The 70,210-nt window shown below is 51.8% G+C and overlaps 2 protein-coding genes and 1 long non-coding RNA gene across 5 annotated transcripts; all 3 read left to right on the plus strand.

Annotated features, from left to right (window-relative positions):
- The first annotated feature begins 799 nt into the window (after positions 1-799).
- On the plus strand, positions 800-1,352 carry GAPT (GRB2 binding adaptor protein, transmembrane). Its single transcript, XM_028137441.2, has one exon. The coding sequence runs from the start codon at positions 900-902 to the stop codon at positions 1,350-1,352; it is 453 nt and encodes a 150-aa protein (XP_027993242.2). The 5' UTR covers positions 800-899.
- Positions 1,353-9,107: 7,755 nt separating this feature from the next.
- LOC129148753 (uncharacterized) lies at positions 9,108-12,046 on the plus strand. Of its 2 annotated transcripts, none has more exons than XR_008555734.1 (3): positions 9,108-9,180; positions 9,303-9,535; positions 11,914-12,046. It is a non-coding gene; the product is annotated as an uncharacterized LOC129148753 (long non-coding RNA). The 2 variants fall into 2 exon arrangements; XR_008555733.1 differs by lacking the exon at positions 11,914-12,046 and adding an exon at positions 9,635-9,815.
- A 2,166-nt stretch (positions 12,047-14,212) lies between these two features.
- RAB3C (RAB3C, member RAS oncogene family) lies at positions 14,213-54,154 on the plus strand. Of its 2 annotated transcripts, none has more exons than XM_028137440.2 (5): positions 14,213-14,261; positions 24,727-24,954; positions 42,567-42,685; positions 49,326-49,450; positions 53,481-54,154. In XM_028137440.2, the coding sequence occupies exons 1-5, from the start codon at positions 14,244-14,246 to the stop codon at positions 53,666-53,668; spliced, it is 678 nt and encodes a 225-aa protein (XP_027993241.1). In that variant the 5' UTR covers positions 14,213-14,243; the 3' UTR covers positions 53,669-54,154. The 2 variants fall into 2 exon arrangements, with proteins under 2 accessions (XP_027993241.1, XP_008158518.1); XM_008160296.3 differs by lacking the exon at positions 14,213-14,261 and adding an exon at positions 15,113-15,145.
- The last annotated feature ends 16,056 nt before the right edge of the window (positions 54,155-70,210 follow it).

The raw sequence follows: 70,210 nt of genomic DNA on the forward strand, positions 1-70,210 counted from the left end.
CTGCACTCCCCCTGCTGGGGATGGAGCCGCAACCTGGGTATGTGCCCTGACCACGCCCGGCCAGCTGAGCCACGCCAGCTGCGCCGTATCTTGGGTTTTAAAGTGTCAATTTAAGCAGGTTGATGCTGGGATTTGGACCCAGTTGGGTGTTCTTCATTCCTTCAGTCATCACTGATGCCTCCTCTGCGCCAGGTTTCTGTTCTCTAGAATATAAAGATGCGAAGGCCTGATCTCCGCCCACCGTTCAGCAGGTGGGAGACAGTGTCCGCTCCCAGCGGTGGGTTATCACGCTGCGTGGGGAGTGCGGTGCGCTCGGGCGAGGAGGGGTGGCCGCACGGTAGGGGCGCCCTCTTCCTTCGCCTTGTGCCTTGTGGGACCTGACGGCCCTGATGGGGCGCCGGTCTGCGCACTGTCCTCACGCAGCTGCCCCCGTGTCGGTGGGAAATCGGGGTGATCATCGAAGGTGACCAACATGCGTCCTGTGTTCTTACTTCACAGCAGGTCCCTGGATGGCAGGTCACCCCACCTTCCTTTCCTTGGGTTTTCTGTTCTGCTGTTGCCCTCCCTGCACGTCTGCCTCGCCCCACCCCGCAGCCCAAGAAGGACCGTGGGGCCCGGTGCCCCCCGACACGGTGCAGCTGCTCCTTGACGGGCGCGAGGTGGGAAACCTCAGCCGCGAGGACCGGCTCCCCCGCCTCGCCTCCGCCTGCATCTGGACGCTGCCCGACCCCGTCCGCTCGGGGCTGAGAGGGCGATGCCTGGAGGAGCTCCCCGTGTCGGTCTCCAACCAGAACCAGAACCAGAACCAGAACCACAGCCTCCGCGTCCTCACCGCGGCCTGCGCCTGTGAGTTCCTCGGGGGCCTCCGCGTCCCCCCGAACAGCACCGCCTGCGCCGCGATGCTGCAGGGCTGCGGCGGCGGCGGCGGCGGCGTGGCCGTGGCCGTGGCGCTCTCCCTGCTGCTGCTGGCGGTCGCCGGCGGGGTGGGGTGCGTCTGGCACTGGAAACACCGGGGCCGGGCCCCCCTCGCGCTCCCGGGGTTCCTGCGGAGGAGGCGCCGGCGGAGGGACTATTCCAAGACGCTCTCCGCGGGCCCCCAAGGCGTCAGCGCCAAGGCCCCCGCCCCAGCCCCCCACCCCGGGGCCGGGGAGGCGGACCCCCAGGACCACTACGAGAACCTGCCCGCGGGGGGCCCCGGCGCCCCGGGGCTGTACGAGAACGCGCGGCGGGGCCCCTGCGAGGAGCACGTCTACGGGAACGAGGCCGCGGGCGACTATTACAACTTCCACGCGCCCGGGGCCCCCGCGAGCCCGCAGGACGAGGACATCTACATCCTCCCAGACGCCTACTGAGCTGCGTGCCTGATCTGCGTGCCCGGCAGTCACCCGGCCCCGGGCCCACGTCATTGCCACTCGGCTTCCGATGGAACGCCACTCAGTCCTGCCTGAGCCTCCATGGGCGCCCTCCCTCCACCCCCCGGGGATGAGTCTCAGCTCCGCCCCCTCCCCGCGTGCGCCCGCCCCCTCTCCACCTGCGCCCTCCTCCCCTGCCTGCTACGCACCCACAGTTCCCAGGACGCTGCCGATTTCTCCCCAAAAACACCTTCAAGGGCCACATCACTCCGTTGCCTGTAACCTTTTGCAAAAGACCGGATACACTTCTACCTGCGGAATTCATTGCTTCCCACAGCTGGTTTCCATTGCCTCTCCCGGTGACCTCTGCTTTCATCACAACGACCTGGAACAGGCCACACCTGGCTCCCTGCCCCGCTTTCCTGGTCGCTCTCACCTGCCTCTGGTCAGAGCCTCTGCAGGGCCTGTCAGCCCAGGACATTGTCCTCCTTCTGCCCTGACCTCCGGATTCTACTGCCTGTTGCACTCTGAGCATTTAAACACACGAACGTGTGCTGTGGCATGTCAGTGTGTACGTGTGTCATGGGAGAACGTCGTGAACTCAAGTGGCTCACGCTCAGAGTCCGCCCAGCGTCTGCATCACCCTCCAAGGCACTCATTCCTGTTCAGGGGACAAGAACCAATTGTACATTTTGCTAAGCAGTTGTTGTTTGTTTTGTTTTTAAACAAATGCGTGCATCCAAGGAGTATGTACTGAGCACCTCTGTCTACTTCTCACTGAGCTGGGCCATCAGGGGGGGAGGCCTGGGTCCCGGAAAGAAAACGGAATAAAAACCAACAGCAGCTGTGCTGGCGAGTGAGCTGACACCTCATCTCCACACCCGCGGGGCTGGGCTGTGCCTGCCAGGCGCCGTTCCCCCGGCCGGTGGACCCGTATCGGGTTCTGACTAGGTGGGCTCGAGGGAGACCTGTGGGGACCTGTCCTTGTGTCCTGCCATCCTGTGACTGACCCAGCATCACTGCTGCTTGCAGATTCTAGTTCCATGCCCCGCCTGCCTCCGTCTCTAATTCCTGACTTTCCCATCCCTCCGTTCATTTTGGCCAATTTTCTATATTCGAGTCTCCCTGTTAAAACGACCTGATATGTTGTTTCCCCCCCCCCCCCCCAATGTGGACCCCAAATGGTACAAGGAAAATGTATAGCAGGTGCTTTAAAGAAAAAAAATGTGTTCTGCTTTTGAGAGCCATGGATTTGGGACGGGAAGAAGGTTTGGGTTTCAGAAGGTCAAAGGAGGCCTCTCCGAGGACAGACTTGAGCTGAGACAAGGAAGAAACGAGTTATTCGTGTAAATGTGATGGGCAGGATGGGGCCAGCTTGGGGAGAGGATCTGAGGCATGAAAGATTGGGGTGCTCTGGGGACCTAAGACAGCAGTGTAGCTGGAGTGTAGAGGGGCCTGTGGTGGCACCGGGTGGGGCAACACCTGGTGGGGGTGCAGGAGGACCCAGAGACGCAGCTGCTTGCAGGGCTGGTGTGGCTCAGGCCAGCAGAGCAGGGATGTGATGACATTTACATTTTGAACGGAGACACGGCTGAGGAGTGACTGGCAAGGGGCCAGGTGGAAATTGGTGATGAAAATGCATAAAGGTTAGAAATGGCTCCTTTCGCCTTCTCGAGAGGAACGGTTACAGCGCTCTCTGGACGGAGCACGTGGCCATGTTCAAGGCTCAGGAGGACGCCTTTTGCTAGAGGAACCACTCCCCATGCCTCCGCAGTGCCTGTGTTGGGAGGGGCCCGGAGGGGCTGGAAGGACAGGGATCCGGGCGGGCAGCAGGCTGAGTCCTGGTGTGTGTGTAGGGGGGGGGGGGGGACCGGTGACCAGAAAGGCAGGCCCTGGAGAAGCCCTGGGAGTGTCTGGTCTGAGCAGTAAGGGAGGCTGTCGTGCAAGGTTTCTGTGGTTGAGGCAGAGCCCAGGATAGGGCGGTGCGTTGCCGTCTCCTCGGCACGGAGTGTAAGGCAGAGAGGAGGGGTGTTTCAGGTCACAGGCTGAGAGCAGGTGCGGTTGTCGTTGTTGGCCGTGGTCTCAGAGCCCAGATCTGTGTCAAAGGCCAGATGAGCCCGCGCTTTACACGGCAAGCCACACGCGCTGTCTCCTCTCCCGCCCCCGACATCCTTCCTCATAATCGTGGTAATGTGGTCACTTTTGCTAGTAACACAACGCAAATCCAAACGGCTATTCTCAGTAGATGTGAACAGACTTTCTTATCTTTATCTCAAAGGGACAGCTTGACTCTTGCGACTTTAAGAAGGCAGAGAAATGTAATAAAGCCTGCAGATAGGAGACAGAAATGGAAGGGGTGCCGGGAGGAAGAGGGAGGAGGAGACGTGACAAGGGGGTGGAAATGAGAGAAGGACAAAAGGGAGAATAGGAAATGGGAGAGGACAAGCATGGAGTATGTGCCCAAAAAGAGAAACTGAATACAATTTCCATTCTCTTCCGCCCCCATAACTGCTAGTGCGGTTAGCTGATGCTCAACCACTGAGCCATGCAGGCCCGGCTGCGGAGCCTTATTAAGGCTTCTGCAGCTTTTACTTTAAATTCAGCTCCTGTAGTTTCTCAGTTTGAGATTCTCCCAGCAGAGATGGGAATTGAGTGAAGGACAGAGGCTCACACAAAAGAAAGCGCAGGAGATGGTAGTTGCAATCAAGGCTGCGGAAGGTGTGACTGTGCGATTGACCCATGCCGTTGCCATGGAAACCAATGCTCCCTGGTCCTGCGGTATTTCCCTTTTTTAAGGACAGACTGGCTTTCCTGAATAGTTAAGGCTGCAAATTGTGGCAGCTGGGTGATCCTTCACCTCTCGGATCCTAAGTCCCTGCTGGTGACGGAGGCAAGGGCTGGCGGGGCTGCCATGAGTTCCCAGGGGCCCGGAAGCTGCCTAGAGCTCAGCTGGTACCTGAGACCACCTGCCCAGCATCCCTGTGTACCAGACGGACAACAATGTGCTGCTCAGAGCTCAGGAGGAGGAATGAGGTTTGACCTGTTAGCAAAGGATTTTTAAAATCTCAAATCAGGAGATGGGAAACTCGTCAAGGTAGTACACACAGACATCTGCTCTGGGCTGCAGGGGCGGCCTTGGAGCCAGGTCAATCTGTCCTGGGGAGGATCAAGGAGACTATTGGGACGTCCGAGCAAGGAGAAACCTGACATGCCATTAAGGGAGAGTCTCCTTCTGAAACCAAAAGATGTAAAAGCAAATGCAAAGGGATAATTACTTTTTCATTTGCTAGATCAACAAATTAAATCTCAGAGCAGACATTTGGAAGAGGGGAGGAAAAGTGCATCGGGGAGAGAACTTAGAAAAAGGAGGATGAAGACATGCACAAAGAGGAAGCCTTGTTGGAGTCATATAATCCCCTTCGTCGTCGTCAAAAGAGAGAGAGTCTTGTAAGAAGTTGAAAACTTGGCCATCTGCAAGGCGAGGCAGGGAACATATCGTTGTGAATTAGGGCGCCAAAGGCCTGGGTTCTTGGGTTGAGCAGGAGAAACACTGCCTGAGTCGCATCGCATTTCCATACTTTCTGCAGAGCAGCAAACAATTTATTTCTCAGCCCTAAGTCACCCGTCCCCACTGTTTCTCATGCATCCTGCAGGTCTGTGGGAAAGGTGAATATGGCTTAATTTTCCCTTTTAGTAAAAAGTCCTTTCTAGTGAAACATTTTTTTGTACAAGGATACATCATATTAAAGGAAGTTGGAGAGGAAATGGGACTCTATTCATTTAAGAATGGTTTTCATTTCCTCTTTTCATTAGCTCTGTTGCTTAACATAGCAATGCCTTCTTTACCCACAGGTGTTGAAGAAGAAAGCTGGGAGGCTCAATTTAGAATGCATCTCCTTGAATGCACTTAACAGAAAAATTAAAGCTGTAATAAAGGTTGTGTATTTCAACATGTGGGCTGAGATCCTACTCTTGCCTCCTTTCCAAAGCCCAGATTAAATCCCAGTTCACGTATGAAGCCTTCTTCAATCCTAGCAGTCCAAAATGACCGACCCATTTCCTGACTTCCTCCTTTGTCTGTCTATCCATCTACTCATTTATACATACACTAGTGGCCCAGTGCACGAATTTGTGCACATTGAAAGGAAATTAATTAGAAGAAATATTTTAATATCGCTATTCGCTCTTTCTCTATAATAGTGTCAAGCACATTCATGATCGACAGTGACAGATCGAAGCACATGCATGCAACTGGCACCAGCGAGAGCTTTATATGTATCGCACATGCACGAGTCAACTTAGCCTTTTATATACATAGAATAAATTTGCTTAATTAGACCTGCTTTCTGATGTAGCTAAACTTTTCCAGCCCAGTGAAGCACCCCAACTTCTCTTTCAGGTAATTGTCAACAACACAGCAGTAAATATCAACATGAAGCAGATTTTTATTGTAGATCATGCAGGGAGAACAAAGGGTAAAATATTTAACTGCAGCAGTGTTTGACTATATTCTACACAGTGAAAAAACCTGAAGTAATTTTCAAGATCCACCATTTCTTACTTCTTTTCAGTCAGGTCAAGTTTCTAAACTTTCTAAATCTCCATTTTCCAGGCTAATGAAAAGAAAATAGGATTCCACCAAGTCTCCTATGTACCTACTCCAGGACTTCTGTGAGGATCAAATTAGATGAGGCACAGGAAACCTTCAGACATTTGGTTAAAGTGTAAAGTGTTTGCACCTGGCTATAAAGTCGTGTTCCTGGGCTGAAGAAACTGCAAGGAGGCTAGTCGTTGCTAGGAAGAGGAAGCCAGGCATTGCTACGTGATGTCATTACCTGCCACTCACAGTGACCGTTTCCAGGCTGGGCTGGGCTGGGCTGGGCTGGGCTGGGCTCGGGGCCGCATTTTGCGCCATGGGGTCTTGGCAGCGTTGGCTGTGACTTGGTGGGGTGTCGCTCTGGGGTGGTGGTGGGGCCTGTGTCCCACTTGGGGGAAGCAGAGTGTTGCTTTGTGGGTGCCAGGTCCATGGTGCTGTTTCCTTGTAAATGGCAAGTGCGCGTCACGGCTGCTCCTGCATTGAGCTTCTGCCCCCTGGTGGTCAGTGCATGTCATAGAGACCAGTTGGAGGGATGCTTTTATATATATAGATATAGACATACAGCCACCCACTTTTATTCAACAGATACTTATTGAGGGCCTATTACTTAAAGACCCAGGACTCAATGGTGAATAAAAACATATGCCTGCAGTCTAGATGAAATACAAAAAAAACCCACACCAATAAATGCATAATTAGAAATATAAATAAATGCTATGAAGGAAAGAAACACAGTGATATTAAAGCTTCCATAGAAGATCTTGAACCTGACTTACTGAGTTGGGCACGCTGCTCCCCTGGGTCACTAATGGACGAAGTGCATAGCAGAGTTTACCTGGGAAGAAAACAGGAATTAATGACCGTGTTTCTGCAGAGCAGGCCTTACTGAACATTGCCGTTTGTGCTACAGCTCATTTGCTGAAAGGTGAAATCTCAAATTGCTAAAGGGTTTGTAAACTGCTATTAAAAACAATTAGAAAGGAACATAAAAATATTGGTTGAGAGAAATTCATAGAGCTTTCCTTCTACACAGGACTGGGGCACAAACAAGTATTTTCAGGTGTGTAATTCTTCAGAGAAAATAAAGGCTGAAACCTATAGCAGACCTACACTCTTGTCAGCTGTAATGAGTATTAGCCTGTGGCCTTGCTAATACATCTCTGAGCCAGAAAACCCGCAGCTGAAAGACTGAAAAAACCCCACAAGGCTGTTGTGAAAATGGGATGAGATAATATGTGAAATCTTAAACGTTACGGTTGTGCCAGCCTGCGGCGCACAGACCTCAGCCTCTGTGCCACCTGCCTCAGTGACATTGCCTGCGTTGTGTTGGGCTTTTCTGCAGGGAGGACGGTTCATGGTTTCCTTCTTCAAAGACTGTGCTTTGAACTATTTTTCTCAAAATAAACTTCGTTTATTATATAATCATTTCTTTTGAAATTGCCAACAATCTCATAACTACCAATCAGAACTTATGATCAGCATCGTCATAACTGACTTGATATATTTTCAAATTACAAACAAAAAACAAAACAAAAACAGAATTGCCCGCCATCCATTCCACTGTTTTATCTATTTTGTGTGTGTGTGTGTGTGTGGGGGGGGGAGGGTCTATTTTTCTTTTTTTTTAATATATATTTTTTATTTTTCAATTATAGTTGATGTACAAGATTATATTAGTTTCAGGTATACAGCCTAGTGACTAGACATTTACATAACTTATGAAGTGATCACCCCGATAAATCTAGTACCTACCTGACCCCATACGTAGCTATTACAATATTATTGACTGTATTCCCTCTGCTGTACTTTACATTCTTGTGACTGTTTTGCAACCACCAATCTGTACTTCTCAACTCCTCCACCTTTTCACCCAGTTCCCCAACCCCTCCCTTCTGGCAACCATCAGTCTGTGTTGTTTTTTTTTTTTTTTGGGGGGGGGGGTCTGTTTCTGTTCTGCTTGATCATTTATCTTGTTTTTTAGATTCCACATTTAAGTGAAACCACATGGCATTTGTCTGCTCTGTCTGACTATTTCAGTCAGCGCAATACCCTCTAGGTTCATCCATGTTGTTGCAGATGCAAGATTTCCTTCGTTTTATGGCCGTCATTTTCCGTTGTGTACATGCACCACTTCTGTATCCATTCATCTGCTGATGGACACTCAGGTTGCTTCCATATCTTGACTTTTGTAAATAATACTGCAATGAACATATGGATGATAGGTATGTATTTATTGACATTTTATTATTCATAGTTTGAATCTTTTTCTTCTTGTTAAAGAAGACCCTTTAACATTTCCTGTGATACTGGTTTGAATGTGATGAACTCTTTTAGCGTTTCCTCCTTGTCTGTGAAGCTCTTTATCTGACCTTCAGTTCTAAATGGGAGCTTTGCTGGGTAGAGTAATCTTGGCTATAGGTCCTTGCTGTTCATCACGTTGACTATTTCTTGCCACTCTCTTCTGGCCTGCAAAGTTTCTGTTGAGAAATCAGCTGACAGTCATATGGGTGCTCCCTTGTAGGTAACTAAATGCTTTTCTCTTGCTGCTTTTAAGATTCTCTTTGTCTGTAACCTTTCACATTTTAATTATGATGTGTCGTGGTGTGGGCCTCTTTGAGTTCCTCTTGTTTGAGACTCTCCGTGCTTCTTGGACTTGTATGTCTATTTCCTTCACCAGGTAAGAAAAGTTTTCTGTCACTTTTTCAAATAGATTTTCAATATCTTGCTTCCTCTCATCTCCTTCTGGCACCCCCCTGATGCGAATGTTGGTGCTTAAAGTTGCCCCAAAGGCTCCTTACACTATCCTCATTTTCTAAAATGCTTTTTTTTTTTCTGTTCTGATTGGGTGCTTTCTGCTTTCTTATCTTCCAAATTGTTGGTTTGATCCTCTGCTTCTCTGCTTCACTGGTGATTCTCTATAATGCGTTCTTCACTCCATTACTGTACTCTGCAACTCAGACCTTTTGGGATGGAGCAGAGGGTCTGTATTTTTATGCGTCTTGAGGCTGCTTTTTCTGTGATGTACGTGGTATGGAAGCAAGAGGCTTCATCACATGAGGCTGTTGCTAGTTATGATGTAAGAGTTTGACTCTCACACGATTTCCACCTGTTTCCAATCCGCCAGCAGCATAGCCACTGGGAGGGGAGCAGCAGCTGCCACTCACTTCACCACGGGCCTGAGACCCCTGCCCTCGAAGGCTCAGCTGACACTTCCAGGCAAACGCTGGCAGAGTAAATCCTTTCTGATCTTTAATTCCAACCCCTCCCCCCCCATTTGTCTGTTTCCTGTGGTAACAGGATGGCTAATTTCATTGTCACTTATTCCCCTTTCTCTTCCCTGCACCTGATCTCAGTGACAGCTGCCACTTTCACACTTGGCCCAGCCACCGCCTCCTGCTCGGCCTGGCCGCTGCTGTGGGGAGGAGACCAGAAGCCGGAGCAAAGCAGAAGCAGAAGAACCTGTGACCTCAGGCACCTGGGAGGTGACTTCGTTCTGTGTAATCACAGCACAAGGCATGAATTCCTCCTGCGCTTGTCCTGAGCTGTCCCACAGCCTGGCACAAACCTAAATATTTAACTGTGATCGGTAAGTACAGCCTGCAGAGTCAGTGTTCAATAACAGGGTTCTGAAGGCACGAGCAACCACATAGCAACGCAGGGCAATGCCCTGTCTTTTGTGTTCCAGATTGCTCGCTGCGTCATTCTCTTGCTGCCCTTCTTTCTACACAAATCTTCCTGCCACCAGAGGTCCTCCGCCTGGGCATATGTTTTCTGAAATAACCTCTACTAACCACATGCAGTCCTGCTCCATCTATTTCTGTATCTCTTAAACTCCAGATTTCCTGGCTTAAAATATAGCTAGGACATTGGGCAGAGAAAATAAACTGAATTACAGTATTTTTTATTTCTTTGAAACACCTGCTTTATCCAAATAATACATGCACAGTCATTTTTTTAGAAATCAAAGAATATAGAAGACCTTATAGTACAGAGACAGAACTAATTGGGCCTAAATGTTACCAGCCCTAATTCACCTCTCCACTGGCAACCACTTCTGCATATTTTGGATCTTTTTGTAAATACTATTGCATTTCTTAATACTATGCTTGGACCACAATTTACTGGCTTTTCATATGGTCGATGCGATGTCATCTCACTTGGACATAATCTCTCCTGTCTGCATTCACAGGAGTGCTTTCTATCGATTACAATTGCCACATAAAATAACATACTGTACCATTTTATTCCATCTCCTATAAATAGTAAGGCCTAACTTTTTTAAGTTAGGTGCCTGCTATGAACTGATTGATTGTGTCCCCAGTTCATGCTGTGACAGTGGGGAGCTGTCGCCCATTCCTTTGACATGGTCTCTGTAAATGCTGACTCCGACTCATGTGCAGCTTGAGGATAGCAGCATGTCTCTTTGGTGGAGACAGGCCGGTGAGTTCTGTCCAGGAATCCTCCCTCGCCTGCCGCTGGGTGGTGTGTGTCCTGTGGGTAAACAGCTGGGTGGCTGAGCTGGAGGAGTTGCCTGGCACATTCTGGTTATGAAAGGATTCGGTCCCTGTGAATAAGGAAGCTGGATTTCTCAAGTGGAAGGTTAATCCGCAGCAGTGCGGTGGCTGAGGGTTGAAGCGGGGCCCAGGGCGTTGACAGACCCTGCAGCAGGATGAGGATGAGGTCCTGTGTCGGGAGCAGGGGCCGGGCTCGAGCTTCACGCCTCACGCAGTGCGGGCCTGTGCGGTGGGTCCTAACAGTGCCACATTCTCCACCTTCCAGCATGTGAGTGGTTTTGAAATGTGACTTTGTAGCTCCCCTCATCAAGAAGTCGAGTTTATTTCTCCACGTCTTGCCTCTGAGCTGAATATGACTTCTGGCTGAAGGAATCTATGCCTGTTCCGAATCAAGGCCCCTAGAGGCCTAGTATTTCTGCTCCTTCTCTTAGAACCCTGAATAGCTGCTCTGAGTACAGACTCGAGGTTGCCTATGAGGTGGCAGACACACAGCCTGGTCCCTCTCCCATCGCCCATCGCCCATCAGGAGGCCAGCAACCCGAGAAGCATAGCCCCTCTGCTGACCTGCTGCACAGGTGTGTGTGCCCAGCTGAGACAAAGACCCGCTCCGCAGCCCTGGCTCAGCAACCCAGCCGTCACCCACAGAATCATGAACCAGCCGTGATTGTTGTCACATCACTAACCTTTGAAGTTGTTTGTTACACAGCAGAGCTCACCAGTGCACTGTGTGCTGGCGACCTGGGGTTTGGATCAGTATTTCTGAGGGTGGGCTTGGCTTGCCTGCGATGGGCCATGCTGACCTGGAAAAGAGATGACTGTTGGAGATGCCCAGCACCTGCCACTTGACTGTCCTGCCAGTTCTTGTGTAATCGGAAGAGAAAGGCAGGAGAAACCCTTGCCCCCATTCCTTCAAGCCATTGGGTACTGAACTATGTAACCTTCTGAATATGTGGGGACTTGGGTCAAGTTTAATTAGCAAAATAGTGACACTGGTTCTGCAGCTAAATTACTGTCACATTTAAAAAATAATGAAATTGAAAATATTTTCCAAGCCCTCATTTGAAGCAAGTATTATACTGGGCTCTCCTTAGAACTTGCACCCTGCAGCGCAGCCAGCACAGGCGAGGTCACCCTCTGACCCTTCTCTTTCGGGAAGAGGCTTTTGCCTTCTGATTTTATGTGTGGTAATTGCAGGATTTGGGGGCAAAGGTTTGGTCGAATTATAGGAAAGCAAGTGGTGATAGTTGAACTGTATATTTACAAAGAACTTCGGTCTTGATGCGTGTGAATGGCATAATAGTCCTGGCTGTGTTACTCGTGTGATGTTGGCTGAGTCCTTATTGGTCTTTGAGCCTTGGTTTTTTAAATCTGCAAACTCAGAAAGAAGAGCTAAATTACCTTTCAGTTCCTTTGAAGGCCTCTGAGTCTGCCTCTCACTCCACATTTGCAGTTGGGGCCCGTCTCATCTGGAGGCACCAGCTACTCTCCGCAGACCTGCCCTGACCAGTGGCTCTCGGAGGAACCCCGGGAACATCGCTGAGAGTGGGCGCTGCCAGGCCTGCTCTGTGCCGCCTCGCCCCTGGGTGTGGGGTTGCTGTTACCTGTTTCTGGGTCTGGCCTCGGGAACCAGTTTGGAGCCCCCTTGAGGATGAAGACAGAGTGCCTTTTAATTCTCCATTCTAACTACCATGTGTAACCCTAAAAATAACTCCATGGAATTGTTTATACACACAGAGTTGATTACATTAACGGTTGTGCTGTCAGAACAGTCTTTCACAGGGTGTGTCAGAGCCCCACAGCATCAGGCGAAAGGTGGGGCTTAGGCAGCTCTTCTCACGTTTCTGGGACCTAACTCCTTTTTTAAATATCTTCTTATTGACTTCAGAGAGGATACTCACCCTGTCAGTTTTCTTCTTCAATAAGGTTGATGACATGACCCTGAAATATTATCCTGGATTAGATGGAATAGCAAATACAAAATGCCTCCCACAAAAAGAGATGGAGGAAAGGTAGCTATCATTAATAGACTCATATTTGTGTTATAAAAAGAAAATTGGGGTGCATGTATTTATTTTTAAAAACACCTTTTATATTGATTATGTGTGGGTTGGAAACATCACGAGCAGGAATGAGTTAACATGGTTTTTCCTTTTAATTAAGAATAAATCAATGACATGGTGGGATGTTTGATTTCTTCCAAAGGGAACATGACACAATCAATAGCATTTTTAATTCGAGGGAGGCACCGAGTTGGAATCAAAGCCAGGCGGAGTCAGAGAGGGCACTTGACTGGAAATGGCTGCGGCGGCATCTAGGGTAAACACCTGCTGTCGCGCTCTGTGTGTGTGTGCGCGCGTGCACGCAGGGCCTGCCCGAGGGCGTCAGTGAGGCCCCTTCCACCAAGTCCCAGGTATTTACATTTCAGTGTAAATCCCAACAGAGAGGTGGTAACAGTGACGGAAACAAAGCATCTATTTCTATTTTTGACTTAACCAGCCACATTACCACTAATTAATACTAAATTAACGGTCTTTGTTCTTGGCTCTGTGTTAGCCAGATTATCCCCACTTGACCCTACTTGATAGAATTTCACTGTTTAATAGAGCTGACACAGACACAGGCTGGTAACAGATACAGAAAAACTAGATAAATACGATAATAAGTGAGTATTAGTAAATGTTCAATAAACGCAGGGTAGCAAAAAGCCAGTTTGTAATGAATAGTGATGTGGGACAAAGAGGAGAAAACTGACAGTGAAGACAGAGACTCTTCTGAAGAGGCTCACCCAGCCGCCTCTGAGGTATGACCTCAGGACCCGAGTGCTCTGGGTCAGTACCGAGGCCCACGTTGCAGACGGACATTCACGGTGGCCCCTTTGCGTTCTATTAACTACATTTTCCCTTTAAAACCTTTTCCCCATCAACTAACGCCAGATTCCTCTGAAAGTGGAGAAGGCTCCCAAAGCTCTCTCCCCGTTTTCTCAACAGGAGCTGGGATGCTCTAACTTTTGGGCAATTCCTTGATTCTGAGGCTGTGATTGCTGTTCAGTCGCAGAGATCCGTGGGAACGGTGAATGTTTACGCAGGCTTTTCCATTTCAGTCACATTGCAAAGGGGAAAAGCTTTCCCAGAGTCCCCCTGTGCCTGGGGTGGAGACCACGCTGCCTTCCAGCATTCTTCCCTTCTTCTTTGACGGAATTCCTGATGTTCCCTGGGCACCTGTTCACCCAGAATAAGGACTACATCAAGTTCATTCCTTCCCCACCCCGCCCCCAATAGCAATCCCTTTGGACCTCAGCGTCTCGACCCTGTGGGACAGACCTGCCTGTAGGCGGTGCAGGGAACAGGGGCGGTCACACATGTTAGCCAACCAAGAGGAAAGGTGGCTGCAATAGAGTGAAACCATGTGAGCTGTGGGAGGAGTGCCTGCCTGTGATGAAGGACCAGTCTGCCCTCCCGTGCCGGCTCTGGCTCCAGCGGCGCGCGTGCTCCCTTTGTAGGGCCGGCTTTGGTGCACAGCCCCGCTCCCGGGCTGGGCGGAGCTGCCCGCTCGGTGCGCCCCGGGCGCGGGTCCTGGGAGCCCGTTCTCTGCGTGGAGCCTGGACGGCACGGGCCTCCCAGGGAACGAGCCTTCTGTCCGCGTCAGCCGGGCGCCCACGTCCCTTTCTCCCTCCGTCATCCTCCCCCACCTCGTCTTTGTGCTGCGCGTGTGTCTGCGCCTCCTGCGGAGACCGCGCCTCCGGTGGCCGGAGCCTGACTAGGAGAAGGGGCCGCGCCCGCCATGGAGCTGTACGGGAAGGTGAGCGAGGGCGCCCCGGGGTTCCGCGGGACAGCGCCTCCGGACCTGTGTGTGTGTGTGTGTGTGTGTGTGTGTGTGTGTACGCGTGAGCGTTGTGTGTGCGCGCGCGCGTGCGTGTGAGTAGTTGTGTGCGAGCGCGCGTGTGTGTGCCTGTGTGTGTGCGCGCGCGCGTCAGTGTAAGGCGTGTGAGGGTGTGTCCGTGTGAGGTTGTGCGTTTGCCAATGTGAGTGCGTGTGAGCGGGTGTGTGTGTGTGTTCGCGCGCGCGCCTAACGCGATGGTGCGGGCACCCACTTTGCTCGTGTGTGTGCTGCCCGTAGTTTTCTCCCCGTGTTTTGGGGTGACAATATGACACCAGCCCCCTTGCCTGTGGAATAAACTTTCTGGGTTCGGGGCGGCAGGTGCAGGGCGGAGAGTGGGACCCGCGCAGGCGTCCCGCGGTCCTGGGTGTTTCTGTTGGTCTTTAGCACCGGCAGCGCTTCCTACCCGGGGAGACAGTGGGAACCAGAAACCTGCAGTGAGCCGAGCTGGGGTCACGTTCGCCCGCGCCGGGGGAGGGGCGGGCGGCGGGGCTGAGCGCGGTCCCTGCAGAAATAACGGGCCGGTGCGGGGGCGTGGAGGGCGGTGGCGGCCCGGCCGCTGAATCGCCGGGAGTCGTAGTTCCCGGCTCGCAGGCTCGCAAGACGTGCCCGGGGCTCGGACTACAACTCCCAGAAGCGCGCGCGCGCCGGGCGGGAATGCGCATGCGCCCCAGGAGGGGACAGCGCCGGTGCTGATCTCGGGCGGGTCGGCGGACCCGGAGCGGAGCGGGGAGCGCGTGCCCGGCCAGCGCCGTCGTCCCCGCGAGCGAGGAGCGAGAACAATGAGGCACGAAGCTCCCGTGCAGGTGGGTCTGTGCGGAGCGGGCGGCCTCCGGAGGGACTGACGGGGCTGCTCGGGCCAGGTGGCCACTGTGCGGAGCCGGCTCCGACCCGGTCCGCGGACAGACGGTCCCCGCGCCGCGGGCTGTGCCGGGATGAGGGGCTACGCGGGGACCCGAGCGCGCCCGTGAGCCGGTGAACCGAGTACGGGGCGCGGGGTCGTGTGTCATCGTCTCCTCGGGTCTGTGGCCGCGGGGTGCGCACGGGCGTCGGACCAGCGGGCGTCCAGCGGTCCCGGGGTCAGGACGACCGAGCGCCTCCGGGAGCGGGAAGGAGAGGGGGAGGCGGTGTGATGGTCCCCACGGCCCGTCCTCGGTCAGGGCCCGCACCGCGTCCGAGCACGGGGGGTGGGGGTTGGGGAAGGGCGCTTAGGGCTTGGCGCACCCGAGACGCTTTTGCCCTCTGACCCCAGCTGGCTCACCCCTGCCCTTCACCTCTGACCCCAGAGGTTCCCTCCTGCCCGCCCAAACCCTGCTTCCCCCAGCGCTGAGCCGTAGCTGTGCGCTCGGCCCCGTCACTCCCCCTGGGGTTGCTTCCCTGGACTCGGGCGCCTGAGCATCGCGATTACGTGTGTTTTCCAGCGAAGACAGCGAACGCGGGCATCAGCCTGTGTCCCAGCCCCGCGCAGCAGAAAGGCCGGGGGGACGGGTTCGCAGGAGAGTGGGGCTCTCCATTGGCGACGGTGTCTCTCCAGAGAACCCACCTCTGCTGCCAAACCCAACAGTATAGATATTTGACCCTAATTCCTGCTGAAACGTTTTCCAGTGATATTCTTCATGAATCAAGGGCGTTGAGCATATGCCTCTGTTTGCCTTGCATCTGTTTTATAGGCCATGTGCATTAAGGTAGACGCTGATTGGGTTGTTAATGAAAAATCCAATCTGTAGGATCTCTTTGTTGAAGGGCTATACGATGGAAGCCCTCCAATTGCCTTGTGAGTTACTGAAAACCTGATTTGTTCCTGAGGACGGGAGCCCCATTGTGTGTTTCCTGTCCCTCTGCTTGTGACTTGGCTTTTCATTATGAACTGATGTGAAAACAATCTGGACAGACAATAAAGGGACAGGCGGTGGCAATCAGGATGTATTGGCTTATGATAATCTGCCATTGCTGGCAATCCTGCCAAGAGCTAACTGGCTCAATTAGTTGTATTTGATTAGAAGTAAACATTGACAGTAGAGTTTGCAAGTAGATGGGTAGTAGTTAAGTCAACCCCCTATATGCACTGAAGTCAAAATAAATTATGAAAACACACTGCATCTTGATTTTTATTTTTGTACAAGAGTTTCTTAGAATCTTTAGAGAGTCACTAAAATGTTACAAAATTAAATGAAATTAATGCCTTAGGAAATATTTTAAATTATTTCATATAACTATATAGTAGGCACTTAAATGAAGAATTAATATAAAAATAGGCGATGAATAAATTTGTTCAAGAATGCAGTTATTTTCATATTTATGGTATACTTTATTCATTGGACTAGATTTTTGAGATTTTAAAAATTTAAATGCCCCAAAACTATCATGAATAATATGTACACTTTAAGAAATCAGAAACTAATTTTCTGTAGTATATTTATTTAAAGCACATTCATTGATTCAATTGAACAAGTAAATTGTTGTTTTGGGTAACCCACTCTTCATTATAATCAGGTTTTCAAACATAATGATAGGAAGAATAAAACCTATAAACATGCTTTATATTTCTTAAGTGCTAATAACGTCTCAGCACCCATACTTCTGAAGCACGATCCCATTCTGGGAGACTTTGATATATGAAAATGCAACGAGATAAATAGTTGACATTTCTTTTTCTTTCTGTTTAAAACTGAATGAACTACATCATTATTTTAAATATATGTCCCAAATTTTACTTAGGTTTCTGGAATATGAGTAACAAGCAAAATCTCATCCGATAGTTACATTATCTTGAGATTCTTTTCACCAGTTAAAAATATTTAGTTCATTTATTCATGTGAAACAAAATGAGCTCTTTAATTGTTGATTTCCTATTTTACTTGTTTATTTTCTTAAATAAAAGAAGCCTTGGAAAATTTTATAAGGTCTTTTAAAGGTATTCTGTTCAAGGTAATTGTTTTTGACATAGGCATATTTTTTTTTAAAAAAACTATTGCTCTTTGAGTTGATGCAAAGTGATGGATAATAATTGCTTTTTATAGTGACTATTAAAATAATGTACAGTGATAACACTTGGTACCTGTATTTCCTTCGTAACTAAATAACCAGGAGTCGCACTGGGTAAGTGTTCCAAGCGATGGGCTCGCATGTCAGTGCAGGAGATGGTCAGTGTGTGCCTGCTGCTTCAGTGCCTGCACCAGTCCGGAGGCCGAGTGACTGGGCAGGAGCAGCGCTCACGACACGAGGCAGAGACTGATGGACAAACCGTCATTTGACTCAGGAGCCGACTGAACAAATTCCAGTTCATTTAGAGCTCTGTCTGCACCAAGCACCACTGTGCCTTGCATTCAGATTGCGTGTTGTGTGTGTGTGTGTGTGTGTGTGTGTGTGTGTGTGTGTAAATATAAAGCAGTCCTAGAGGTCACCGTTTCTCATTACAGCCACAATACTGCGGCTTATTAAGAATAAAGAACTTTCCCAACATGGCAGGTACGACTCTGCCAGATCTCTGTCTAGACAGCCCAGGTTCTTCCTTTTGTGATTTTGGGCTCCCCAAGAAGACACAGAAGAGGATTGTGCAGAGTGAGGGCTCTATTGATGTAAATTAATCCCTTCGTTCAGTTCAGAAGAAAGAAAAATTGTTTCTATGTTCTGTTTATAAAACAAACATGTGTGAAGTACACCAAACATTTCAGAAGGGCCAGTGTTGTAAAAACGGCTGGCTTTTGCTTCCTGGATTTTAATTTCCTGCAGGTTTGCTTACGCTCTCACAGGACCAAGTGCGATGAATCCATTGTCTCTCATTAAATGCTTAGTCTTCAGTTTTGTTATCCACAAGCTTTTTGATAAAGAAGAATGCAGAGCCTTCTGACTATTTGGCAAATTTCAAAGGAAAACATCTACCCAATGTATGAAGCAGGGTGTCAAAACAAAATAAAAATAAAAGAGGTTGTTTGGCTAAAAATGAGGAGGATTGAAGAAAGAATATAGATGCAGGCTGAAGATGAGGTTGAGGTGAAAAGCCATACTCGCTATTAAATACAGTCATGCTGTATAGAAAAACTGATGAACAAACGGTCATTGTTTCATTTGACCATGAAAAGTACATAGCACTCTTGCAGTTCATTACTGTTGAACTTCTGACCCTGTCTAGCCTCAATGATGATCCCTTTATCTTTATAAGAAATGGGAATTTAGTTCCCATCCCTTACAGAAACGGAGAAAAACCTGGTTGACATTGAGAAACGCTCCTCCTCCATTTGAGCAAATTTCCGAAGTGCCCACCCTCTGTGAGGATAGAAAGAGTTAACCTATAGCAAAAATAAACCTCTGGTGTGAAATGACTTTCCATCCACATTTCAGTCCAAGAAGGTGCGGTTCATTACCTGCATAACCACAACCTCCCTGCCATTTTAAGTTTATGCTGGAACTAGAAATTCCTTTCCTCACCATCATATTCCAGGAACGATCGATATTTTCATGCTCAGGGATTGGTTTTCCTGTGATTGTTCTGACACCAAGGACACTCAGCTTACTGTGTATGAACAGTTGTGCCACCTGAAATAAATGCCATGGGGGTTAAACATTTCCCCCTTTTCATTCGTTAACTGGGTTCCGAGGTTCTAGAGCAGGGGTGGGGAATGTCCGGCCCGCAGGCCATAGGAGGCCCGTGAGCTCATTGGGTCTGGCCCTGCCAAGGCAATAGGGGTGAGTTAATTAAATGTTTGACCAGCTGTAGCAGCTAATTTCAAGTTGATAATTCTGTATGGCCTGTGAGTGATGTTATAAATACCCGATTGGCCTTCGACAGAAGGAAGGCTCCCCACTCCTGGGCGAGTGGCACCATTGTAGTGGGTCACCGTTTACTGCCAAGGATGTTGTGACTGTGACGATCACACCTTTTAGATTTATTTGGAATGACGTAGATCTTCAGCATTTCTCATTCAATTATGTTTTTTTGAGATATTCATATACATTGAAATTCAAAAATCTTTCGTGAGCACTTTGATGAACTTTGGTAAATGGACACAGCTTTGTAATACACACCACTCTAAAGACACAGAACCTCTCCAACCAACCCCCAAACTTCCTTCATTCGTGTTCTTTTCCCAGTTAATCCACTAACAGAACAGTCTTAACTTTTTTCACTTAAATCAGTTCTGTTCTAGAACTTTATGTAGTTCTATAAAACATGCAATATCAAAATACTGCACAACATACAGCAGGCACTCTCAAGTCCAGCTTACTTTGCTCAGAATAGTCTCGAGGATCCAATGTTGTTGCATTTATCAATAATTCACTCCGTTCCATTGATGTGTATTATACGGTTGTATCAATCTGCCATTCTGTCGATGGACTTGAGGTAATTTCCTGTTTGAGGGTATTATGATGAAGACTGTAGACATTATTGCATCGGTCTTTCTATAACACAAGGTTTGCATATATCTTGGGTAAATGCCTAGAAGTGGAATTGCTGGTGTCAAGGGTAAGTGCATATTCAACTGTATAAGGAAGAGTGAAACCTGGAGCCCCATTTATCTTGACCTTCCCGCTTGACCTTCCCGTTTGACCCTCCCACCAGCAACGTGAACATTCCGGTGGCCCCACATCCTCGACAGTGTCGACAGTGTCAGTGGCCCCCTCGTGGTGTTCTGTGGCGTCCCCCTGTGACATGAATGTGCATTTTCTTGATGACGAGTGACACTCTGCATATTTCCATCTGTTTCCTGGCCATCAGTATGTCTCCCTTTCTGATGTATCTGTTCAGCCTTTTGACCATGTTAGGGGCTGTCCTTTTATTGTTTAGTTGCAGGAGAGCTTTAAAATTTTGAAATTAGTTCTTTAAGTATATGTAAAATATCTTCTGCCAGTGTGTAGCTTGAATATTCATACTCTTAATATATTTGGATGAGTTTACCACCCAAAGTCAAATCTTGGAAGGAATCTTTATAGAAAATCTCTGGAGGCATTCTTTTGAGAGCTTAAATATTTAAAAATAACATTTAATATTTTTTAAGTATTGAATGATGACTATTTCTTGGGAAACACATCTACTAATATTAAAATTTGGTTCCCCTCAGTGGGAATTTTTAGAGTATTTCACTAGGTGTCTTTGAGAGAGGTTTTTCTTCCATGAATAGTGCTGGGTGTGTCCATTATGCCTCATTCTTACTTTGTTGTCGGGAAGGGACTCTTGCGAGGCATTCTTCATCTCGCAGTTCCAGTGTGGATGCAGCACCTGCAGCTCCGGTGCTTTCTCCTGGCGCGAGGGAAGCACAGTACAGCTGTGTTATTTTCAAAATGGCTGATGGAGAAGGTCAAGGCCACCTTCCACAGCTGGCTGAGCAGGACCCCGCTCTGCTCTGAGGACATGCTGCCTGCCCTAGCTGGTGTGGCTCAGCGGATAGAGTATCAGCCTGTGGACTAAAGGGTCCCAGGTTTGATTCTAGTCAAGGGCACTGCCTGGGTTACAGACTCAATCTCCAGTAGGAGGTGTGCAGGAGGCAGCGGATCAATGATTCTCTCTCATCATTGATGTTCCTCTCTCTCTCCCTCTCCCTTCCTCTCTGAAATTAATTAAAAAAAAAAAAAAAAAAGGAAGGACACAGTGCCTTCTTACTGGGTGGACCTGCTCATGTCTGACAGGGAGTTACAAGGGGTCACACCACACCCCAGCCTGCAGAGGGCCCCGCCTCTCCCCGGGTGGGGTGGGGAGAGTTTACAGAACTCAGCTTGTCTGGGCAGCTGGCATCCAGTGTGCAGACCCTTTGCCAAGCTCAGCGCCCAGGGTGAAGGATTTGTGCCCAGATGGCCAATTCCTCAGAGAAGACCTCCACTATAGGGTTTCGTGCATGGATGTACAGATTCAACACCGTAACAAGTTCTTTTTTTTTTTTTTTGTCTTCTATCTGATTTGCATTTTGATCAGGGTCTTCAATGAATATATTAAATTCGTATTGATCAAAGTTATAAATGACACAAATATGGAATGGATAACTACTATTTTTTTTGAAAGGACATAAAATGATCAGATCTGAATTAAATCACAGATCAAAGCAAAAAGAAAACATAGTAGGGTCAATATAAAGATTGACATTTCCATTAAAAATAAATTGCACAAGGATGGGCCGGGATGGGGGAGACCTGTGTGTGTGACAATTTATGTGAAAAAGTGCTGAACCTTTCAGGAATCTTTACAATCAGTCACGCATGTTAGGACATAACAGCACACTTTCCCCTGTGCCGACCACACGCAGGACTTCGACCCCAGAGAGATGCCGTGTGAGCCCCGCCGCTGGGACCACCCAGCAGGAGCAGATGACGCTTCGGGGCCGTACTTGGCCCCTGAGACACCAGGGGTCCCTCCGATGGGAGAGGAGCCACCGGCAGAATCTAGAACACACGGGCAGAAGCTACAGGAGGGAATTGTCACCGAATCCTAGAAGGAAATGTATAGCATTGCAGTTGTTTAGCCATGACATAGGCTGCTTCAGAGCCTGGCTCCCTCCTGCCTCTCGTGGGAAGGGCAGGGCAGAGTCTCCTGAGCCTGGGTGCTGGGAAGGGGGCTGGGGTGAGGGAGGTGGCACTGCCCTCAAGACTCGTTTTACTCTGTGATGCTTTTGTTGGAAATTAATTCAAGATTAATGGAATTTAAAGAGTTATCTTCTCTATATATTTTATGAAATCCGGTTTGCTCTGTGGGAGGTTACTTCATGCCTATTCATGTTTCCAGATTTTAGCTCTATTTTTCCGCGAAAATGTGAAAAATGTCCGCATGAGTTGGTGTGTAGGGCATCAGTAAACTCGCTCCGCAAGTGCCTGTGATTCCCTCTACGTTCCTGTCAAACTGCCTCGTTTCTGTTCTCAGCAAGGCGCCAGCCTCTGTCCACCCTCAGAGCCAGGATTTACTTTATTCTAAAGCTTAATAACACACATGCATTCCCATGCACAGCTTCTTGGCTCTCTGTGAGTCTTATTGGGGATATAAATCAGGAAATAGTAACAAAAATCTTCCAGAATAGTTGTTAGCAAACTCCTCTCTTTAACCCTTCAGAGGCTCGGGGTCCCCATCCCCGCAGCTCTGCCTCCCTCGCCCGAGCCCTCTGTGCCCACCCACCCTCTCTGCCACCCTCCTCTCTGCTCCCAGCACAGAGCATTAGCAGCCGCAAGGATGAACAACGCAGTCCCTGTCCGTGGGAAAGTGCACTGTGATTCTCTCCACCTAAACCTGCACACTTAGAGTCTGTGCATCGAGGAGGCCTCGCTTTCTGCAGGTTTGCAAGCATCCAGTTGTGGAATAAGATTTGGGAGTAACAGCAGCAGAGAATTTATCACATTCTTTTTGAGGAACGGGGCTCAGGTGCATCCCCCGTCACTGGTCGCTGTCAGGCTGAGCAGTGAGCAGCCTGGGCCTGTGGTGTCTGTTCTCACTGTGCCCGACTGCACGTGGCGACCCAGAGCCAGGATCTGGGCTGGTTTCCGTAAGAGATGGTGACAGGATCCCAACAAAGGCACTCGCAGGCTGGCTGAGCTCAGCAGCCGCATGAGGTGAGAATTCCCTGCTGAGAGGACATCGAGGAATGTGCCGGCAACACAGCCACCAGGTGGTCTGGGTGCCAGCGGCCTCAGAGCCAGACCCCATTGCTCACCTGACGTCAGGGTTACGTCCCGTCCCGGAGTCTGTCCTGGCTGGAGCTCCTGGGGGGTTTGCCCTGAGCCAGAAAGGGAAGTGGGGGCACCTGCCCTTTAGTGGCCAAGCCTTCCCTCTGGCCAACGCTGTGCACGTCGTAGTGACTGGAGACCTCGGTTTGGTTACTTGGATTAGAAAGAGATATGCCTACGCCTGTACTTAGTAAAGAAGTGTGAGTGCAATCAGCATTTTATACATCGACTGGCTTTCTTTTGTCATTCTCACACACACAATTGTGTTCTCTTACTGGCAGTAAGTATTTGTCGAAAGGGAATATATTATTTTACCGTCTCCCTTTCTCCGTGGCCCTCAGCTGTCTATAAGCACACACATACACACACACATGCACATGCACACACACACATGCGCGCGCACACACGTACACCTGACCCCAACAACCTTGGCGTGGGAGAGGCTGAGCACTTTTCTGTTTCTAGCGTCTGCCCCCTGTCCGCTGGCCTCTCTCTTTGCCCCCCCCCCCCCCCCAGGAAGCTGTAATGTTGATCCGATTCTGTGGGAAATGGAAAGGACGGTGTGGCCTCACTCCGCCCTGAGGACTCTGCCCTGAGGCCCGTGCTGGTGCCCGCCTGTCCAGTGCAGTGACCGTGGGCACCTGTGACGTGTGGCAGAGGCACTGGATGCTTATTTCATTCCATTTCAATGACATAAAAAAGGCGCCGGTGACCAGTGGCGATCGCCGGAGAATTCATCGCGTCAGAAAAGGGGCAGGAAAATGTATGTGACTCAGCGTTCCACATGCCTCTTCTGTGTGAGCCAGATGGCACTGGGGAGGAAGGCTGCTTGGTTTCCGTGGATGTTAAGACGATCATTAAAAAGAAAGAGAAGTAACAGCCTCTGAGAGGCACGTGTGATTAACAACAGAGCATTCTCTGTGCTGGGCCAGTGCTCTGCACGTCTGCTCCATACGAGCGTGACTTTCCCACGTGTCCCAAGTGAGATCACAATTTCTTCCATTTCACGTGAGAGAGGGAAGTGAGGTGCAGACTCACAATAACAAACCGGGGCACGCGGGGGACGAGGGGGCACACCGAGGCTGATCCAGGTGGGGTTCTTCGTTGATGCCCCTCCCAGAGCATAGCCTCCCTCTCCGTCTTTCCCAGGTGACAGTCCCGTCCTCGCTGGAGACAGGATGGAGGGCCTGCCGCACGCCTCCGGGACGTGTCAGGGAAACAGCGCACTGCTCCATGCTGCTGAGCCTCCTGCTCTCCTTTTAAAGCGGAGATAACGAGGCCCCGCCCCCTGGGCAGTTGTGAGGGCAAAGGAATGACGGCTCCCCGCACGTTGTGTGAACTGTATGTGCTTGCCATCGTCATTGTTCTCGATTTGGGAGAGCTGCCGTGTGTTCGGCCGCTGTTGTTACGCGACAGGAATAGATGAAACAGACGCCTGGGGTGTGCTTGCCCAGGAGCCGGGAGCCTCTGGTCATTGGTCCTCGGGAAGCAGCTCCTGCCGCTTGGACCGCGGTGCTGCCTTTCGGGGGGTGGGGGGAGTGGGGAGGGGTGTCGGAGCCCACGTGCCCAGCCTCCCTCACATCTTTGCTTTTCCTGTCGCCCATGGGCGTCCCCTCGGTGCTCGGGTCGGCTGAGTGCCGCGCGGGACCTTGCAGGGGACTGGTGGCCATGGACACGCCTCAGGGACAGAGCCGCTGCTCATCCCCATGTGAGCGGGCGCTGCTGACCCCTCCTTGTTCCCCCACAGATGGCCACCGCTCAGGACGCCCGGTCTGGCCAGAAGGACTCCTCCGACCAGAACTTTGATTACATGTTCAAGCTGCTCATCATCGGCAACAGCAGCGTGGGCAAGACCTCCTTCCTGTTCCGCTACGCCGACGACTCCTTCACGTCCGCTTTCGTCAGCACCGTGGGCATCGACTTCAAAGTGAAGACTGTGTTCAAGAACGAGAAGAGAATCAAGCTTCAGATCTGGGTAAGTGGCTGTGCTGAGTGTGCTCGGTCCTGGGCGTGTGGCACACGTGTGCTCTGGTCCTGGGCGTGCGGCACACGTGTGCGGGGATGGCTCCTGCCCATCTCCGCGCCATGGCCCCGTCGCAGGCCACTGTGTTGGGGGAGGAGTGGTCGGTCTGCTCGGCCTTATGACCCCTGTGACCTTGAGCAGCTGAATCCTTCCTCACCACCTTTCTAACCCACAGACCAGTAAAGTGGGTCTCACCTTTGATGCCACAGGACGCAGGCACCAGCCAATGCAGGGAAAAGAGTCCTGTCCCTTCAAAAAGCCCAGCTGCCACCTCGGATGAGGTCGATTTACACTTCACAGACTCCGTGTGCTCAGCTCTCATAGCTATGTTTATCCACACAAAGAAAACAAAGCAGGTGGAATAAACGTTTATTTAAACGGTTCCCCTGAGCACAAGGTGCTCCTTCAGCTTAGAGACCAGCGGCCTCCCTGCTCTCCATTATAGACCAGGAATTCGTCACCAAACTGCTGGGGTGAATCAGAGTGGCCAGTGAGAGACAGAAGAAATGCAGGTGGGCAGCGGGGTCAGGGTCAGGTGGGAGATGAGGGACCAGTAGTTAGGCCTCGAGAATGGCTGTGTGGAGTGGATTTCTCCCCGTGAGCCGATCACAAATAACGCAGCCTCCGACACTGAGCATCTCTCCTGTGTTTGTCATCAGCGTCTGGGTTACCGCTACAGGAGCCCTGGGCTTAGAGGAGCTGGCAGTACAGTCTGGCCATTCCTGCCAGGGCTTGTGCAGGCAGCCATGTGTGCAGGCGGCCACACTGTGTGCAGGCGGCCACGCTATGTGCATGTGGCCACACTGTGCAGGTGACTATGCTGCGTAGCTCCCTTCGCCCAGGAAAGCACGGGTCTGCATTGTTCACATCCAGAAGTTGGTGCTGGCTCTGAGCAATGGGAGGCTGGCTTAGAGCTCACAGGGTGAAGTGCATGAGGCAGGTCGGCAGCAGGCAGATGTGTCCTTAAGAGTCACCACAAGCATTTTCTCATTGTTGTGTCTCTTTCCTCACCGGCACCCTTCCTGCCTTCACTCCTGAGCTTTGGCTGAGCTCATAGGAGCGTGTCCTTGGGTGGTTAGGGCCAGGGCGGCCACCCACAGGGCCCGGGCTGAGCCGTGCTGGTCTGTTGTCCCAGAGGTGCCGTCTGCTTGTCCACCATGTGCTCCTGGCCACCAGCTCCCCCACCACACAATCCGCAGAAGCCGTGTCACCGTCCGGTGCAGGAGGGTGACGTGAACTGAGGGGAAGAGGGTGTTTTAAAATAGAGGCTCTGGCGTTACTTAAGGGTGGTCAGGCCGACGGCTCAGCAGACAACGCCACCCACTATGTTGTGTTGTACTCACGGATCCCGAGCCAGTCCCCAGGAGGGTCAGGAGCAGAGGGAGACAGCCTGTGGCAGGAGCCCCTGTGGCAGTGTCAGGAGGGGGGCTGCAGGCAGGACTGGGACTGGCTGGTTGCATGTCTCAGCAAGCCCCGGGCACGGGGTCCTGGCTGACGGTGCTGCCCAGGGTGATGTGGGCCGGTGGATGGGGCAGAGGGGATCGCCCGGTGAGGGAGGGGCTGGGGCATGGGTGCTGGGTTGGGGGTTTGCATTTGAGAAGTGAACCCCAGTGTGGGAAGCTTCCTGTCTGGTACCTACTGGACAGGTGGCAGAGACGCAGGTGTGGGCGGGGAGCAGAGGCAGGGTGCACGGCCCAGCAGGAGTCGGCCACCATCACTGCGTTTGTCAAAGACGGAGAGGAGGCGGGAGAGGGATGCCTTTGGGGGAGATATAAACTATGTCGTTGCATTTTAGCCAATAGGCCTGTCTTCCTCTTTTAAGAAAAAATGCAGTAGTTTTGCTAACTTATGAATTATGTTGGCTGTGTAGCTCCACTGACCATTCTTCATAACATTTTTTAGTAGGAAAGTGTGTTCTGAATTCTGAATGATAACGCAGAAACTGATACCTGAAGTCTGCCCATTCTTAAGAAGAGACTGCATGGAAGAGAAACGTAGGGGAGTGAAGGAGATGAGGCAGTGGGTGCTCTCAGTCCCTGGGCTGCAGGGACCCTGCATGTGGATACGAGGTGACCAGTTAGGGTGCTCCCCCCGCCTCTTCTTGTGTTGTCTGGACAGATCCCTGTTTCTCATAACATTTCCTGGGCTCCTCGAACTGGAATTAGCAGGGCTTTTCCTATTTTTCTCGAATAAGCGAGCGAGGAGGTAAAGTCTGATAGGCGGGAAAGAGTTCGAGTAGCTCCGACTGCATCCGATGACTTGTGAGCTCAGCTCCGACCTCTCCATGCGCTGAAGGTCCACTATCCCCTCCTCATCACGACCCTGGGTTCGACTGCAGGTCACACATCATCAGCTCATACCCCAAGGCTACTGTCTGACTCAGCTTCTCCCAATGTGTTCTGTTATCTACACCTACTACTTCCCAGGAGAGCACTGATTTGTGGGAAATAAGAGTCTTGCTTTGTCAGGGGAAACACTTTGATGTAGGTGACAATTGATGGTTGTTGTCTTAATTAACTTCATAATCTGCATCCAGCCTTCACAATTTGGTAACATTGTAGCCAATGCAACTTGCATTCCAATTTTCATGAAATAATTAAATAGAAGAACAATTCCTGAAGACAATGTGGAAAGAGAAAAAGATTAGACTTTACTCGGGCCCTAAAAACAGCCACAGGCGTCACCAGCAGCAGAGGGCCGAGCTGGCCCGGCAGCACCGAATGGGGGTGCCCTGCACCCTGAGGCCACGGGAAGGCCTCCGTGTGGGAATCACACGGGTTTCACAGCACGGTGGTCTTCCAGGCCAGGTCTTCCATCACCTGCTAGTGGACCCTCCCCTCACCCGTACCTGGGAATCTAAGGTTTCAACGAGACAGGCGGCAGGTCCCGCTCGTATGTAATTGGTAATTAGCTGGTCAGACGGACCTTTGGCCAACCTGTCACATTTCCGTTTGCAAATTTAGGCAAATTGCTCCCAGGAGAAAACATGCACTCAAGTGCCTGATGGGGCTCCAGGTGGACGCAGGGCTGAACGTCGTGATTCCCCAGCTTCCAGGCATTGCCGGGGCCTCCTAAGGGCTGCTTAACCGCCCGTTTGTGACCTGGCTCCTGAAGGGCCTCCTGCTCCCGTTCGTTACCTTCTCGGGTTCTCGTCAATGCTGCCGCTCGTGCGTACTCCGGGCGTCGCAGACACCAGAGCCAGTTTCCTGGGGGACGAGAGCAATGAAGTCAACACTGGCGTTAACCGTGTCCTTGGTTGTCAAGAGCACAGCACCACGAGGGCGGAGGACGCTGGTACCTCCACGCACTGCTTTCCTGGGCTCCTCCGTAAGTGTCCCCCTGAGCAGAGCTTGGCTTCCTCCACAGGAGGGTGTGTGACGCAGGAGCAGTGCCAGCTGTCCTCCTCCTGGTCGCCATGCCTTGGATTTGACGGGCTGCGTGTCGTACCCTTGTGGGCACAGTGTGGCTGATGACTAGACTTAACTCAGTTAAAGCAGCCACCAGAGTGAGTGTGGGAAGTGCAGTGAAAACTCAGTTAAAAAGAGGCGGCTGCGTCGGGAAGGCTAAGGGCCAGGAGCCCTGCAGGTGGAACGCCCAGCCTGGAGCCCTGGGTGCCGCCTGGAGCCGCCGGGTGCCGCCTGTGAGTGCTGTCTTGTCCTCCGTTGAGCCCCGTGGAGGTCTGGTATCTGTGACTTAGTCACGTGCAGGCTCAGCAGGTCGGCAGGTAGAACCAGTGCTAGGTGGCAGCCAGAGCTTCCCATCAAGCAAATGGCTGACATCGCCTTGGAAACGCACGTTGGGCTGGACCAGGTGCCCAGCTCAGCAGCCCTGTTATTCAGCATTACGTGCTGCTCCCATTTCGTAGAGGGAAGCTGAGGGACACGGATCCCAGCTGTGACCCTCGGGTCGCAGGCAGAGCCAGAATGGGACGCTGGCGGCCTGTGCTCAGTTACCACCCCCCACGGGCCCCCCAGCACTGGTCAGGGAGGCCCCAGAAGCCTCAGCGTCAATAATGTCAACAGTGATTCTCTTCCCCATCGCCAGTTTGGAAATATTGAAACAATGACCCTAAGAATATGAGTTAGCCCTTCCCATGAGTTTCAAGGAAAACTGTTATTCATGAGGTTTCCTGGGGAAAACCTGTCAGCAGGGCCAGCTTCACTCTAGTAACCCATCCGCACCAAGAACTGAAGTGAGTGGGCCAACCTCACCTGGGGAGCACCTGAGCCCACACCGGCCTCAGGGCCCACACCGACCGCAGGGCCCACACCGACCGCAGGGCCCACACAGACGGCAGGGCCCACACAGACCGCAGGGCCCACACCGACCGCAGGGCCCACACCGACCGCAGGGCCCACACCGACCGCAGGACCCACACAGACGGCAGGGCCCACACAGACCGCAGGGCCCACACCGACCGCAGGGCCCACACAGACCGCAGGGCCCACACCGACCGCAGGGCCCACACCGACCGCAGGACCCACACCGACGGCAGGGCCCACACCGACGGCAGGGCCCACACCGGCCGCAGGGCCCACACCGGCCGCAGTGCCCACACAGACGGCAGGGCCCACACAGACCGCAGGGCCCACACCGACCACAGGGCCCACACAGACCGCAGGGCCCACACCGACCGCAGGGCCCACACCGACCGCAGGGCCCACACAGACGGCAGGGCCCACACCGACCGCAGGGCCCACACCGACCGCAGGGCCCACACCGACCGCAGGGCCCACACAGACGGCAGGGCCCACACAGACGGCAGGGCCCACACAGACGGCAGGGTCCACACAGACCGCAGGGCCCACACCGACCGCAGGGCCCACACAGACGGCAGGGCCCACACAGACGGCAGGGCCCACACCGACCGCAGGGCCCACACCGACCGCAGGGCCCACACAGACGGCAGGGCCCACACAGACGGCAGGGCCCACATGGTTACAGGAGTCTCGGACCCCAGTTGTGGCAGGCAGAGGCCCGACGGTGTGGGCAGAGTTGGTGGCTGGCCGGGGCTACAGAGATGTTACCGGCAGTGCTGACACTACAAATTAGATTTTCCAATTTTCAGTTCTCATGCTGCCTTATCACAGTGCCTCTCGGGGCTGCAAGAATCACCCCGTCGAGATAAGGGGAAGGAGGGAAGTGGCTGGGACGTGGCAGGTTGTGGGAGGAAATGCCAAAGGGAAGGAGGGAAAGGGACCCAAGGAGCTACATCAATGAAGAAAGAAGGGGGTGAATGGGGCCTGGACGGTGTGGCTGGGTTGGATGGGCATCCTCTCGTGCACTGAGAGGTCACGGTTTGATTCCAGGTCAGGGCACATGCCCGGGTTGCAGGCTCGATCCCCAGTAGGGGATGTGCAAGAGGCAGCCGATCAGTGATTCTCATCATTGATGTTTCAATCTCTCTCTCCCTCTCTGAAGTATATTTTTAAAAAAGGTTAAAGAAGTTCTCAGGACAAGGCTAGGGAAAAGGAGGAAGCAGGACCTACCAGCTTCTGTCAGGTCACGCAGGGACTGGTTCTCCTCTGCAGCCCGTCTGCGAACCCCGTAAGGGCCAGGTGGGTTTGGGCCTCTCTCCTCTGGACTAGGAGGTGCTGGGCGGTTGCAGGTGATCAGTGACTGTCGCTGGAGCCGAGCACATCGCGCAGGTGTCTCGTCGCCGTGTCTGTTTCCATCCTAGAGGTGGCAGGCCTGGGTGGTTCTGCTGAAGGACTTGGCCCTCAGCACTCACTCACTGGGGTTTCTATCTGTACATGAAAGGTCTAGGGAACCAGGCGGTCACCATGTGAGGCAAGGAGAACTGTGGTGCTGCCCAGCCCTCTGGTCTGGCCATCTCTGCATGTACACCGCGTGTGTATGTGCACACAGTGCCCGACAGACACAGACTGCAGTGGGTAACCATCGGCAGGTGTCCTGAATGGTCTCCTTTTTAGGGCCAATTAACAGAAGTTTTAGCAGTGACTCCTCTGACGACCTGTGAGTTTTATGGGTGTTTGTGTCTTTGTTTTGTTTCTCATTCTCATCCTCCCTCCTCACCCCAACCCACTCCCCAACACACAAATGCAGTTTAATTCTTAAGGCTGCTCTCCTTTTCAAATGGGCAAGAGAAGGGGGCTGTTACCAATACTTCTCTGGAAACAGACGTATAAGTAACAGGGTGGACTCTTGGCCCACCCAGGACACAGCCCCGTGATGCTAACACGTTGAGGTGCAATCCCAGAATGGGCATTTATATTTTTTTCCTAATATTGTTTTGAACTAGATTTTCTCTACTCTCTGCTCACCTATGAAATCCCTGGAGAAACACGTCAGATAAACCCATTTGCCCCTGATTGGATTAGTGTGAGGAACTGGCCGTCTTGTTCTTTAGCCATAAATGAGTCACTCTCCCCTCTCTTCATACCATGAGGTTGTGTTCTGATGGATGCAGGCGCTCTTGGACTGGGGGGATCAGTCTAGACTCATCCGAACCAAACAGTGACCTTTTCAAGGTCCATGGGCAAGCAGGCCTGCCCTGTTCCCACTAAACAGTCACGTGTTAGAGCATGAAGACAGTTCCTGGTGGGTGGACACTTAAAAAGCGTGTGCGGCACAGTAACGAGAGTCAGGTTGTTTATGATGTCAATACATCCCCAGATATAGGCATTTCCCTTTTTACTGCAGTGTTTTCTATACTCCAAGCTTAGGTAGTAGAATGTTTATGTGCGCTTAAATATTTAGCTAATGTATTTGTCAAAAAAGTAAATGAATTGATGTGCCATTTATCAGGAATGGGTGTGTATTTAGAAAATATATACTAGTTAGAAAGTCACGTTCAGGGAAAAGGAAGCTGCTGAGGTGATGTTTGGGAGCAGAGTGTAAGCTCAGGGGACACTGTCTCTCGCCAGCAGTGGGGACTTCATTTTGGGTTGAGCATGAAGTTAGCGGCACCACCGGACACACGGCCGTGAAGGAGCAGCCGGGGCCGCGGGCGCGTCCATTTTCATTGTGGAGGTGACTGTGACGTTCCACTCGATGGAGGGAGCAAACCCAGGCGGCCTCCTGCTGTCACCAGTGTCATGAGACTCCCCTCGGCCTGTATGTACGTCACATTGTGTGTAGAATTACATGCACCGCGTCGGACACACATGTAAGTCAGTATTCAAACCTGTACCGGAGGATAGCGAGGGTGCTCTGCCGAGCGCGAGGCTCTGTCATTGTCCTCATGGGGCTCAAAGGCTCTGTGACCACAGCCCTCAGTACAGAATGCATTTCCCTCGTGACCCAGTTCCCACGCCCGCAGACACCCTGGAGTCTGCACTCGGCACTGTGGGTGCACCTGGTTTTTTCCTCTGACCCCTGTGAACCTTCAGCTGCTGGTCACGGCCCACTTCATGCGCTTTCTGGCCCCTAGTGACGCTCGACGGTCTCTGCCACGTAGGCTGTGTACTCGTCCTGCAAACGACCTGCAGACCCGGACACAACAGGCCGGCCCCGCCCTCTGCACTGAGGCTGCCCTCCTCCTGTGCGGCTCACGCTCTCCCTCTGCCAGCTCAGCCCACAGCATGGCCTCCTAGAAGCCTCTCTCGATGCCCTCCACGCAGTTCGCACCACACCCGTGGCAGCTGGAACCTCTGCATTCCAGCCCGACGTCTGCGGTAGCACTTGCCAGGGGCTCTCTGTCCCTCTCCTGCACACACACCGTCTCCACTTCCTCCTCCCTCCGTTCCTCCTTTTCTTTCTAAAGGAAACATTATAGGCTTTATTTATTTATCTTTATTAATTTTAGAGAGGAAAGGAGAGGGGAGAGAGACACACACATTGATGTGAGAGAGAAACAGCTGTTAGCTGCCTCCTGCACGCCCCCTACTGGGGATGGAGCCTGAAACCCCAGGCATGTGCCCTGACTGGGAATCGATCAGCCTGGTGGCTTTTTGGTGCACAGGACGATGCCCAACCAAGTAAGCCACACCAGCCAGGGCAAAAGGAAACATTACAAAAGATAAAAGTCCTTTGTAAAAAATGAAATACAGGAGAATAAGCAGAAAATAAAACTCACTGAGAGGGCCCCGGGCAGGTTGGCCCTGGGTAAGGGTGCCCCCGGGTGAGGCCTGGCTCCGGTGCCGTATCCCTGAGGGTGCTGTGGGCAGCCTGCTCTGAGGGGCACGCTCACCCCTGGCCTCGCTGAAGGCAGAGTTCACCTGCTCAGGTGAGCCCAGTGGATTTTATAATAAAGGCTGAACTGGTCAACTTCAAAAACATAAAAATAAAACCCACTCTAAACCAGCCCTCCAGAGATAACTGTGAATGTTTACACGTTTTTAGTTTATCATCTTTTGATCTCTAGAGCTACACACTTAGTTCTTAAAGACCAGGTCAAACGGAAGGATTTTGTCACCTGCTGGAACAGTCTGGACGTGGACGTGGTTAGTGAGTGTCGGTCGGAGCCAGAAGCCTTCACAGGAGCTCCAGGGCAGCCGTGCGGGAACCACATGCCACCTGTGGGGAAGTGCAGTGGCTTCCCTCCCGGGAGGGAGATGTGAGGGCCTTTAGTGAAGGAGACGGTGCACAGAGCCTGCTGCGGCAGCTAGAGCTGCCCTCCCGGGCGAGCAGCACCAGTGTGTTCTTCACGGTCAGTTTCCCGGGGGCACGTCTTGACGCGGCGTGGTTGTGTCGTAATGCCCGGCTGAGCGCTTGTTCCAGGGTTAGAGCCAGGATCTGAAGGAACCGCTTTGTTTCTTCTGAGCCGGGAGCGTGTCTCGGCGCAGTGCTGGCTGGCCGCCGGAACCCCTGGCGGGCTCTGCACCCGTGCCCGGATCCGTCCCTGATGGGGCAGGAGCTTCCACTTTAACTAGTTTGGCTGCATAAAAAAGTTTGAGTCACTGCGCGAGGGAGCTCGGCTGGAATCCCCCGTCCCGAGCTGCAGCCAGAGGAGCTATGCTGAGCGCACAGGGGCCTCACTGTGTCTGGGTCAGTGGGCGCGTGGCTCAGGCGCCTAAGGGGCTCTCCCGCCCTCGTGCTGGAACCTCTCCAGGTGACACTCTGTCCGTCCGAGTAGGAGTGTGCCCCCGGTCAGCCCAGGCAGGTGCATCTGTCGGGCAGCGTGTGCTCGCCGATTGGCACAGGCTCCCGTGGTGCCAGGTCAGACGCAGCCAGGGGTTGGCCATCGTCTCCTTGTGCCCATTCGTGGGTGGTCGTGCCCAGCAAGCAGCAGCGTCGTATTCAGGACCAGCGTCTTCTGTAGCCGTATCCTTTACAACCACCCCTCTGCGCTCCCGTGGTCTTCAGCGTTTCTCTAACTCTCTGGTTACTGGGCCTCTTGTTGGGTGAAAATTATTTCTTCAGGAAATCTCTGCCCTCAAAGTACTTTTAGATTAAAGAAAAACAAACAACAACTAATGAAAGAACTACACATCACGTAGGGAATGCTTATGTTCTCATTGTGTAAGTAAGCAAAGCAAACAGCTGGCCTGGGCCCCAGGAAGAGAGAATCGCTGCAGGAGCAGCGGAACCAGAAAATGGAGGCTGCAGCCCGTCTGGCATCTGCTGGGCTGGGAGCTGGGAGCCCATGTGCAGTGAGCTGCCCTGAGGAGGCCCTGGTCGACTTCATGTGAAACACTGTATAGTCCGTGCAGAAATGTGGGGTCACCCGTGGAGGCTCCCCAGGCTGTGACAGCCGTGTGTCCCTGGCTCCCGAGAGCCAGGCTGTGGCTTCATATTTTCCCACTGACAGTACTCAGCAGCCCAGAATTGCCTCCGGGGTTTAAATAGTCCATTTGCCTGTGCTCTCTCATGATATCTTTAAAATTATTAAGATGAGGGCTATTTATTTAAAAACTATTTCGCCTTAGACCACCTGGAAGGAGAAATGCTTGCATTTCCAGGCTTTGCAGCCTCCCCAGGGTCAGACCAGCACTTACGCTCTTGCCCGGGCAGGTGCACAGCCTGCCGCCCCGGAGCACCTGGGAGATGCTGCCGACCTCTGCCTCTAGCACCTGCTTCCACGTTTTCACTCCCGTCCCCTGTGAGTGTGGACATAGCACTCGGTGTCACATGATTCTCGTCCCCTCCCAGGAGGAATCACGGCTTAGCCTGGAACAGTGGGATCCTGTAGGCCCTTTGCCTCTGAGGTTCCAAAAAAAACTTAAAAACAAGAATGTGAAATCAGGAGGCAGGGTCAGGCGTAACCACGATAGGACTCGTTGTGTAAGGTGAGGGCTGTGGAAAGGGTGTGTACTGGGTGGTTCTGAAGGACAGGCATCGTCACCCTCTGCTCCGGTGGATGGTAAGGACTGATGTTCCGCTGAGCTGTCCAGTTGCAGAGTAACAGCCACTTTCTCTTGGGACCTTTTCTCACTCGCCGCTTACACCTCAGCTGGGCATTAGCTATTGATTCCATTTTGGAAATCTGTAAACTGAGGCTCAGAGAGGTTAGGTGATATTTCTAAAGCCACACAGCATGTGAGTCGCAGAGCTGCTGTTGCCCAAACATTGCTGCTTTGGAAAAGGAAAACAAACAAACAAACAGAAAGAAAAAAACAGGAAGTCCCTTTATTGTGTTTGCAAGAAGCCTAATCCTTACCACAGCCTTCAGAAGGTAGGCATTATTGTCTTTATTTTAGCTAGAAGGTGATCGTTGGGAGAGTTTAATCACTCGGCCAGCTGGTCCTGGGCCCTGGATTGCATTTGCCGTCTACTGTGTCAGCTATGGATCCTGCTCTGAAGAAACGGGAAGCCCCCCACCCCCACCTCTCCGGTCCCAGACACCGCTGCACAAGCGCAGGGGAGACATCACCGGCTGCCGGCCCTGCAGCCACCCAGCCTTGGGCCGGGGGGGGGGGGGGGGGGGGGGGGGGGGGTCTGGTTGGAGCCTTTGCTGCCTGTTCTGGGGCAGCAGGAAAAGTCCTGTCCTCTAAGCAGAGCACCTGATGGGGAGCATTTTGAGTTGCATCCGTGAGAAAACAGTCGCCAGCGTTGAGGGAAGCTCTGAGCTGCCTGCGCTGAGGTGTCTGCACCCCGGGTTCCGACAATGTTGAGCCCCATGGAAACCCCATGGGGGAGTGTGTCCCAAAGATCAGCCAGAAAGATGGCACAATGGTGACTCTCTCTGCCTTTGTGTTCATCGTTCTCACCAAGCACCTCACGGGTGAAGACGCCTTTACTCGGTTTGTGCATTTTACTCGGATCCGGAAGCGTCCTCTGAGACTTAGGTAATTTTACTGAAAAGGTCCCCAGCTTGCCTGAGCAGAAACCAGCTGTGGGGGTCTCACCGCTGTGGTCAGAGCTCCCCGCCCCAGGGAGGACAGTTACCATGGAAACACTTCCAGAAATAATAGGTCAAGTTCTATCCTTCTGCCTCGGGCTCAGTCTGGTAGGTTTTAGTCGGAAGTGGATGCCGTTGTAAGTGAAGACCTAGAACCGCTGGTGGGAAGAGCCGGTCGGGGGCCCGGTCGGGGACCGTGGGCAGGGAGGCCCGTTTTTTCCTCTTTTCTAAAGCATGGGCTTGCTTTCCGGTGCCTGAGCATCTGAGAGCGTGTAAGTGAATTCAGCCTTACTTTGCACAAGGTCAGCAGGGAAGCAGGGTTTGTCAGTTTTCACAGAAGATTAACTGCCTGAGGTAAGGGAAAGCGTTTTTATTTTATTCCAAAAATAAATGTTCACCAGGAAAGCATACAGTGTTTAAGCACCCTGTTCCCTCCCTGTTTTTAAAGCCCAGTCCGCGCTGCTCTGTGCCTCCTCTTCAGGGACATGAAAACAGTAAACGCAGCTTTGGGGAAGGGACCCTCGTACCCGAGAAGTGCCGAGTGCAGGCAGCGTGCGAGGTTTCCTGTGGCAGCGGCTCAGCCTCTGGGGACCCGAGGGAGCAGCGTGTCCCTCTGCCACGGGCCGCAGTGTTGCTCTAACATCTGCACATACGTGCTGAGATGGGAAGATCTGCTTCTTTATTTTTTATTGAATTTTAGAGAGAGAGGAAGGAAGAGGGAGAGAGTAACAGCAATGTTAGAGCAGAACACCGATCGGCCGCCTCCTGTACGCCCCACCCCACCCCCCCGCCCCCGCCCCGGGGATCAAGCCCACTCCTGGGCATGTGCCCTGACCAGGACTGAACTGGCAGACTTTGGCTGTATGGGACCGTGCACAGGCAACTGAGCCACACCGGCCAGGGTCTTAAGACAATAAGATACATCACCTCACCTTTTCTGACCAGAATTTATTTTACATAAGCGGAATATATTAATACATTTTAGCATAACTACATGAATTCATGCCGGGAAACTATGTTAAACTACTTCACAAATTACTGCTAATTTTCTGTATTTTCTGTTAAGCAGTGAGTGGGTGTGTGGGAAGATGTGACATTTATATTGCTTTTGCCCTGATCATAAAGATTGCAAACCGGGGTCCTCGGGTCCTCGGGCTGCCGTATGAAGTCCCAGCTGGGTGCCTTAAAGCTGCAGACATTGGTTGACTTGTGGTTCTGAAGCCACCAACCTTTATGAAGGCGTCGGCAGGGCCGGTTCTGTCAGGCGCGGACGGAACCGGCTCCAGGCTCGGTGTCCTTGTCTTGTGGCTGCACCATTGGACTCTGCCTCTGCCGTCACATGGCCCCCGTGGGGCTGTGTCTCTTTTCTCTTCTTAAAGGGCTATGTCAGAGGATCAGGGCCACCTCCTCCATGTGAACTCAGCTTGCTCCACCTGCAAAGACCCTGTTCCCAAATGAGGTCACAGTCACAGTTTCCTAACAGAATCCCTGGCAGTGGCTGTGATGGACAGCTCCCTACTGAGCCGGTGGTGTGGTCTCCGTCGCTATTTTATTTTATATATATATTTAAATATATTTTATTAATTTTTTACGGAGAGAAAGGGAGAATAGAGAGTTAGAAACATCGATTAGAGAGAAACATCGATCAGCTGTCTCCTGCACACTCCCTACTGGGTATGTGCCCACAACCAAGATACATGCCCTTGACCAGAATCGAACCTGGGACCCTTCAGTCCGCAGGCCGACGCTCTATCCACTGAGCCAAACCGGTTAGGGCTCGGTTGCCATTTTAAATTGCTATCCTCTCTGGTTCTTTAGAAATAACGTTTTCACAAGTTACCTCATCTTTCGTAGACATGTAGGGAATGTGACATTCTGATTAATGAAATGCTTTTATGTGTAGAAGTTTAAAATATACAAAAACATATCTAGAATAGATAAAATGAAATTTACATGTACCTGGCACAGTCCCTAACTGGTAATAGGCATTCACTAAATGTTTATTGAATGAATGAATGAATGAATGAATGAATCAGTCATTACATAGTCAAGATACCGAGCGTAATGTCATCTTTCGTTGATAATTCAGGAGAATTGCTACAGGTAAAATGTAGCCAAGTCCAGGCGGAGGGGTCCCTGCTGCTTGAATGCTGATGCCCGCGGGCTGTGCATTGGAGCCACCGGCTGGAGATCAGTATGTCCGTGCCGCCTCTCCTCAGCCTCTGTCCGTGGCCGTGCTTGTTGGGTTGGTACATGCTGCTTCCTTTAACGCATTTCCGTTCAACAGCAATGTGTTTTGGTTTGGTTTCTCCAACTATAAAATTACCCACTTTATCGTGTGCAGGATTGCCTGCCCTTCAGTCTACTCTTCTCTGTCTGGACATTCAATAAATGTGTTTTGATTGTGGTGATATTATTTGAGTTATGTTTCTTTACTAATGGCTACTTCCATTTTCCGTGTAATCCAATACAGAGGAAAGGAACCGCCAAGACAGAAAACAATTACAGGAGAGCCCAGACCTCACAATGAAAGCCGTCTCCTCGGTGTTAAAACTGCCTCTTGTCTCCGCAGGACCTCCGAGGGGATGGAAAATGCAGCACAGAGTTTAAAAGAAAAAGCACGTTGTAGCAGAGAAATAAATTCAAGACAAAGACAAAAATGCCAAAATTCAGACGGAAATGTTCCCAGCTTCTACGTTTCAAGCTGCGAATGTTTCCCATTTCACAGTCCTTTTCTTGACAGATAGTCAAGTGTTTGCTAATCAAACCTGTCATTAAAGCCGAACATTTCTTCTGAAAACCTGATTGAGAATCAAAACATTTAAACCAACTGAAGAGATTTATTTTCTTAGAGAGGGAGACGAAAACAGCTCCTGGGAGAAAGCTGTCGTTTCGTCCCACGCTGTCCCTTGTTTTCTCGACAGGAGAGTTCCAGGTGGTTTCCGTCGCAGGAGCCCGTGTTCATGGGAAACGGGCAGGGTGCCCGTTATTAGGATCAGCTGGGCAGGGGAGCAGCCGCGCCCGGGCTTAGAGCCATTTCCCAGCAAAGGAAGGGGAGGGCGGCTCACCCGCCTCCCACGGCCACGTGTGGCTACGGAGGGGCAGGTGCCAACTGTTCCTTTTCTCATGTCACCTCCGTCCTCGTCAGTAAATGGCCGGGGCAGTGAAGCGCTCTCTGACCTCGTTTTCTCCCGATGTCACCGGAGAGGAAAGCTAATGAGCTCGTCATCCTGACATTGTTTCAATACCAAGACCAGCCCAGGCCAGCGAGTCTGTCACCAGCTTCGTCCCCTCTCCTGCCCTTGGAGGGAACGCTGCACTTCGCACTCACTCCCCTGCTCCGTGTGTTTCCCGTGCTCCCGAGAGCTTTCCGTGACAGTGACTCCAGTTAGTTCCACGGTGTTTCTGGGTTTAAGACGAATGGGTCCTGCCCCTGCCGGGCCTTCAGAGCTTCTAGAAGCTTTGATGTTCGTTCCCGAACGTCGTGTTTGTCCTCTCTCATGTTTAATTGCGACACATGATGGCTCTCTGCCTGTGGTTTCCTGTAACGTTCCCGTCACGGTTTGGCCCCGCAAAGCCTCCGAGTGCTCCTTGCGGAATTGGTGTGTGGATGACACCGGGCTGGTTCTTTGCTGTCAAAATCACATGAACGTCTTTGAGGGGAGCCGTGGGGAAGAGGTCAGGGGAAGAGGGCATCATCGTCCCCGCACAAACCTAGGCCCCGACGAGAACATGTCTGACGGGAGAGAGGGCACCGCGCCCCGGCTCCGCTCCCGGCTGCTTCTCGGATGGGAGGGGGCTCGGGTGCTGTGCAGAGGGAGGGAGGGGGGGGGGTCCTCGCCTGTAAGGGAGCTGCTCAGTTCTGCCAGAGGATCTTTTACCTGGAGAAGAAGAAAGTCATTTAAAGTTAATTAACAGTAGAGAAAAGGGAAATTTATAGATAATTTTCTGGAAAATCTGAACTCAAGTCACTGTGAGTGTTAAGACAGAATGAGTTGCTATGAGGGTTCTGTCCCCCAATGAGCTAGAATATATCACCCAGTCTGCACCTTCACCTTACTTCCCAAACATAGTCTTCGGGAATTTGTTCAAGATTGGCTTCTTTCTGCCGAATAAATGTGTGTATTTGTCCCAATTACATGCAGTTTATGATATCCATGTTTTCTCTAATATATAAAACTAGAGGCCCGAAGCATGAAGATTTGTACAACAATGGGCCTTCCTTCCCCTGGCTGCAGGCACCGCCTTCACTCCGGCCGGAGCCACCTTTCCACCTTCCCACACTGCCCAGAGGCCCGGAGCTGCTGGGGTGGTGCAGAACGCCATCCCGCCCATCCCTTTGTCGCTCAGCGCCTGTGTGTGCAAATTAACCCACCATCTTTATTGGGTTAATTTGCAAACTCACTCCTGATTGGCTGGTGGGTCAATTTGCATCTTACTCTTTTATTAGTGTAGATACCAAGAAAAGTACAAAAGATGTTTAAATAATGGCTAGGTAGCTTCTGTATAGGTGTGAAACTATGCAGTATTATCTTTTTTTTAAATATATTTTATTGTGTTTTTTTTTTTTTTACAGAGAGGAAGGGAGAGGGATAGAGAGTTTGAAACATCAATTAGAGAGAAACATCCATCAGCTGCCTCCTGCACACCCCCCTACTGGGGATGTGCCCACAACCAAGGTACATGCCCTTGACTGGAATCGAACCTGGGACCCTTCAGTCCGCAGGGCGACGCTCTATCCACTGAGCCACACCGTTTAGGGCTGTCTTTCTATTATTATACTTGGGATTCAACTCTTTTATAAAATAATTAGCTATTTATGTGCCTGTTTACAAAACATTTTAAAATTAGAATATTTAACCTAATCCGTATGATTTCTAACACCACCTATTATATTGAAGATATCACCCTTGGTCTCGGGTACAGTGCGAACGTGTTTCCAGCTTGTCATTTGATTGTCTCACTCCATTTGCTCATAGGATCTTTCTGTGTCTGAGGAATTGCCCGAGTGCCCTGTGAGGGGATCTGTGCTTGTCTTCCTGCCTCAGTGGGTTCTGACAGCTCCGCACGGGGTGGTTTATTTTTGCTCGTTCGGGTTCCGTGCTGCGTTCATCCGACCTTTGGAGCCTTGTTTCCCTGATATTATCGAATGAGCACCTCTGACCGGGGGGCCTGATCCCTGTCCACCACGGCCTCTCGGGCTGTGAAAGTCACTCCCTCCGCTGGTCGTCAGCTCCCCCAAATCATGTTCGGATTTCTTCAGTCTGGTCCACCACCTTCTCTGAACTCAGTGAACCACTCCAATCAGGGGTCATCGTGAGCAGCCCTGAGACCCCGCTGCTTGCCCGGGGTGGGGTAGCGTCCCAGCGGGAGGAGGAGAGTCGAGCCATCCCCACAGGGAGACCAGGAGGTGCTGGCTTCACTCTATGATCAGGAACCTGTTTGTGGGGCACCCGACACACTAGCTTTCCCTTCAGGCCTGTTGAGTGTTGGGGTAACTGGGGAGCACACTGAGTATGACGGAGAAGGGGAGAAGGCCGCAGGCAGGGGAAGATCACACTTCCGCACAAACTGGGTTCCAAGCGCCAGTCTGTGGAGGGAGTCCAGGCCGTCTGGGGTGAGGGGATCACGGCGTCCCAGGCCCTGTGTGCTGCTGAGTGGGCAGTAGTGCCTCGAGCTACAGGACAGTCCCTGTGACCCACACAGGCTATTCCGGCGACGCCCAGACTCGGCTCTCCCAGGCCATCTCCCCTGTGGCTGGGCTGTCTCCTCCCACTGGGTGTGTGCCAGGCCCACGCGCTCCGTGTCCTTAACCCTGCGGAGCAGCTGGGTTTGCAGTGTTGGTCCCGGGACCGAGGGACAGGCAGGAGCTCCAGGTCTGTCTGAGGCCGACACCCGCACAGAGAAGGGGTCTGACCTCACTTTACAGCGGAATAAACGGAGGGCCAGCGCTCGCTCGTACACGCGGAGACCTTCCCATAGCGCGGCCCCCACAGTGACGCACTGGCAGTCACCCAGGACGAAGCTAACGCAACTTTCTGTCTTAACCTGCACGGGGCGCCGTGGAATTGGATGTGTATAATCTTTCTTTTCACTTCATTTCCTGCAGTGAGCTGCTGCCAGTGGGAGTGAACTAGGAGAAGGTGCTTTGAGCTGGATCTTCAGACCTAACCCATGAAAATGACTCAGAAAGACATGACTGAGGCAGATAGCAGCTATGCATGGCTGCTACAGCTAGACTCCATTGGGCCTGTTGGGGGTCATTCATCATGTTCCAAAACATGCATGGCCTGGTTTTCAGAGCTTGTCCCGTTCTTTCCAGGACACGGCGGGCCAGGAGCGGTACCGGACCATCACCACGGCCTACTACCGCGGGGCCATGGGCTTCATCCTGATGTACGACATCACCAACGGGGAGTCCTTCAACGCCGTGCAGGACTGGTGAGTGGCTGGTACCCCCCAGCGAGGCCTCCTCAGCGGCTCCCCCTCAGTGGCTGCCCACGGGGTAGCGTGTTCTCACACGTGTCCTCTAGGGCAGCCACGCCCCAACAGTGCCCCGAGTGGCATGTAGTGCCCGATGGGACCCATCATGGTGGTGTCCTACACGCGGTCCCTCAGTGCCTGGCGTCCTGTTCTTCTGGCTCTGTGGGGCCGGGCCCACCACTGCGATTCCAAAACAGTGCGTGACGGGCGGTCATTGTCTGCCGTGGGGGCTGGGGCCTGAACCTCGGCCTCGTGGGCCTGGGGGCCCAGACCGGCCCCACTGGCTTTGCGAGCAAAGCTGTATTAGAACGGCCGGGCTCGTGGCCTTCCGTGGGAGGGACCCCACACGACAGCTCGCTGCAGCCGGGGCGCCGCGTGCCCACGTCGATACAGGTTTTCCTTAAATTGAAACGTTTCAAAGGTCTGGGACGCAGGGAAAGGTAACCCAGAGCCTGTTCTGACCCAGCCGCATCGCACGTCTGAACCCTGTGTGGCTGCGTGGTGCGCATGGGGCTCCCGCCTAGGATGGCCCTGCCTGGTCGCCAGCTGGTGGCCCCGCCCCTGAGTCCAGTCCTCAGGGCTGACGGGCGGGTTCTCTGCAGAAGAGCCAGTTTAGCTCCAACTTTGGGGGATCAGGAGGTCCCTGAGTTCATTAACACGAGTGGGCCAGGCTGGGGTCAGCGCCTTGAGTCCCGAATCAGAGGTGCCTCTCGCCCAGCGGGACTCAGAGTCTCCCCACTGGGGCTCAGCGTCTCCCCCGCTAGGACTCAGGGTCTCCGACACCAAGGTCATTTCCACCTGCCTCAGCCCCGCTGGCCCGCGCTCCCGAGCTCCCGTCCTAAGAGCGAGGCCCCCGCGTCTGCATTTGCCGGGACTGTCGCTGGCTGACACCTCGGCCATCTACAGGCCGCGCTTCGTGGCAGGATGCAGAGCTATCGATAGGATGGCTGTTTTAAGGCAGGAAACCTGGTGGGCAGATGGATGTTTTTTAGAAACCACCAGACCAAGGGTAGGAGTCTGACCCATCTTCCCGCCGTTTTAGTAACTACTCTGTGCCGTTCAGGGCACCTTAACTAGGAAGAACTTCACCTTCAAACATGCACACCTTCAGTTTTTCTCCCCTTTTTCTCCAAGAGCAAATAACACTGAAATGCAGGTGACCTCCGTCAGACATGAAAGGACTTTAGCCTGAGGGCCGCTGAGAGGGGTGGGCATTTGCTCAGTGTTTCCTGACCTTGGTCAAGGTCAAAGGTCCTCTCAGCTCCCCGTCTGGGTCTGCTGCAGCTCAAAGGGGCAGTGACGGGGTGACCCCAAGTTTCCACTCCCACCTGGGCATCAGGGATTCTCTCCTGTCCCCGGATCTGAGCAGTGACATTTCTTTTTTTTTTTTTCTTTTTTTAACGGAGAGACAGGGAGAGAGACAGAAACATTGTTGAGAGAGAAACATTGATTGGCTGCCTCCTGCACAGCCTCCAGCGGGATAGAGCCCGAAACCCAGGCTTTGCCACAACCAGGAATCGCCCCGGTGACGTCTTGGTGTCTGGGTGCTGTTTTCTAGTTTCTAACCACTGAGCCATGCCGGCTGCTCTGATGGGTGTGGGACACTCTCCCTGTACAGACAGCCCAACCTGCACTCGCCTTTGTACTTAGAAGACACGTGGCTCCTTTCAGAAACTGAAATGAGAGCCCAAGCACATCGCGTGCCCTGCACGGTCTCTTCCACGTGTGAGCCCAGGCGCGGAGACTTTTCTGGGGGGCGGGGGGATGACCCAGAAGCTAGCTCTTGGTGTGGAGACAGCGTGAAGTGGGCCTTAGGGTTAGCGTGCAGACTGTCCGAGGGGGAGCCGAGGGCGGGAGCTCCTGCCTGGCTGAGCTCTGAAGGCGGGAAGCAAGGGCTGGAAGTGCATCCCGGGGCTCTGCCCGCCCTCACGAGGCTGTGGGGGACGTGAAGGTCAGAGGCAGACCTGGACTCTCGGGGGAAAGCATTTCCTACACATGTTGCTGCTCCTGCTGCGTCACCCGCTCTCTGAAACAGACTTCGTCTGTGTGGTTTGTGTCACAGTATTTATTGCAGATACTGGTGTTTTCTCCTGGGACTCCCTGGGGTGTCTCCGTTTTAATAGACCTTCTTCCCTGTTAAGTTAGCTGCCTGTCTTTGGGGGGGTCGGTCTTGAGGGACAGTGCTGACACTCCCTGTGAAGAGAGCGCGTGCTCAAGCCCTGGGCGCCCCGCTGGCTCCCGGGTGGCTTGGTGGTGCCCTTGCCTCAGGCGACCCTGTGGGAGGAGGATCCAGTTTAGAGAACAGCCTGGGCTTTGAATGGGCCGCTCGCTGTGGCTGCCTGGACCTCACAGGCGCGTTCAGGTCGTCGTCCACGGGATCTCCGTCCAGGCTGCTGCCCCGCAGTGAGCGCGCTCAGTCCCAGCACAGACGCTGAGCCCACCTTCTAACAGGCAGGGCAATGAGGGGGTGCCCTCTGCAGCCGTCCTGGGAAGTGAGCAGAGAGGCCGCGTCACAGGTCTACACGGTGCAGTCCCAGCCTGCTCTCGTGTTTCTCACCTGACGCCTCCGCCCAGCGGGGGGTCCTGGGGGAACAGCACCTTTGCAGTTGCGTTCGTTACGGTAATTATCCAGTGACCGGTCGTAGACCACACCCTGCACACCCTCCCACATAAATAAATAGACATTAAAGGGAACTATTCAAAAGAGGAAATTAGAAAATAGCACATTTGTCCCAGGAGGGTCCTCTCTAGTCCTGGCGCACGGCGTGGGACTCGTTAGATTCAGACAAAACTGGGCTGTGGCCACTTGGCTGTCCCTCCTGCATCACCGTTCCCAAACCCGGAGCACGAGTCACGCACTCCACGCAGCCCCACAAGTTCCCCGGTCCCCGCTGCTCCCTCTTAGTGTAGTGTGCCCTATGACCTAATTTTGATCTATAAATATCACAGATTTTTAGGATACTTTTCATTCCCAAAGTAACCACCAGGGGGTGCCAGTGAGGGAAGAGAAGTTGCAGGGCCTGAGTGGTTGCTCGGTGGTTCCCACACGTTTTCAGTCCTCATAGCAACTACAAGATGTGAATAGTCACAAAGTACGCGTCTGCCCAGAGCCAGCGGAGGCGAAAGGCGCGATCCTCCAGGGGCTGCCTGACCCCTCACTTCAGACACTAGTTATACATGGGGGTCCCAGGGCCCCCTCACTCCTGACCCCCTGGCTATACCTTCAGGCTTTCCCATGAACACTTTAGATTTGATCATCACTAGGATGACCTACAGAATTCAGGAAAGTGCTGCCCTTACCACTGTGGTTTGTTTTATTATAACAAAAAGATACGTCTCAGAACTAGCCAAAGGGGGCGATGGCGACGGCGAGATTGGGAGGGTCCGGGTGGGGGCCCTGTGGTCCTCAGGGAGACGTTGCCAACCAGGGGTTCCCCAGGTCTGATGCCCAACCTTCATGGGGCTTCACTATGGGGAGTGATGCCGCCAGCACGGGAGGAACGGACTTAGTCATCGCGTCCTCGTGATGTGAAACAAACCCAGCCCAGCAAAAACCCTGTGTGTGTGTGTGTGTGTGTGTGTGTGTGTGTGTGTGTGTGTGTAACTGTATATGTTTAGAGAGAAGGAAAAAATACACACACGTAGAAAATATGTAAACTTGGAGGGGGTTGTTTTGGTTTTGTGTTTCGCTAAATGACAACAGATTTTTAATGACTATGAGCGGACTTGGTAGGGTCGGCCTTAATTGCCATTTGCTGAGTAACCATGGTGACCGGCATCTTGCTTCTGATCCCATTAATCTCACTGAGTTTAAAGTAAATCCCAAAGGAGCTGCTGCAGTGACTGGGAAATAAATCATCGTTTCACACGCACATTAAGTGGTGGCAGCCACCTTCTGTACACGTGTGTCCGTGTCCAACAAAGAAGTGAGGTGGTCTCTAAGGAGGGGATTGAAAGCCTCCGCCATGCAGGTTCGTTTTACGAAATCAGGGAATGATCCAAACAGGGAACACGTGGAAACATGCAGGCGAGGACTCGCTCCCATCCCAACAGGCACCCCGTGCACTCCAGGCAGAGATTTACCGGGGGAGGATTTCAGTCTCAGATAAGAACGGGGGACGTTTGAGCTTCTCGAGTGGAAAGCGCATCATCGTTTAGATGATGGGGGTCAGGATGCGTTGAGCTGGGTTTGGGAGGAAGAACGGCCTCACCTGGGACTGAGACTGTTTGTGAAGAGATGCTGGGAGTCAGGAAGTCCGGGTGACCTCCTGAGCCCACCCCGCCTACCGCAGCCCTGGCTGGTGGGAGCCTCGCTGGTGAGGCCGAGGCTGAGGAACCGGCTGACGTCCCGTCGCTGAGTGTTGGTTTTCTTCCTCACGGGCCGAGCACCCCTTCCCGGGGGTGAGGGCGGGGAACGTGTGCATGCTGGGCAGTCCTCCCAGGAGCCCGGACCCCGAGGTGCTGAGAAGGTCTCATGGCAGAAGTGAGCACCCCACGAACCTGGTGAGAGGTGTCGACATCACGGGCGTAGGGCGGGTTTGCCGAGGTCAGAGGAGGCCGATGGCACAAGCACTGGTCCTCCAGCTCGGAAAGCCTGTCCCTGACCGCGGCCACCCCTCCTCATGGGGTGACTGACCCCTCAGGCAGTGGCCCCTGCTGTGGCCCGAGGAGAACCTTCTCTGGGAACTCGGGGATACACAGGCCTCCCCGCACCAGGCCAGGCCGTGGCTCCAAAGACCCGATGGAGCAGGGGGGCGACTTAAGCATCCCCGAGGCACCTGTTTCCGTTTGAGCTGGAAGGAACCGTGGAGTTTCTGTGTAACGCTATGTGAGCACTTGCGAGTCCAGGTCTCCCGTGTGCAGGATCTATTTCGCACCTTAGTTCCCCGGAATCCGCCGTTGCCCTGGATCCGCACAGCAGAGGGAGAGGAACGCACCGTTTAGAAGGCTGCCTCTGCTCCTGGTGGATGGGCATGCGCCGCGTCTCGCTGTCGCTAAAGGGGCACGTTCACTCGGGCACCAGAAGTAGGAAGCTCCCGTCCCCGGATTTTTCTGAGAGAACCTGGTGCCCCTCTGAGGTGGAGCCAAGATCACATTCACCGGACGGTTCCATCTCATCTGAAAGCTGCGCTGGGTCCGGGTGCCCTGAGTTAACCCTGCCTGCCCCTTGCACATCCTTCTGGGGCGCCTCCCTCCTCGGCCAGAGCGGTTTGCTTTTCTTCTCTTTGCAAGTTGAGGGAGCTCATCGCTATTTTCCGTTTAATAATCCAGAAGGATCTGGAACTTGCTGGTAAGGACACACCCAAGCTTGCCTTCTTCACACTTTGCAGATCTTTTCCTGTGAACTTTCATCAGGCATTTTGCTTTTCGACGTGTCCCCTCTCTCCCGACCACTCAGTGCGAGGTACGTCTCCCACCTGAGCCTTGTCCTCTACAAGGTCGCCGCCCTCACAAAGGGAGATGAAGACCTTCCTGTCGGCTTCCCGGTGACACCTGAGGCTCTGAAGGACCCCCTGCCCACCTGTAACAAGTGGTGCGGCAGGGAGGGGGGGTGTCTGAGGCTGCGACTGCCCGTCTGTTTCCAGATCTGCCTCTCACCTGAGTGACCTCGAACAGATGGTTCACCCTCCCCAGGCCTCACTTCCTCAGTGTGAAGTGCGGGTGGAACAGTCTCCCCCGCGTTGCTCTATGGATTAATTAACGTAACAAATACAAACTGGTTAGAATAGCACCTGCAAATATTGCCTGTTGTAATTATTATCCAAGTTAAAATCAAGAGTTGGTCACATGGAAATTTATTCTGAATTCTAGGTTTTCCCGTTTATAGTAAATTAAAGCACCAGCCCATTGTACTATAATTTTGATATTCACCAACCTGGCATTTTTCTCTTAAAAATGACTACTAGTTCTTATAGTTCATTTTAAAAATTACCATTACCTCCCCATTCCTAGCCCAGTTGACAGGTTGTTCAGTCATCACAGTAACAAGGGAAATTAGGCTTCTGTGTGATGGATTTCCTGTAACTGAGTGGTTTCTCAGAAAACGGGACTTTTTCTCCTAAAACAGGCTGTCTGGGCACATTGGGCCAGTGGGCACTCAGCTGTGAAGGGGGGTGCGGGAAAAGGAAGGAATAGTTGTAATATCAGCTCATCAAATGCAGAAGAATCCTTCACACAGCACCTTTGGTACTTTCATTTTTAAAAACATATTTTTATTGATTTCAGAGAGGAAGGGAGTGAGAGAGAGAAATAGAAACATCAGTAATGAGAGAGAATCATGGATTGGCTGCCTCCTGCACGCCCTGCACTGGGGATCTATCCCGCAGTCTGGGCATGTGCCCTGACCGGGAATCGAACCCTGACCTCCTGGTTCATAGGTCAACGCTCAACCACAGAGCCACGCCGGCCGGGCTGGTCCTTTCATTTTTGACTTGTTATCCCTGATGAGTGCTGATGGGTGACATTTTACTGGACTAAGTAATTCCAAATTTGGGCCTTTTTTACTGTTATCAGCACATGTGGGATATATTTCCCCTCCTTCATTTTGTGCTGTTCCACTTTCTTCTGATCACTTTTTTGCCTGTTCTTTTTCTTTTAGGTCAACTCAGATCAAAACATACTCTTGGGATAACGCGCAGGTGATCCTGGTGGGGAACAAGTGTGACATGGAGGACGAGCGTGTCGTCTCGGTGGAGAGGGGCCGGCGATTGGGAGAACAGCTTGGTAAGCGGCACCGGATGAGGAGGGGAGCTGGCAGACCCGAGGCCAGCTGCGTGGGGTGATGGGCTGGGGGAGACGGTCAGCCCTGCCGTGGGAACCCGCACACTCTTCAGGGCGAGTGGGTCCCCCACACTCGGGCATCATGAGGATGCAAGCTCCTCACAGAAGCAAACTGGGCCGCCCGACTGTGACCCAGTCCAGGGCCTGTTCTTACTCCGTGAGAAACAGGCTCTGCACAGGGCTCCCTTCCCCCACATCCTCGAGACTCTCCCTCCTTGTCCGTGACGTGGTGCGCACTGCCCGTCCCGACCGTGAGGCAGCATCTCCTGGGGTTTGACTGCATTTCCCTGTGACCAGTGGTGTTGAGCATCTTTCCTGGACCTACTGTGCGCCCTCTTTGGAAGCATGTCTGTTCAGACCCCCTGTCCATTTTTAATTGGATTTTTTGCTATTGAGTTGCATAAGCTCCTGACATATTTTGAATATTAAACCCTTATCAGATATATTTGGAAATATTTGCCTCCATTCAGTAGATTGCTTTTTCATTTTATTATTTCTCTTGCTGTGCAGAAGCTTTTTAGTTTGATGTAGTCCCACTTGTTTTGTTGTTATTACTGTTTAGATTTTATTGGTTTTGTTCTTGCTTTTGTTGCGTTTCTTTCTAGTGTCAAATCTAATCATCTTCAAGGCCAATGTCAAGGAGCTCGCCCCCGTGTCCTCCAGGTGTGTCATGGTCTGGGTCTCACAGTCGTGTCATCTATGTTGAGCTCATGTCCTTCATGGGCTGAGGTAGCATCCAGTCCCCTTCTTTGGAGTGGCTGTCCAGTGGATCCAACATCACACATGGAGGAAGTGTTCTTGGGTTCCTGACTCCTTTGGCATAAATTAATGGCCCACGTATGAAGAGGTTAATTTTGGGTTCTCTATTTTGTTCCATTGATTTATGTGCTAGTACCTGTTCTTATGCCAACGTCATGCTATTTTGATGACTGTAGCTTTGTAAAATGGTGTGAATTCGTGGAGTGTGATGCTTCCAGTTTTGTTCTTCTTGCTCAGGGTTGCTTTGGCGATTCAGGGTCTTTTTGTGGTTCTATACAAACTTTAGGATCGTTTGTTCTATTTTTGTGAACAATGCCATTGGATTTTTAAAATAGGAATTGCATTAAATCTGTAGATTGCTTTGGGTAGTAGTATGGACATTTTAATTCTTCTAATCCATGAGCACAACATCTCTTTCCATTTATTTGTATCTTCTTTAACTGCTTTGTCTTACAGTTTTCAGTGTACAGGTCTTTCACCTCCTGGTGAAATTTATTCCTAGGTAGTTTATTCTTCTTCATGCCACAGTAAGTAGGATTGTTTTCTTAATTTATCTTTCTTATAGTTCATTATTGGTGTATAGAAATGCAATGGATTTTACAAATATTTTTATTAATTTTTAGAGACAGAGGAAGGGAGAGGGAGAGAGAGATAGAAATGTTGATGAGAGAAACATTGATTGGCTGCCTCCTGCACGGCCCCTACTGGGGATTGAGCCCGAAACCCGAGCATGTAGCCCTGATCCGGAACAGAACCAGCGACCTCCTAGTGCCCAGGTCCATGCTCAACCAGCTGAGCCACACCGGCTGGGCTCTTCAAAGTTTTATGAAAAAGTCTCTGTTTCCTGAACATCATCGACTGAAGTGCTGGTTTCCCAGTGATGCTGGTGTATATGGATGGGAAGTTAAAGGTTTCCCAGAACAAGGCCATTTGACTGGGAGGTAACATCCATAACATGACTTAGAGGAGAGGCGGGCGTGTCTGATCTGTGGCTCTGGTTTAGTGCAGGAGCTGGAACACCCGGGCACACAGGTGTGGGTGTGAGGGGCCTGACATACGGGGATTGACGGAAGGCAGATCTCACCTGGAGGAGGAGGAGTTATTCACAGTCACACACACATTCGCCCTGAATCCAACTGCATGCTGACACAACAGTGCTGCTGGTTGTTATCCCGAATACCTAATTTTACGACAAGGAGCATCTCTGGTTAGTGAGAGGGAGCCTGCTTTTCAGAACTTTTTACAGTTGACCTCGAGCAGCATGGGCCTGGTAATCCAGCCTTCTGACCGTGTCATGGGGTGACCCCCCAGCCAGGCTGGATACATGCAGGGCTGTTACCGTACGGCGTTCTCTACCTGGGTGTCCTCTACCTGGGACACCTCCTCTCACCACCTGGGTTCCAGTTAGATTAGGTCAGGGCACGAGAGCACTCTGCCTGGTGGGCCAAGGACCCTTCTATTGACCTCAAAGTGTGCACATGCAGCAGAGAAAAGCAGTCACATCGGACTCAGACTGTGGTGCCGGGCTGTCCTGATGGCCAAATCCTTCGGATGCCATCGGGGTCAGTGCCTCCGGAGTCATGCCGATAAGAAAGGACGTGCGGGCAGAGAGACGAGAGGCTGGAACCAGCAGCTGAAACCGTGTGCTGAACTGAGAGATCGTTGTCTCCAAAGTCTCAGGCGGGGGCTCTGGTTTCCTGAGTGGGTCCTGGCGTCTGTGACAGGAAGCAGCCCCGTGAGCACTGGGAACCCCCCGAAGGCCAGTCCACCTGCCATCTCCACACCAGGGGTGGTTCTCGGGCTCACACTTGCCCTTCGAAATCCAAACCTGACATGTGAACCATCTGGGCCTGTGGGCTGCACAGACAGAAGAGAACTCTTTCCACTCTTTCTGTAAAGAAGTGCAGAATGTAAGAGAAACACCAGCCAAAGAGGGTTTGAAGTGTCCGCCCCGTCTCACTGACCTGACTGTACTCGAGGTCCTTCAGCTCAAGTCCAGTCACATGGACTTAGTCGTGGACACAGAGTAGCCAGTGTGGTTCAAGCTCAGATGAGCCATCTGACTATACGTATCATCACCAAGTTAGATATCCCAACACATGAGAATGGCTGTTTGCTCTCTACCCTTCAGGGCTATTGAAGAAGTGAGTGGTTCTGAGGTGCCAGAGGGATTTTGACATGGATGCAAAATGTTATTCCTTGGCCCCAGGAGCTGGGGTGAAATCACGGGATTTAATCATTCTGAACCCGTGGCTCCTCTGAAATGGGGCCAGATGTAACCAGAGGATTTATAGGGTGTAAAATGCAGACTAGATTAGGAAAGTATTTCTGTGTTTAACCCAGTGCACCCTAAATCAATGTCCCCAAATGACCAGAGCAATCCATGGCCAATGATTGGCATGCCCCGGGGTGGGGGGGGGGGGGAGAGGGGGAGGGGTGTGAGGGGAGAGATTAGATTGTGTCCGGAGCAGCATGCCGAGCCGCCTGGGCCCAGGTGCCACCACACGTCCTAAGTGTGAAACCGTCCCCGCGTTTTTATACTTGACATTCTAGCCTCTCATTTGAAATTTCTCAGGGTCCTTCCCTAGATGTTGTGAGAACATTGCTGCCGATAGAAGGCAGAGCTGTGGGAACATTGCCACCAAGGCTGGTAGGCTAATCCCATTCAAGCATTTCCTGCAGGAGGCACAGCAGCTCCAGGGAACTCAGTGACACGGTAGTGCCCCCTGGTGGCCGTTCAGATCCTGGACACTCACCAAGCCCCTCCTCCAAACATCCATTGGGGACACAGACTGAGAGCTGGACCAAGTTGGTGCAGCAGACTCTGCACAGGAAATCTAAGCTTCAAATTAATGGAAAAACTATGAAAATTAATTATTTTGGTAGAATCCAAAATGGGGAAAGAAGAAAATGCCAAATAACATTAGTCCTAGAAAAGATTGCACGAGGTTCCACGGTGGCCAGGGTTGGGAAAGGAAGGAGAGACAAATTCTGTGTCCTGACCTGGCTGAGGGCTCCTTCCGGCTGTGCTGGGAGCACAGGAGAATCGTAGAGAAAAAGCACCTGAGCATCACCGAGCCCAGGGTTTGTGGAAATGGCAGCGCACGTTACCCCCCCAGAGCCCGCCCCTGTCCTGCCATCACCGTTCTGACCACACCCCAGCCCGGTCCGTTCTGGCAGAATGACCGAGCTCTGCTTCCTGTGTTTCTTGCAGGGTTTGAGTTTTTTGAAACAAGCGCCAAGGACAACATCAACGTCAAGCAGACATTCGAGCGCCTGGTGGACGTCATCTGCGACAAAATGTCAGAGAGTCTAGACACTGATCAGGCCGCCACCGCTGCGAAGCAGAGCGCGAGGCTCAAGGAGACGCCTCCCCCGCCGCAGCCCGGCTGTGGCTGCTAACCCCTCACGGGCAGCGGGGCCTGGCCACCAGCCAGCAGCATCCACAGAAGGCCGGCAGCCTGCACTCACTGCCTCAGAGACGGGGAGAGCTGTGTGTCGATGGCTGTTCCATGCACTGAATGCTTGGGCAACTCCCTGAGTGGAAATGGGGCAAATACGTGATCTTAAATCCACGAGACTCCACTCACACACACCTGGTATTTGCATGTGATTTGTTCTTTGTCTTCTAGGGTCTTTATGTTTCAGATTTCTTCTCAGACTAGGCTACTGCTGGGACCTCAGGCTGTAAATTCACTTCTGCTGACTTTGGTGCCACGGGTTCGAATCCGCTGGTCACTGGAGGGGATGGTAACAAGGCGTTGCTGTGTCGGGAGGGGAGACGGGAGATCTCAGCATACCTTGTTTGCTTTACTCTTAATTGAAAATCAAGTGGGCACAGGACTCATACTTTCCGAGTAAATTACCGTTTTCAGGGCAGGTGACTGTACAAGGAATGTATCTCGTTATGAATAATTGGGAGGCCACCAACTATAAAGAAATTGAAATATTGTTTAATGCCCTTGCAGGATTCCTAAGAGACTGATATACACCTGTTGGAACTGATCTAGACTGATCGTGGCTCAGATGTTTAAATGCAGGGCACCCCCCAGGACTGCTCTTTCCACTGATGCTTCCCGACACACTGGGCATTGGCGGGCGCTGGCTGGCCGGGAGGATTCCACTGAAGGTTGTGCAACAGGCGTGCTGACAGCAAGGGTGTGAGTAGCTGTAGAAAGAGCTCCCCCATCACTTCACTAGCTAGCCCCCCATAACACGCACTACCCCCCGTAACACACACTACCCCTATAACACGCACTACCCCTTGACACCCAACAAGCCCCATAACACGTGTTAGTCCCCATAACACACAATAGATCCCATAACATGCAGTTATCCCCCATAACACATGCTAGTCTCCATAACACACACTACCCCCATAACACACAACTGTCCCATCGCACACAGTAGCCCCATAACAGCACCAGCACCACACCCTCTGGGTGCAGACCCGGGCGCACACTGAAGCTCCTTCGAGCCCTCCTCCCGCAGGGCACAGCTTCCCAGCCACGGCCTCGCGCTCCCGGTGCCCACGTTTCACCCGGTCAGAATTATCTAAACAGCATCCCCGTGGCCCCAGGTTGGGAAAGAGACCACTGTCCTCTCCACCTTTTCCATCAGCTGTTCATCCTTCTCAAGCGTCTCCCCACCTGTGAGCCTCACACCTGCCCCGTCACTCAGATGCTGAGAGTCCTGGAGACACTCAGGACCCAGCAGCAACGAGAGGAAGGAGGGCAAACTGTGGGCACCGCCTCTCCCCCAGGCGCCCTGCGGCCGTGTGGGTAACGAGCGAACCCCAGCCAGCGGCCGCTCGGACTCACTGGGTGGCCCATCCCCGCCCAGCGCACGCGCGGACAGCGGGGAGGCAGGAAGGCGCCGGATTAGGAGGACAGCCGCCTCAGGTGGGCTCACCCCTGTTTTGGGGCCCGTGTTAAAGATATTTTCCACTTTTCTAAGTAGAGAATCTTCCTGTGAAAGTACTGGTGCGAGTGCACTGGGCAGCTGTGGGCTGGGACAGGTACACAGCTCAGACGCCGGATACCACAGGGGTGACCAGGCCACGGCCCAGCGTCCTGCCAGGAGCATCTGTAAACCCCACTTTCCCACCACAGGGGAACCGGAGCTTCCTGCTGAGAGTCCCTTTCGAAACTGCCGCTTGGTGTGGGTTGCATGGAGGGAGACGTTTGCAGGAAGGACCCCACAGAGCTGGTGTGAAGGGCACGGTGTGTCTTCTGTGATGCAAGTGGGGAGTCTTCTCCCTCCTGACCTCATCGAGGGATCCTCCTCCTACAGTCAAATTTGGCAAAAAAGATCCAGCCCAGGGTTAACTAAGGGAGCGTCTGTGTGTGGCATCAAGTTACATGACTTATAAATGACCACACTGCCGTCCCAAGGGTTTTCAGCCTTTGGCCACGTGTGCCCCCCCCACACACGTGCACACATGTATGCACACACACGTGCACACACACGACACTGCCTACCTTCTCCCCATCTGCCAGCAGCTTAAACAACCAGAGGTCATTTTCACTAATGGCCTCACTAAATGCGTATTCAAAAGATGAAGACACGTAAAATAGATGCCATTTAGCTTGTGAATGCCAGACATGCATCTTGGTCCTTGATGCTGTTCAGTTAGTGTTTCAACTGGATTTTTCTTCCTCTTGACACCTATCCCCACCCCACCCCCGCCATTACTTTTAGAGACAAACCTTGACTGATCTGAGTAAATACTGCCGAGCGCTCTGGTTTGGGGATCTTTCCTTCGTTCCTGAGGTAATGAAACATTGGGCTGAGGTGGTTTTATCAAATAGGCATCCATGGAGCAGATCCGCGTTTCAGCCTCTGGACGGTGGGGGTGTGGAAGGTGCTGAAGTTTAAGTTCTAAATGGGAAGTCCCAGGCGTCACCCCACGGCCCCTGAGGTGACTGAGAAGGATCACTCGGGACAGGAGGAGCTCATGCTGCTGCTCCGCCAGCAGCTCCTCTGCCTCGGTGACCTTTCAGGGTCTCCAGGTTCCTCCTTAGGGTCCCCACGCGTCCCTCTGCTGCCTGGTGCTGTCTTGCAGGCCCCGGGGCTGTCCTCAGTGCCGTGCCGTCCTGCAGGCCCTGGGACTCCATTAGAAATGTGTCCAGACTCCACCAGGCTATCTCAGGGCGGAGGGAGCAGCTGCATGAGGAAAAGAGATAACTCTGAAGTCATGACTGAAAACCCTTCTAGACAAAGTGTTTATTCAGTTTTCATTGTATTGAGAGGCTCCACCGGGTGTTGGGAGCGGCCTGTGTCTGGAAAATCCTCCCACATGAGTTTGCATGTGTGGTTCCAGGACTTCCCTGTGCTCTGTCCGCGTGCTCGGGGCCTTTCCCATGGCCCCAGAAGGTGCAGCCCCACCTCTGTGGCAGCCTCGCCCCCCTGTGCAGAGCAGCTGCACCCCACAGCTCACCAGGACGGCACCTGCACCCCACACTCACCAGGACGGCAGCTGCACCCCACAGCTCACCAGGACGGCAGCTGCACCCCACAGCTCACCAGGACGGCACCTGCACCCCACAGCTCACCAGGACGGCACCTGCACCCCACAGCTCACCAGGATGGCAGCTGCACCCCACAGTTCACCAGGACAGCAGCTGCACCCCACAGTTCACCAGGACGGCACCTGCACCCCACACTCACCAGGACGGCACCTGCACCCCACACTCACCAGGACAGCACCTGCACCCCACAGTTCACCAGGACAATAGCTGCACCCCACAGTTCACCAGGACAATAACTGCACCCCAAAGCTCACCAGGACAGCATCTGCACCCCACAGCTCACCAGGACAGCAGCTGCACCCCACAGCTCACCAGGACAGCGGGGAGTCTTGCTGCTGAGCTGACCATTAGGGTCAGCTTGTTAGAGTTCTTTCTATTTTAGGTGAATTTTGACCAAAGCCAGTCAAAGACATGCACCTGCTTTATGTTCTGGAATGAAGTGAAACGAGTAAAAGATGAAGTTTATGACCAGAGAAAAGCATCAGTATCCCTGCAGTCACCAAAGGCTCCAGAGGCCACCAGTATAGCCTCCCCTGAGGGCAGAGCCAGGTCTGGGGAGCATAACTAGGACAGATCTACCCATTCTTGTTGCTGTCTCATCAATAAACGTTGTTTTCTCTCGAAAGTCTTTACAGAAATGCTTAACACTCCAGTCAAATACTATTTCCCTTTTTGGTAGGTGAAAATGTTTGCACTTGGGCCACAAACACAGTGTTGCCTCTCCCACGTGCACACACATGGGCATATGCACACACACAGACACACATGCAGAGGCACATGCACACACATGGGCATATGCACACACACATGCAGAGGCACATGCACACACATGGGCATATGCACACACATGCAGAGGCACGTGCACACACATGGGCATGTGCACACACAGAGACACACATGGCCATATGCACACACACATGCAGAAGCACGTGCACACACATGGGCATATGCACACAGACACACATGCAGAGGCACGTGCACACACCTTTCACGAAGGGAGATGCCAGTATTCGGCGCTTGCTCAGTGCCAGAAAAAAGGGAGCTTTTGCTACACTCCAGCTGTCAATCACAACTGTTTAAATCGGTCTATAAAACAGATTCTCACACTGATTTGTCTGTGCACGTAATTGATTCCCATTAAAAAGAGTATAGAGCGAAAATGCATTTTGCAAACATTCTAGACAAAATACATTATTTCTGAAACTATGTTAGAGCTCAAGTATTGAGACCAGGCCATCTGTCTGGTGGGCAAATCAAGCTTTCTGTGTACAGCTCTCTCCTCTCCTGCTGGGCGTGCATCGCTGCGTGTGTTACAGCGCTGCCTCGCAGGACCGCGTGGCCAAGTTGGAGGTGACATTCGCGTCCCCCCTCCCATCCTCATTGCCCTGCGGTGTCTCCGGGCGTCCTTGCTGAAGTGAGGCGGGGCTTTACCTTGTATTTCATTTGCCGAAGTTCATACTTCCCTTCACTGTGGACAATTGAGAGTTGGCTGTGACTTTGCTTCTTAATGGAAATTTTCCGTATCCATGTTTTTGGTGGCCAGGGGTCGCTGTGGCTCATGACCGCGCTCCTAATGGCACGTGGTGTGTGAGCTGCAAGCCCCTGGCCTTTCAGGGAGGTGAGCGTGACCTGTGTCCGTCCAGGGGTTCCCTGCGCCTCATCAAAGTGAAGGGGTTTTCTGCACGTTGTCCCATCGCCCCTAGGATGTGTGCGAATGGAAGGTCTCCGTGTTCTGTGAATATGTCCTTAATGTCAGATGTGATGTGACGCCGTTGGACTGTCCACATGTACAACTATTAATGGTGTTTGTGGAACTGAAATGTCTTAAATGTTGCATGAAATATGTTACAAAAATAGATTTTTTTTCTATTTTCAACACCTCAGAATTGAGGGTTCATGGGCCAATAAGTGCAATATTTAATGACTTATTCAGTGTATATAAATGAGTGAAAGTGAATTATAATGAATGTGCAAAGTGCTGTGGGTGGCGTGTGACCTACTCAAATGATCTGTAGCCGTGTGTGTCTAGCGTGTGCTGTATACAGCCAGTACCTTATTGTGTCGTGTGACGCTCCTCTGTGCTACCTCAAAGTTCTTTATTTCCTGAGACTAAACGTTTAGTACCTGCAAAAGTATGTCCGTTTTGCCTTTTAGAATTGTGGGTTTTGTTTTTAAGACAGAATGGTTGTTAGTTTACTTTATATAGCAATTTTCTTGTTAATTCAGAATTCTCCTTTAGCCTTTTTTAAGAGGCCAATTTAGCTACCTAAGAAAATATATGCACATAAGAAAAAGTCATTTTTATTCTCAGAAATGTTGATCACATGTTCTGTCTACTAAGAATTTTCACTCTTGTATTTGTATGTATAGTTATTGTAACTCAATCTTGTATTTTGTTTGCAAATTTAACACTGTCAACCCTGGGAATCCTAAAATAGTCGTGTTCTTTTAGGTTGTAGCTAATGTTACGTTCCATTCATTTCTCAATTGTCCGCACCAGGGATGTGGAGACAGAAAAGCCAGGTTCCCACATCACTTCTTTTGTCACAAAGCCTCACGTGCACCCTCAGACCTGTCAGCCCCGCAGCCGTGGCCTGGAGCTCCCTGCGATGCAAAGTCCAGCGATGAGGCCTGGTGACTGGTTCCGAGCACTCCAACTGTTTATGTTTGTGACGTTTAACGTGGGGCAATGACCTTGAACTCCTCTCTGCCATCCCAGTTTTTAGGCACTGATTCATCTTAAGATCGTGCTTTCCCTCCTCAGTTACTTAGCAAAGGACATCACGACACCTCCAACAGCAAGGGCTCATTCTCTCCGAAGGACGAAGAGAGGAGTCTGGACGGCGTGGCCATCAGCACCTCCTGCAAGGCCTCCGCGCCTTTCTCGGCCGGGCCATCGCCCGTGAGGACCTGCCCGTCATGTCTGATGGCTCTGGGCGCCCACTGGGATGGAGCCTGGCTTACCTGGGGTAGCCAGAAGCTCGTACTCAGCTCTCAAACCCACTGAGGAAGTCCGTGGTTAGTGATGGCTCTGTACCAAATTAAGGGAAGAAAAATGCAAGCAGGCAGCCAACATCAGAATCATAGTAAGAGTGTGTTTTAATGTTTAGTCCGTCATTGCACAGCTGCTGAGTCCCACGTGCCCAGCACTCAGCTTGGTGACTGAAGCGGGTGGGGGGTCAGGACGCTATCTAAATGTGAAGTTAGGGCAGGAGTGGGAGCACAGGGAGTGGGGCCTGCCTGATGGAGGGAACGACTCCATTGAAGACGTCAGACGTGACCCCGAGAGAACCTGACCTGAGGAGATTGTGCCCAACACATAGCAGGACGGAGACGGCTGTTCTTCATGAACAGAAAGGCGACAGCCGGCGGCTGTAAGTCATTGTTCTCGCAGCCAAACGGGCCTCTGAAGCCCCTCCAACGCCCCCCCCCCCGCCCCCGTTTTCCTCTTTCTGTCCCACGAGGAAGACAGGCTGCAGCACTGTCGCGCTCTGTGCTGCGCAGCCCCAGACGTGGCCACGGAACACGCATCGTTCTGAAGCCACATTAGAAATGTTGACATTGTTCCCAGGCACCAAACCACAAGGGTTGTTCCCTCCATCACCACCCACGGACGGCGCCAAGGCGCCCGGAGGTGTGCCTGTGCTCTCTGTGCCGGAGTGTTGGGGTGACAGACGAGCTCCCTCTGTGATGCGCTGGCTCCTTGGGGCACCGTGGAGCGTGTCCTGAGCAACTATTAGCAACAGCTCCATGCTCCCCTCCAGTGGGTGTGGCGTTTGGTTGAAAACTGCTACTCAGCACACAGCCTCCCCCACCTGTCCACAGGGCTCCTGTCTGGTTCAAAGCTAGAAAGTGTATTCACATTGTGAAGTTTCAGTTCTCTTTACCGATATTAATTGTGTAAAAATGGTATGTGCTCTGTTAGGTATTAAACTTGTATGTGAATTCTGTATAGAAAGTGGTTTTGGTTCTTTGGATTTATATTGTTTTAATTTTTGGAGATTACAATAAATATCTTAAGAGATTATATTCCTGAATTTTCCAGCCTTAGTCTGATAATTGGTATTATTTTTCATCTTAGGATGCCTATTTCCATTTCCCATGACGTTCCTCGTCTAGGCACAACGCTGAGAAACCTGAGACAGAGTGTGAATACATTTTTATTTAGGGCTATGGGTTCTCAACATCTGAATTTGGACGTAGGCATCAGCGTTAACTGTGTTGCTTTGACCTTTTAAGTCAGGTAACTTTCTGCCTGTTCTGACTTGAAGGAGGCCAAGCATCCCTGAAGTCATCACCTCGTTAGATACCATTGTCTCCCTGAAGATTTTTCATTTGCACTTATAAGTTATAATGAAAAAGCCAGAAAAAGGCACAAATTCATTTCCAAAAATCTCTGACCTCTCCCTTCTCTCCTCATTCTCACAGGCACACATGCACACAAAAATGATCAGAAGAAAGTGGAACAGCACAAAATGAAGGAGGAGAAATATATCCCACATCCTATATAATCCTACATAAAAAGGCCTAATATGCTAGGTGTACGGTCGTCTGTTTGTCCATTAAACCAATCAGCGTAATATGCTAATGATATGCTAAGGTCACTCAACCACTTGCTAAGATGTGCACTGACCAACCAGGGAGCAGTCAACTGGTCAATCAGTCACTATGACATGCACTGACCACCAGGAGGCAGACACTCAGACCAGTAGGTTAGCTTGCTGCTGGGGTCCAGCCAATTGGGACTGAGCGAGACGGGCCAGACACACCCTGGAGCCCTCCTGTGGTCCCTCCCTGGCTGGCCAACCTTCTGCATCCCTCCCCAGCCTGGTGATCGTGCACTGGTGGGGTCCCTCGGCCTGGCCTGCACCTTCTTGCAATCTGGGACCCCTCGGGGGATGTCAGAGAGCCCATTTCGGCCCAATCCTGCTCAGTGCAAGAGCTGCCCCCTGGTGGTCAGTGTGCTCCCACAGCTGGGCTCATGGCTGGTGAGCACAGCGGCAGTGGCGGGAGCCTCTCCCACCTCCATGGCAGCGCTAAGGATGTCCAACTGACATCCCCCAAGGGCTCCCGGACTACGAAAGGGTGCAGGCCAGGCTGAGGGACCCCACCCCCCAGTGCACGAATTTTGTGCACCAGGCCTCTAGTGTGGTGATAATAGCAAAAATGCCCAAATTTGGAATTAATTAGTTCAGTAAAATTTCTCCCATCAGGTACTCATCATGGATAACATGAGTCAAAAATGAAAGTACCAGCCTGGCTGGCATGGCTCAGTGGTTGAGTGTTGACCTATGAATCAGGAGGTCAGGGTTCGATTCCTGGTCAGGGCACATGCCCGGGTTGCAGGATCAATCCCCAGTGGGGGGCGGGAGGGTGCAGGAGGCAGCCCATCAATGATTCTCTCTCATCGTTGATGTTTCCATCTCTCTCTCCCTCTCCCTTCCTCTCTGAAATAAATAAAAATATTTAAAAAATAAAACGATTCTGAAGATTAAAAAAAAAAGAAAAAAAGAATTCCTGCTACATTTTTTTTAAGTGGGACTGGGAAGGAGTTTCACCTGGAAAAAGAATTAAGCAGAGAATCACCCAGCTTCCCCTGCAGGGCCTGCAAGGGCTATTGCAGGCTGAGAGCTGATGGGCTGTGACCTGGAGACTCTGGCTGGTGTCTGAGGCGGGAGATGCCCGGTCAGTGATCCCCAGGTGCAGGCTCCTGGGTTCTGCGCAGCCCTCTCCTGCGCCTCCTGAGAGGCCGGCGTGGCCACAACTCTGAGCTTAGGGAAGCTGACTTCTGGCTGTCAAGCTGGTGAACAGGGAGGGGGAGAGGGGTGTTTGGGATGGAGAGGCCTATAGTATAGGCCCTATACCATGCCCTATGGGGGGCTGCATCCCAGGACCCAGCCAGCACTGGTGTCTTAGTAGGTTTAGGTCTTAACTTATTCTTGGATTTTAAATAGGAAAAAAGGTGAGAATGTGAGTTAGAACAGATATGCTTAAAAAGACGTATAACTGCTTTCCCCCTTTGATTCCCAATTTTCTTAACTGAGCCCCTCCTGCAGACACCCAGGAGTCAGGCATTATTTCACACCAGGTACCTCCTGTGGTTTCCAGTGGGGAGGGGCCTCCTGGACAGGTAGGAAAATAATTACGTCTAGTGATCTTCTAATTTTTGTGGCAGATGTTCTAATGACTTTTTTCTTACTCTACTACATAGTAATTTATTCCAGAAATTTCGGGCAGTTTTAAACTTTAGAAAGTTATATGTTTGCACTCCCGTGGGAACACACGCTCTGGGAGGTGTGTGTGAGCGCCATGCTCCCCAGTGAGGACCCGGCAGCTGCAGTCCTGTGGGACCTGCAATGGGCCTTCACAGCGAAGAACCTGGGCTACTCGGTGTCGGTAAAGTTCCTCTGTGATCGTGCAGTGCCTGCTGGACACCGTCATCCAAGAGGGGCCCATGTTCTCTGGTTTAGGAGAAAACGCTCTACTTTCCCATCATCCAGCTGGCGGGTGCCCATCAGTCTGGGAAGGTGGTTGCATGGCTTTCTAACCCTGTTAGGACGGCCCTGGAGACAAGAACGAACCTCTCAGGTCAGGAGGACACGCTGATACACTAAGTGACAGGAAGCCTTCGTGGGCTGCTGGGGAGATGTGTCTGTAGTTAAAACGCTTGAAAAAATTGAGAACGTTCAAGGAAATCCACAAGCAGATATTGGTCGGAAAACGGTCACAACTGGACCTCAATACTTGAAAGGGTGCATGGCTGGCGCTCTCTTCCCAGGAGCTAAAGGCGTAGAGCCCGTGGCCAGAGCCTCGGTCTGGGACCCCAACTCCTCTGGGAAATGCTCACAGCAGCGAATGTGTCCAGGTACCGTTTTCACTTTGATTTCTTTAAAATGCAGTTTTAATTCATGACCAACATTGATTTGGTTTTGAGGTGTGGGTGCTTCCCTGTTCTTTCTCGTGAAGTCCGGACCGATGTGGAAACATAATCTAATTAGCCTTTTGAAGTCCCCCAAACCCCAAGCAGCCTGCCCTGGTGTGCCCCCCCTTTTCCAGTCTAACGTGAAGTGTGTGGTCTCTTATGGTTGTGACCGTTCTACCGTTATTTAAATATTCAAAAGAGCAGTTTGCATGTAATGCATATGGAAATATTTAGGGGGGAAGTATACTCATGTGGGCAATTTACATAGAAATATATAAAAAATAAATGGAGTGATGGAGTAGAGCAGTGGATACACATATGGTAAAGCAAGACTAGAAAATGCTAATCGTGGATGCTGCAGAGTGGGCATCCCGAGACTCACTTTGATGTGTGTATGAAAATGTTTACATAAAATATTGGGAGGGAAAAAAGCTCGTAGGTTTCTTACTCTGATGAAACCCAGGCTCTTAATGCTGTAAAAGTCCTGGTTCACAGGCAAACTCAGGGGTGCTAATTACCTCTGAAGACTGAGGAAGTCCCAGTAAACATGGATGTGCTTTTCTTTGTTTTTTTTTTCTTTTCTTTGTTTTTAAATGTATATATTTACAAATCTAAAAGACCTGCTTTTTCTTAAAACATAAAAATTACATGTTCAACTTTTTTTAAAAAGGAAACTACCCCTAGTACATAACTCTTAATTTGACCCTGACCGTGACCCTAACCCAGAGTTATGGGTCAACGTCAGGGTAAGGGTTAGGGTGAGGGTGAGTGTTTAGGGTGAAGTTGAGGGTTGGGGTTAGGGGTTGGGTTGGAGTTGGGGTTGGGGTTAAGATTGAGGTTGGGGTTGGGATTGGGTTTAAGATTGAGGTTGGGGTTGGGATTGGGGTTAGGGGTTAGGGTTCGGGTTAGGGCCTGGCACAGACAGGTGCTCAGTAAATCCGGGAAGAAGGGAAGGAGGTGGGGGGGGGAAGGGAGCAAAGAAACACCTCTCATGGGATTGGAGCGGATCTGGACTGTGAGCACCTGGCCAGGGCTCCCCCTCTCTCCTTGCTACCCTCTCCCACTGCCAGGACCAACCCCAGCCCCCATCTCCCCAGGACCCAGAGCTACAGGGGACTCTGGTCCCCTTCTCTCCCAGGCGCCTTCAACACCCACCCCTTCGCCCAAGCAGCTTGGTTTCCATCTGTTTTATCTATGGCCTCAGGTGAGGCTTTGTTTGCAGAAAGTATTCAGGGTGAAAACCATTTGCAAGCCCTGGTCAAGGTCAGCCCTCAGGCCCTTGCAGGTTTGCACAGTCCGGGATTTCAGGATTTCCGAGAATGGAGGCCTTTCTCCCTAAGACACCAGCTCCTTGTGAAGCCAGTTGCCTCCAAATGGGCAGCAGACACAGGCCTTCGGGTGTGGAGATGACCCCTGACCCTTGAGCCGGCTCCAAATGGGAGGAGGCAGAAGGTGCTGGAGCCCAGGCTCAAGGGGAGGCGGCTGGAAGGGAGTGGTGTGCTCCAGACTCTGACAGGAGGAAGATTTTCATACATTTTATTAATTTTCTTTCATCTCTAACACCTGTCAGGGTAACTTGTAACTTCCCCTTTTCTGGACTCCTTAGGGCACAACCAATGCCTCAGGGTGGAGACCACAATTTCCCTCATTGTTATTGTTGTCATGTTAATTGTTGGCTGTTAACGCCCCTGCACCACCTAAGAAAAGAAGCCTCTGTCTATCATTTTACTTTTACCCAATCCCAGAGGTTTCCCCTCTTTGCTTTTTCCCACCTCACTAATCTGTCACCAGTGGATTTCATGTAACCCACTTATATCTACTCCTTCATCGGTAATTTATAGAACTTGGTGAAAAACTGCCATTCTCCATCAATTCGTGGATATTCTGCTTCCTGCCAATTGTCCTCAACAGCAACCGGACTTGAGATGAGAAGCTGGGCCAGGACGCACAGTCCTCAGTGCACACATCAGGAGAGCAATGAAGCGGACATTAGGTGAAGTGCGTCCATGCAAGCGGAGGGCCTGATTGGAAGATCAAACATGAGGTGAGCTGGGGCGGGGAGCAGGTACAGCCAGCCTGTGAGGACCAGAGTGTGTGCCTGGACTGCTTCTGGGGTACAAGTCTCAGGTGCTAATTTAGGTGAATTCCTGTGGGACTACCTTTCCGTGAGCACATCCTCTAGACTGGACACGGGATTTAGGAGTGTTCAGTTCTGGTCCCAGTTTACGTGAGCACTGCGAGGGCCAACTTCACAGGCTCTCAGGAGCAGAGCCGAGTCTTAGCTTAGGTCCTTCAACAATGAATGTGGGAAGTATAAAAATGGTAAGTGTATTAGTAATAATAAGAGGTTTGTTCCCTGTCCAAAAGAACATTGCCTGTAAACGCACACCCAGGCTCAGAATTCCCTCTATCAGAACTGCTGCCGTGACACACGAAGTACAGATGAGAAAAGGAGCGAATTTGGTCTAAAACGTTTGGAATCATTTCCCCCTCTGACTGTCAAGAGACCGAAGTGGGTGCCCAAAGAAAAGGCCTCTGGTGTTCCCTCCACAGCAGTCCAGGTTCTTACACTTTTTCACTTTCCCGTGTTGTCCTCTAGTCCTTGTTTTCTAAAATGAAATGGCTCTGTTTGTTGCAGCTTACTGACCCTATTCAGAATAATACAGTTAATTCAAAATCCTCCCACAAGAGGTAAAAACTGCTTTCGTTTTAAGTGCATGCCTTTCCAGACAGCTCTACATGCATAGTTCCTTTCTTCTTTCTGTGGATTTAATTTACTATTCTAGATTCCAAGAAGGGTGTAAAACTTGTAAATAGTCAGCTTGTCTCTTTTCCTAATATGTGCACTAAGACTGCACAATTCTCTGTAAGTCTTGTAATGTAGTATTTTTATTATCCTTCAGTTCTAATTATTTTCTGACCCTTGGGCCCCTGTTCTGGAGCCCTGCTGACAGAGTGAGGCCTGGGGCCTGGGGTTCAGCTCCTGTGTCTGGTGTCTGGAGACTGGTGTCTGGTGTCCAGTGCCTGCTTAGGGGCCTGGGTTCCTAAACAGAGATCTGAGTTCTGACTGCAGTGTCTGTGGTCTCGTGAATTGTGTGTAGCTCTTTGTCTGGGTTCTGGGTTCTGTTTGGGTGTGGCTGGTTTCCTGCATTCCTGTGTGGGGTCCACGTGCAGCTATGACATCAGGGCCTGATGGAAGGTGTCCTGTGCCATTCTCTGGCACCTGGTGTCTGGCATTCATGCCCCAAGGTCTGGCTTGATGTCTGAGGTTTAGCTTCTGGTTTGTGGTCTGCTGTGGGACTGGGGTCTGTTTCTGGGGTCCTGAGCCGGGCTCTGCTGTCTGGTGTCTGTTAACTGATGGTCTTTGCCTTTAGATCAATGCCAACTGGAGTCCTTGTCATGGCTTAAGGAGCCCTGGGGTCAGGCTGCCCCAAATGAATTCCCTTCAGGCGACACATTTCAGCTCCGCTCTGCTCCAGTCTGTGTGTTCTGATCTGGTCCTGGCATCTCCTCTTTGCTCAGTCCAGACGACTTATCAGTCAGTACAATGTGGTAGGATATTGGCAGGTCACTCCCTGAATTGAGGTTTGTATGAGAAGCCCCTGTGTAGAAATGAACACAAGGCTCTGTTTTTTTGTTTGTTTGTTTGTTTTTGCCAAATTTGAGCTCAGTTATTCATCAGGAGCCCTTTATAGTAGGGATCTTTATTCTTATTATGTTATATTGTAAATCAGAAGATGCCTTAATCAATAAGCCACATTCATTTGGAGTCCTTTTCATTTCACTAGTGCTAGCGGTCCCAGAGGAAATATTGCTTCTCAAATTCTGGGTCCCCAAATAGAGGAAGTCTTTCCTATATATACCTTTTTCAGTTCTTTGTCTTCCAAATTTGGAGTGAGACTTCCAGACCTTCTGAGAAAAAGTCCTGTGTGCTGGGACAGGGTGTGAGACCATATCTCAAGGCCTGGCCTGGTGCCAGCACTGACAACTCTGTCTGGGTCATAGTTTATGGTCTCTCTGGAATGGGAGTCGTCTTATTTTCCCTATTACTTAAGCAAGCAAACGTTAACAGAAGCCAGAATAGCAGGATTAAAATTTTAAACAGCAGTTTTTACCCAAGATGGAGGTTACTATGCTTCAATTATCCATATCTGTCATCTGCTGTGTGAGTTGCACAGGGAGTCCTGGGGTAAGGGACAAGGAGAGGGCTGGAGGCAGATTTTCTATCCTGGCTTGAACCAGCTATGAAGGAGATGAGGGGTCTGGAGAAGAACATAGCAGACCTGGGGCAACATTTCCATTCTGCCTTGAGACCAGTATGTGAGGGGCAGAGCGTGGGTTTGGGTAAGCAGTGAGGAAAGTACAGGAGACAAATTATCCCCTTTCCACACACCTTTTGAGGGGGCCATGAGTCAATGGGCAAGGAGAGACCTGCAGACACATTCTCCCTCCCTGCTTCAACCTGCTGTGAAGAGCACAGTGGTTGTTGGGTACGTGGCCAGGAAAGACCTTGAGCAGAACTCTGTGTCACGGCTCCAGCCATCCTGTGTGGTTACAGTGGTTGCCTGGCAAAAGGAGAAAGACCTAGAGCTGAATTTTCATCCCTGCTTTCACCAGGATGTGATGGGAAAGAGGACAGGAGGAAAGGGGCCGGGACATGAGGGCCAGTGGAGACCTTGATATGAATTATGTGTCCCGACTCCAGCCCAGCATCTAATGGGCAGCTGTCGCCTGCGGAAATGGAGAAGGAGAGACCTGGATGCCATGTGTCCGTCCTGGTGCAGGCAGTGGGGGGATGGGGGGTGCCTGAGATAAGGGTCGAGTTCCAGGGAGTGTTTGAGAGCCAGAGGGGATGCCTGGGGTGGGGTGCACTGCAGCCAGCTGGAGTCTGTGAGCACTTTCTCCCGCTGTTCTCAAGCCAGCGCTTCCTCAGAACCAGTTTCCTAGGGAGAGGCCTTCCTGGCCCACCTCTTCCAGACAGGACTCAGGAGTGCACGGCTTCCCAATGGACACATTGACAAAAAGTTTTTATAGATTTTTAGGGAGAGGAAGGGAGAGGGGTAGAGAGATAGAAACATCAATGAGAGAGAATAATCAGCTGCCTCCTGCACACTGGGGATCGAGCCCACAACCCCGACATGTGCCCTGACTGGGAATTGAATGGTGAACTCCTGGTTCATAGGTCAATGCTCAACCACTGAGCAACACTGACTGTTGCTAAATAGACAAATTAATGAACAGAATAGAAGGTGTAGTAAGAGACTCAAATACAAAGGTAAGTTTTATATGATAAACATGTCTCCTCAGGTCAATAGAAAAAATGTGCATTCTATAATAAATGGTGTTGGGACATGAGGCAAGCAGCAGGTCACAGATAAAAGTCTAGCTGCAGCCCTAGCATGTTGCTCAATGGTTAGAGCGTTAGCCCTGGGACTGAAGAGTCACTGGTTCAGTTCTGGTCAAGGGCACCATTTCCCGCCTGGTGTGCTGCAGGTGGGAGGCAACCCATGGATGTGTTTGTCTCCTCCTCTCCCTCCCACTCTCTCTTAAAAAATCAATGCAAATAGCCTCTGTGTGGATTAACAACAAATAAAAAGGCTAAAGCATAAAGCTTTTTCTTGATGGAGGGGCGGGGCCAGTTTGGAATGAGGGGCGGGGCCAGACTTGAGGCTGGAGCTGGTCTGGGACTTAGGGCGTGGCCTTGCTGTGCATCCCATGTGCCCGGATGTGCCTGCTGAGCGGGAACTGAGGTGAGAGCGGAGTGGAGGTGTGGACCTGAGGAGAGGAAGGTGGCCCAACTGGAGCCACATGGGGTTCAAGGTATGAGTCAGCCGGCTGGTAGACCTGAGGCGAGTGGAGCCGCGTGGCTGGGTCCTGAGGTGTGAGGCGAGCAGCTCAGTGGGCGTGAGCGAGGCTGAGGCGAGCCCCGTGGAGGCCGTGAGGAGAGGCCGAGGGGTGTGAGGTGTGAGGTGACGCAGTGGTGGGACCACAGGTGAGGCAGCTCTGGGCGGCTCCCCGTTGTCGCTACGACATTTTTCAGGAGCCACAGCCCCCGCTCAGGCTCTCCTGTGGCTTCTGTGTGTCACTGCCCGCAGCTGTAATGGACGTTCTCTGAGGAATGAAGATGGGTTTCAGCTGCAATAACATGGCCCCGTGACTCGGTTGGTCCTGGACACAAACAATATTGTGGCTTGACCCCAGGTCCGGGCGTGTCCGGGGTTTCTCCGTCTCCTCCGCATCCTCTAAAATCAGTGAAGATTAAAAGGGGAAATACATAGATAGTTTAAGCTTGGAAGTTCGCAAAGACTACTGATTTAGCTTCTGGTTGTGAAGCTTTTATTTACCGTCCAAAGGTGGGAATAAAGAGGACACAGCTGTGCACTGTGCATGTTGATGTTAAACTGGTAGGTAAGTTATGAAAGAATCTGTAGTTCCCCCATTTCTCCTAAGAGGTTTCCATGGTGATGCCTGGTGTCAGGAGGGAATGTTAGC

The sequence above is a fragment of the Eptesicus fuscus genome, chromosome 4 (assembly GCF_027574615.1).
Source record: "Eptesicus fuscus isolate TK198812 chromosome 4, DD_ASM_mEF_20220401, whole genome shotgun sequence".
NCBI lineage: Eukaryota > Metazoa > Chordata > Mammalia > Chiroptera > Vespertilionidae > Eptesicus > Eptesicus fuscus.

Coding starts and splice junctions, on each gene's coding strand:
- RAB3C (XM_008160296.3), top strand. CDS start 15,122: ATGAGGCACGAAGCTCCCGTGCAG. Junction 24,955..42,566: donor GAATCAAGCTTCAGATCTGG/GTAAGTGGCTGT, acceptor CGTTCTTTCCAG/GACACGGCGGGCCAGGAGCG. Junction 42,686..49,325: donor TTCAACGCCGTGCAGGACTG/GTGAGTGGCTGG, acceptor TTTTTCTTTTAG/GTCAACTCAGATCAAAACAT.
- GAPT (XM_028137441.2), top strand. CDS start 900: ATGCTGCAGGGCTGCGGCGGCGGCGGCGGCGGCGTGGCCGTGGCCGTG.